This window comes from Odontesthes bonariensis, chromosome 16 (assembly GCF_027942865.1).
Source record: "Odontesthes bonariensis isolate fOdoBon6 chromosome 16, fOdoBon6.hap1, whole genome shotgun sequence".
NCBI classification, from domain to species: domain Eukaryota; kingdom Metazoa; phylum Chordata; class Actinopteri; order Atheriniformes; family Atherinopsidae; genus Odontesthes; species Odontesthes bonariensis.
In genome coordinates, this window is record NC_134521.1 from 24,535,944 (window position 1) to 24,607,249 (window position 71,306).

The 71,306-nt window shown below is 38.8% G+C and overlaps 5 protein-coding genes across 7 annotated transcripts in view; 1 reads left to right on the forward strand and 4 right to left on the reverse strand.

The window, feature by feature from the left end:
• Nucleotides 1–905: 905 nt before the first annotated feature.
• Nucleotides 906–17,730, reverse strand: slc22a4 (solute carrier family 22 member 4). The gene is made up of 10 exons (XM_075486764.1): nt 17,323–17,730; nt 10,248–10,351; nt 10,009–10,163; nt 9,684–9,855; nt 4,414–4,540; nt 4,096–4,196; nt 3,712–3,926; nt 1,794–1,976; nt 1,250–1,385; nt 906–978 (listed from the first exon to the last, which is right to left on the reverse strand). The coding sequence occupies exons 1-10, from the start codon at nt 17,728–17,730 to the stop codon at nt 906–908; spliced, it is 1,674 nt and encodes a 557-aa protein (XP_075342879.1).
• Nucleotides 17,731–18,938: 1,208 nt separating this feature from the next.
• On the reverse strand, nt 18,939–27,594 carry slc22a5 (solute carrier family 22 member 5). The gene is made up of 10 exons (XM_075487289.1): nt 26,683–27,594; nt 26,484–26,587; nt 25,989–26,143; nt 25,708–25,879; nt 25,480–25,606; nt 24,786–24,880; nt 24,408–24,622; nt 21,153–21,335; nt 20,844–20,979; nt 18,939–19,296 (listed from the first exon to the last, which is right to left on the reverse strand). Exons 1-10 carry the CDS (start codon nt 27,070–27,072, stop codon nt 19,194–19,196), a joined length of 1,680 nt encoding a protein of 559 aa, XP_075343404.1. The 5' UTR covers nt 27,073–27,594; the 3' UTR covers nt 18,939–19,193.
• A 9,366-nt stretch (nt 27,595–36,960) lies between these two features.
• Nucleotides 36,961–48,647, forward strand: LOC142401301 (organic cation/carnitine transporter 2-like). 2 transcript variants are annotated; one of them, XM_075486678.1, is made up of 10 exons: nt 36,961–37,461; nt 37,726–37,829; nt 39,464–39,618; nt 39,733–39,904; nt 42,387–42,513; nt 44,213–44,310; nt 44,936–45,150; nt 45,272–45,454; nt 45,918–46,053; nt 48,019–48,646. In XM_075486678.1, the coding sequence occupies exons 1-10, from the start codon at nt 37,030–37,032 to the stop codon at nt 48,113–48,115; spliced, it is 1,719 nt and encodes a 572-aa protein (XP_075342793.1). In that variant the 5' UTR covers nt 36,961–37,029; the 3' UTR covers nt 48,116–48,646. The 2 variants fall into 2 exon arrangements, with proteins under 2 accessions (XP_075342793.1, XP_075342794.1); XM_075486679.1 differs by lacking the exon at nt 37,726–37,829 and having other exon boundaries at nt 39,733–39,912; nt 48,019–48,647.
• Nucleotides 48,648–51,325: 2,678 nt separating this feature from the next.
• LOC142401362 (organic cation/carnitine transporter 2-like) lies at nt 51,326–59,609 on the reverse strand. Its single transcript, XM_075486765.1, has 10 exons — nt 59,403–59,609; nt 58,186–58,368; nt 54,191–54,294; nt 53,753–53,907; nt 53,443–53,614; nt 53,136–53,262; nt 52,834–52,928; nt 52,151–52,365; nt 51,598–51,780; nt 51,326–51,465 (listed from the first exon to the last, which is right to left on the reverse strand). Exons 1-10 carry the CDS (start codon nt 59,607–59,609, stop codon nt 51,326–51,328), a joined length of 1,581 nt encoding a protein of 526 aa, XP_075342880.1.
• A 1,588-nt stretch (nt 59,610–61,197) lies between these two features.
• LOC142401303 (organic cation/carnitine transporter 2-like) overlaps nt 61,198–71,306 on the reverse strand; it is a 12,660-nt gene continuing 2,551 nt past the window's right edge. The window contains exons 3-11 of one of the 2 annotated variants that reach the window (XM_075486680.1): nt 69,948–70,051; nt 69,109–69,263; nt 68,786–68,957; nt 68,511–68,637; nt 66,546–66,643; nt 64,137–64,351; nt 63,798–63,980; nt 63,473–63,608; nt 61,198–62,086 (exon numbers count right to left, since the gene is read on the reverse strand). In XM_075486680.1, the coding sequence (XP_075342795.1) occupies nt 62,017–62,086; nt 63,473–63,608; nt 63,798–63,980; nt 64,137–64,351; nt 66,546–66,643; nt 68,511–68,637; nt 68,786–68,957; nt 69,109–69,263; nt 69,948–70,051 (1,260 nt within the window). In that variant the 3' untranslated portion in view covers nt 61,198–62,016. The remainder of the gene's footprint in view (nt 62,087–63,472; nt 63,609–63,797; nt 63,981–64,136; nt 64,352–66,545; nt 66,644–68,510; nt 68,638–68,785; nt 68,958–69,108; nt 69,264–69,947; nt 70,052–71,306) is intronic. The other variant, XM_075486681.1, reaches the window with a different exon arrangement.

Sequence of the window (71,306 nt, forward strand, 5' to 3'; positions counted from 1 at the left end):
GACTGCAACTGGGACAGATGGAAATCAGGTGAGTGCAGAGCTGAGGACCAAACAGGCGGACTGAGTACGGAACAGAGTAAACTAGAAACTAAACTGAGACCAGGAAACAAGTACAAAACTGAAGCAAGACAAAACAGTACAGTACAGACAAAAGCCAGAATAACAACAAAGGCAAAGCGTAAGAGGGACAATAAACAAAAAGGCAAATGAAGAAAAGATTAATACAGAGAATAAATCTTAATACAAACTAATAAATCAAAATACCAAGAATACAAACAAGAAAACAGAATCAACAAAACACAGGAAAAAACAATTGAAGGAAAACAAATCCAGAGCCAGATGCTGCACTCCTTCTACACAACATAGATTAAACAACAGGTGCCCTCAACCAGATATTTCTTCAGCTTTGCTGCAACAAGGGCCGATAAAGAAGGTTACTCCTGCCATCCACCCTTACCTTTTACAGCAAATCTGAAGTTACAGTATTGTCTTCTGTAGTGCATTAAGGTGGACACAGAACTGAAAGGGTGGCCACATGGCTTTTTTTATATATCATTTGCATGTAGAGCCAATTAGCGTAAAGTAAATTTACATTTTGTACCAAACTTAGTATTTATATATATATATATGATCAACATGAGAATAAAAGATAAACCATTATTTATTTATTTATTATTTATTATAGTCTTTTTACACAACAGTTTTGCTCAAAACTGATTGACAACAAGTGTCACGACTTTAAAGATCACATGCCCAACTAAAATGGCCCGCATTTCAAAACACAGTACATTAAACAAAACCCTCCCTCCAAAAAAACAAACAAAAAAAAGCAGTTGCTGCTCTCTCATGAGTCTATCTCAGACAAAGCAAGAACAAAAGTATAGCAGATAGCAGTCGTAAAAAAACTACAACTTGGTTTCATTAGCTTGGGAAATGGCAACCTTTTCTCCAGTTTCAGCATTCTTTCCTCTTCTTCTCCTGTGTGAGCAAAAAAGAAGACATTCAACAACAGTGGAAAAGACTATCAGTTGCATGAAAGTAAGAAAACTAGCTTTCTTGTTAAAATGATAAAGCAACTAGTTAGGACAACTAACTATTTAATATCTAGCTTATGTTAAATGTAAATAAAACAGTTCACCAATAAATTCAGAAAATCAATGTAACTTGAGTCCAACAGCAGGTATTCTTTGTTAAAACAGCGTCTAAGGTAGAGGTGAGAAATAGATACTACAGTGCAGGTACCACTTACCTGTGAATTGTCTGAATTTCTGATAAGGACTCTGGTAAGGCTTTCCGATATGTTTCTGGCAGTATAAAACACAACACAGCTCCACAAAGGGCTAGAACGCCCATTACAATGTACGGGAGTGAACTGTAGTATTTTCCTGTCAGTAACATATAAAAACACGCAATAAGGGACGCAGAGAACAAGTAATACTAAGATTGTAATGTGCATTGCTGACGGCTGACAGCACTAAAACATATTTTGTTGTTAAATATCAAACAAGATATGTAAAAAAAAAAATAAAAATCGTCATTGTAAGTTAATTTGCAATTTATTTTACTGATAAATCATTTCGTCGATGACATTTAAAAACATCTGGAAGAAGTGTTTTTGTTTCAGTACTGGTAAAAAAAAAAAAGAAAATAGAAGTTTGTATTCATTTAAATTTATGCTTTATTGAGATTGAATTCATTTATGGTTTAGACATAATTCCTTCTACTACCCATGTCATTATAATTGCCATGGTATGGGCTCAAATTTCTCAAAATAGAAAAATTGATAGTCTTACCGAGATAAATGATAAAAGGAGAGATGATGGTGGCAATGCGTGCAGCCATGGAGCAACAGCCCATTGCTGTATTTCTGATAACAGTGGGGAAGAGCTCTGATGTGACGGAATAGACTATGCAGAATGCAGATGTTATTCCGAACTTGCCAAACATCTCAAGAAACACAGCAACACTCGGCAGACCTATGGAAAAAGATTTGCTGAACATTGCAACACTTGCTAAAAAACATGAAATGAAGGTTGGAGCTTTTTGTAGCTAATGCTGAGTGTGAAGAGGGATAAACCCTGAACAGTTCGACCATCCGTCATAGGGCTAGCAAAGACAGAAGTTCATATTCAAACATAGACTATTAGTAAAGGATGAGGGTAGAAACAAGATCTGCAAAGTGAGGGCAATTCTCAGTACCTCAAAGTGTAATACCACTGAGGGTTTTATGTGTAGCTTAAGCCAAACATCTGCCTCCAATAGCTTACCATTTAAAACAGTCTACTCTTCTCATGAAATGCTATACCCTTTTATTTTTCCATCTGTCATTATGAAGTGTTATATACAATTTGATATTAATTTATACACATATCTTAAAAGTGCCTATGAAAGGTAGCAGGGGCATAGGCTCGCCAGGTAGCTTTCAGTGACATTCATAAAGCTATTTTTTGTTTGTTTGTTTTTGTTAATACAATTACAATAAGAGTAACACTACAACTGCCACATACATCTTTGCATCTTGGGGGTTACAACCACTTCTTTTATCCGCTCTATGAACTCATTTAGAGTTCTTAAACAGTTTTTCATTTTGAACCAACATACTTGTCTTTTTTTTTTTAACACATTAGACACTTTTATAATGGAAATAATGTCAATTTAAAGACAATTAAAAGTTGTTGTAGTGAATTTATAAACTCCCTTGAGGTATTGGCACTGATGTGACACTTTTAGTTAAGAAACCCCATATGAACTGTTTCTATTTAGAATGGTTATAAGGCTATTTTGGATAATTCATTTGAAGCATTTGTTCATTTGGGTTTGCTTACTAAACTCCTTTGTTAGGTTAAGGAAAAAATCTCGGTTTGGGCAGCCTCAAATGGACCCCATGTGGACATTGGTGGATTATACCAATGACATTTTACAGCCACGAGATAGTAATGCATGGGAATGAGAAAATTAAGCTGTGGCGACACATAGGTGTGAAAAAATATAGAAAAAAATTATAAGCACCTAGGATATATAGATAGATAGATATCTTGAAACCAACAAGATATCATTGCATAAAATGTGTATATATATACATATACATATATACACACATACATTTTATGCCATGATATGTTGATTTATATATATATATAGATATATATAGATACACAACACGCAGGTACTACGCATAATTAATTACGATTAGTACTTACGGCATGTTTTTTCATGGTGTTAGAATGATTGCGTAAATGGTTAAGGAAGGTTTAGGTTGAATGTTGAATGTTGATGCATGAATTGATTCCATTATTGATTTTATTATGTAAAGCCCTTTGTACTATATAAATAAAGTTTGATTTGATTTATTATGCAATTTCTACCCATTACTAATCTATTAGTAACAATGCAATAAAATATTTTTTACAATATCACCAGATGGGCTTTTTCAGACCAATGTCGCCACCAGCACATTCTCACTCAACTCACCACAAACTGACATTTGGGCTGGAGGCCTCTGCATTCAAATTTGATACAGTGGGTACCCCTTTAGTTAGAATACACCCTTCGACAAAAAAAACCCACAAGAGGCCAACTTTTCCCTTCTCCAATGTGTTTTCATTCCATTTTTTTGGGTTCAAGTCTATAGAATTTTGCTAATCTATCACAACCCATCATTTGTCAAGTCTCAGTAATCCACAACCCTTTTTATGTAGATTTGAGCATTACCTATTGGAATGAGATGAACACAGAGGATCATCACACCTCCAACAATAAGAGTGGAAGACTGACAGAGGTGCCTGGAGCAATACTTGAGCAGCAACAAAGCAATTAAGTATGCTGGAACCTCTACCACAGCAGAGAAGAAGCAATTTAGGTAAGGGTCGCCGTGCAGGTTTGAAGTATTGAGGATTAAACCATAGTAACTAATGGTGATGATCATCCTGCCAAGATATTCAAAAAAAAAAACATGTTAGATTAGAAACTCACATTTCTACATACAGAAGGCAAACAGTTATGGGTACAACTGTAATCACCGTCTGTTATAAACAACACTTTCAGTTGGGCTGTTGAATTAAGGGTTAGGGACATGCTGGGCAATTGAAGACGTACCACAAACTTGCACACAGCAAAGTAATACATGCGATGTTGCAGCTTCTCAGGATGGCCATAATGCTAACTTTCTCATCCTTCATTGCCAAAGCATGTTCAATCTGTAGAAAACAAGAGGGAATTGTCACAGCAATTAAACTGAAAATGAAAATGTAAAGTCAACGAGATTTATGCAACTCAAAGTGATGAGCTGGATGTTTGTATTGTCTGTGGTATTGCCATATTTAGATGTAATGGGCTAGAACAGATCAACTCAGCGAAACCCTTCTGAAGCATGTGTATAGATTATGATGATCATGTGCTTGCTGATAAAGATACCTCAGCTTGCGTGAAAATAGCCTGTGGAGCCTCTACTTTATTGCTCTTTGCAGCTTCTCTTAGTATGGCCTCAGCCTCCTTTACTCTTCCTTTAGAAAGCATCCAGCGAGGGGACTCTGGGATGAACCTGGAAAGACAAACATCATCTAAAAATACACTCACAACATATAAATGCACCTGACAAGGAGTTTGAACACAACAGCAAATTATCTGAATGTACAAAACGTTTCTGGAAGTTTTCTCGACTGATGTTTGGAGATTGATGTTTAATTCTAGCCAGGGGTGGACAGTCTGATTCATCTTATCAAGAGATATACCTGATGAGAGGTGAAAGTGAACCCTTGTTAGTTGTGTATAAAAAAAAAGAATGATGAGATCAATCAGTTGGATACTCCTAACTCAAACCAAAACTTATCCATCCCAGTTTCTGATTCAGTCATGCATGAGCCTTTCTTAAGCCATTCGAACATGCAACATACACTGCCCGTCCGAAAAAAAAGTCCCATCTGGATTTAACTAAGGAAAATAGGTAAGACCATCCCATTGGATAATTAATGCATGGATGATTATGTTTCAGCTAGCAACAAGTCATTTAATCCTAACTGATGCAGTGAGTAGCAAGGTAGCATTTCTTAAACTGTTCTGTTTCAGAAGGGTCAAATTTTTGGCACGCATCAAGCAAAGAAAACATCTAAGGAGATTGCTAAAACTACTAAAAATGGGTTAAGGACTGTTCAACTCATTATTAAAAACTGGAAGGATAGTGGGGAACCATCATCTTTGAGGAAGAAAAGCAGTCGAAAAAAAATCTTGAATGATCATGATCGGCGTACCCTTAACATTTGGTGAAATCAAATCGTAAAAAACAACGGTAGAACTACAGGGGGACAAGCCTGTGGGGGCAATGCTATGATCTGGGGTTGCTGCAGTTGGTCAGGTCTAGGTTCAGTAACTTTATGTCCCCAAAGAATGAGGTCAGCTGACTACCTGAATATACTGAAAGACCAGGTTATTCCATCAGTGGATTTTTTCTTCCATATTCCAGGATTCATTCGGCTCAAATTGTGAAAGAGTGGTTCAGGGAGCATGAGACATCATTATCACACATGGATTGGCCACCACAGAGTCCAGACCTTAACACTCTGGCGGGATTTTTGACACCAAAAGACACTGTGGTCTGCAGCACTGGCGCTCCACAGGGGCCTGTGCTCTCACCAGTCCTGTTCACCCTGTACACATCAGACTTCTCCTACAATATAGAGTCATGCCACATCCAGAAGTTTTCTGATGACACTGCTATTGTGGGGTGTATCAGGGAGGGGCTGGAGGATGAGTACAGGAGCCTGGTGGATGACTTTGTGAAGTGGTGCAGACACAACCACCTCCAACTGAACACCACTAAAACCAAAGAGATGGTGGTGGATTTCAGGAGGTCCCAGCCTCCTCTGTCACCAGTCCTCATTGAGGGGGTCAGTGTGGAAGTGGTCAACACCTACAAATACTTAGGAGTCCACATCGACAACAAACTGGACTGGTCAACCAACACAGTCGCCATTTATAAGAAGGGTTAGAGCTGGCTCTACTTCCTGAGGAGACTGAGGTCCTTCAATGTCTGCAACATACTGCTGTGCATGTTCTACCGGTCTGTTGTTGCCAGTGTCCTCTTTTACGCTGTGGTGTGCTGGGGAGGCAGCATAAAGAAGAGGGATGCGGGGCGACTGGACAGGCTGGTGAGAAAGGCAGGAACTGTTACGGGCACTGAGCTGGACAGCCTCATCACAGTGGCGGAGAGGAGGACACTGAGCAGGCTGCTGACCATCCTGGACAATGTTCACCACCCACTGCACAGAACTTTGGACAGTCAGAGGAGTATTTTCAGTGACAGACTCCGGTCACTGGTATGGTCATCAGACAGGCTGAGGAAGTCCTTTGTCCCCTGGGCCATTCAGCTGTTCAACGCTACACGCAAGGAGAGGAGAAGCGAGATGGATTTCACTGTGTGAATCATTCAACACACCCTCCTCTACTTGCTATATTAGCCATTTGCACAGACTCTTTCCTCATGCACTCTCCCGTTTGCACTGCTCACACTTTATCACGCACACACTTTGTTTTTGCACTATCTGCACACTCATCACAAGCATCCCACTCCTCTTCTGGTACAGTTTTTGGTCATTCCTTGTTTTGTGTATGTGAACTGTGATCTGTGATGTTAGTATGCTGTGTTGTCTGTGGTTGTGTGTTGTGTTGCACTTGTGTTGTTTTTTGTATTCTGATTCGTAATCAGTGTATTCTGTATAAGCTACTGGATCCTTAAATTTCCCTCGGGATTAATAAAGTATCCATCTATCATCTATCTATCTATCTAAAAACTCATCTGTAACTCTGTGAGTTTTTGTCATTCAAACATATAAGTGACACCATTAAAAACCTTGAAACTTCTACGTTTCAAATATATATATATTAAAATAAATGATATAGCTGGCCCTTTTTAAAGAGAGTGAAAAGAAATCTTTGGATTTTCTGTACTCTCACTGCAGCAGCCTCCTAGGCCACACCTATCGCTATTCACATGTTAAGTACCAGGTGATTGAGTGGCTATTCACAGGTGAGAACACGCCCAATTCAGGCTGCGGCTACACGGAAACGTTTTTCACTGTAAACGATACTTTTTCTTATCGTTTCGCTGTCGCGGCCACACGGAGCCGGCGTTCCCACTACCCCAAAACGATAGTTTTTGAAAACGGGTTCCAGAGTGGGAAAGTTTGAAAACGGCCTCGTTTCGTTTCCATTGTTACAGCTAAAACGTTTTTGCGTCAGTCACACGTCGACGCTGTGAGCCAATTTAAACACTTCTCTATTGTCTCACAGCGTGGCGTGACACAGTGGCGTGTGTACTGCATCGTTTCATCGTTTTCGTCTGGACAGCAGCGCGTTTCCGTGTGGTCGCAAGAATTTTCGCACCCGTTTTCAAAAAAAACCTTGTTTCGTTTTCGTGTAGCCGTAGCCTCAGCCTGCATAAACAGACAATTATCACATGGAGAGTGACAGGGGGATGCGGGCAATCAGGGGTGTTACACACCCATCTAATTAGTATTCAACTAACAGAGACACTGCCTTGAGTTACAATTACTTTTTTACAGTTTGTGTGAAAACAACAAAACATTTCTGACTGCACTTTTTACTTTTATGCAGCCAACACTTTTGTTTACAAGGTTTTATATAGTTGTGTTTACCCTCAATTTAAATCAAACTTGTTTGTATTACATTCACTTCACTCTCATATTGTTTTTTGTTAGGCTTTTCCGAATACAACATATGTGTCACTTTTGCATAGATGTTTACAGTTAGTTGAAATACTTGAAAATGTCAAGGTGGTGACAACTGCCTCAAAGTCTCTGAAAAGGCCTTAGACCCCAGAGGGTTAACCCCATTGAGAATCTTTGGGATGTACTTGAAAATACTTGAAGTGTATATAACATCAATGGTTGAACAATGTGTTAAAGCAATAGCCTTCAATCATTCAGATGTTAGTCACTTTTCCATTGATGTTCCTTCATTCAGACATGGCTTTGAAAGTAAGAGAAAGAACAGTGAGTGTGTGAAATTTGATTTGTTTACCAGATGTAACACTAGTGTATAGCCTAAATATTGACATATTATTACTTTTAGCAAGCCAAGCGAGTATTGATTGCATAAAACAAAGCAAAAGTGAATGTTAAAACGTAAAAAAAATTGAATTTCTTTCACAAGCGTAAGCTTGTTGAATAGTAGGTGTTTTGTTCTTGAGGGTACTACAAAAACAACATGATAATTATCGACTCAAGTAATAAGGAATGTTAACCTAATCCAAGGTTTCCTTCAAAAGAGAAGCTGCACCATTGCCAAAACCTCTATAAGTCACTCCAGAGTCACAGTTTTCTGAAAACATCGTTTTGCCCGAAAAAAATACACCTTTACCTGACATCAACCCTTCATCATCAGTGTTTGTAGAAGCATTGACTTCTGTTTTTGCCCATTTGTTTTTCAAACAGTCATGTGTTCAACAGCTGCATATTTTGTGTTTTAAGGCATTTTACTGAGCGTTTTCTGTGCTGACTCTGAGGTATTCCTTAGTCAACCTGTATGTTTGCATTTTACAACCCTCCCATTTCATTTGTGCTTGCTCCAAATTTTAGACACAGCTGACTTGGAGCAACCAACATCTTTTCATTTGCATATTTAGACTTGATTCCAGGATTTTTCTCACTACTTGTTATGAAAAAAAAAGATAAATGATTTTATCATTTTTGAAGAAATATGTTTTATAGGAATGTTTAACAAAGTCAGACTCTTTTGCTATTTATTGAAAATTGTTTCGTGTAAAATCTATGTTTTGGTCATTTTTCACAATATAAAAAAGCTGAATGAATATCATCCAAGTGTGATGATTCAATAACAAAAAAACAAGTAACAAACAGTTAAAGTTGTTCTCTAAAGGCAGCGTTTGGCTTGTCTATTCGAGGCTATGGTAGAGACATAAAGGTGCAACTTCCTCTGTGGAAGCTAAGGTGCTGTTTACACATACCCGGGTATTTTGATAAACGAAGACCTTTCCCTTCGTTTGTGCCTTTCGTTTATACACAAACAGAGTTTTTTCCTACGAAAACTAGGCATAAAAAAAACTCCGGCAAAAGTGGAGATCTTTTAAAAACTCCGTTTGGCGTTTGTGTGTAAACTGGTTGAAAGAGACAAAAACGGAGTTTTGGGCAATATCCGCGGTAAAAGACCGACGTCCATTGTTTATCTGGCAAGCATGGAGGTACTAGCAGCATTTCTGTTTTTAAGAGCTATACTCGCTTGTGTGCTTTTGAAAATTAAAGTCATACAGTGTAGCTATTGACCAACAAAGCAACGCATTAGGGCTCGGAGGGCAGCAATTGCGGAGCTTCTTTTGGCAGACAGAGCCCGGCCATACCACCGCCAGCGACGGCGATTCTGGGTTGGACCCGAACGGACTGCGTATTTATGCTGATCAATGTAGACGTGTTTTTTTTTAAAAATGGGGCTGTGTACCTAGTTATTTTTGCAAACGAAGGTTAGAAAATGTGCGTTTATCAAAATACCCGGGTGTACATCTTACAGTACCAGTCAAAAGTCTGGACACAGCTACCCATTTAATTTGACTAAATAGAACACAAGCAAATACAGACAAAAACTCAACTGTTATAACAAAATTCCTTACCTATTGATTAATACAACATTAAGTTTCAACATATGAAAATCCTTACCACCACAAAGGGATGTAGATGAGTCCAGAGGCTGCCATTGAAATCATCAGCAGCCGCCATTCACGAAGGAAGTAGGCTGCTAGAGGCATTACCATGTACCCTACAGCTGAGCTCATGAAAACTCCCAGGGAGCAGAAGACCACTCGAGTTCTTGGGCTGAGAGTTTCTGATCCTGTAGAAGCCATATGTTAAAGATCGTTTGCATCATTGCATCAGATAGAAGAGAGGAGGATCATTCTGTCTGTGGACTGGAGATTCAATTTTCCAGCGGCCCTGATAATCATCAATGCATCATTTACTGTTAAAAAAAAACAAAAAAACATACCCAGCACAAATCCAATGGTATAGTTGGAGTACCCCCCTGCACCCACAACACAGAAAATTAAGCAGAAGAGCTCCCAATTTGGTGCGAAGATCTGTGCTGTAAGTGTCACAGTCTGAATAGCCATCATGACAAAGAGTACTGGCCTCCTCCCAAACCTGGGGGGGAAGTATTGCTTATTTTGAACAAGAAAAATTGGGTTATTTCCAAAACATCCAAAAAATATTATGTACAGTACTTGCCTGTCAGACATCTGGCCTGATATCATGGTTCCCAATAGCACGCCAACATAATGAATGGAGGTGGACAGCGGCACTTTGTATGCATCATCACATACTAAGTCCCACTGCAAAAACAACATAATTTATCAGTCATTGAGTCACATTTCTTTTTCAGTATGATCTAAGGGTAGGCAACAGCAATAGCCTGATTGATTGTGGTATTAGAGTAAGAGGAATGTACAAGGATATATATGTTATGTATAGATTGCAGACAGGAAACTACTGTACGTTCACAAAACAAGATGGAACGCATCTGCCAAAACAATATCGTGAGTTCAGGTGATTCAATCTAAATGGCAATTTTGTTTGTATATTTCAGGAATAAATGCTTCATGTGCTATAAAGACAACTTAGGAATGCAGGTTAATTAGGGATGGGAATCGAAAACCGGTTCTTGTTGAGAACCGGTTCCCTGTGTTTCAATTCCTTGGAATTGTTTGTCAACTGGGCAACTTGCGAAGTGAATATTTCACCAAAAGGAGGAAATACTACCAACACGCAATAACTATGAATGAATGATTAACATCGGTGAATCTGAACCCAGCAACGTTAGCAACGTTAGCATGTCCTCGGCTAACACTGCAGGTCACTAACTAACTAACAAACACTGCCTATCATGTTCGCCATTTGCCTCATTGTAAAACCTGCTGTTAGTAACGGTTAAGGTTAAATGAATGCCTTCTCAGGCATTACATTTAGATGAAATCATGAGAGACAGAGCCTGACTGGCTCAGAGCCAGAGGCTGGTGGTACTACCCCCAGTTCACCTCCAGCTTCTCCTTTCACCAGAGCAGGGAAGAGTTAAATTACCCAGGCCATGATAGACCAATGTGGACCTCACCGTTGTTGGGTTTGTAAGGTCATGACTCGTGTTACTTCTAAACTAAACAAAGTTAATGCTAATCGACCGATTTGTTATCCTTTTTCTCCAAATGAGAATCGATAAGGGAACCGATAAAGAACCGAATCGTTAAGCAGAATCGAAAATGGAATTGGAATCGTAAAAATCTTATCAATAATTTATTTTGTGAGGTCTGGAGCTTATTTTTAAGATATTTAGTAATGCCATTGTACCAGGAGCAACATGTATAATCATAATACGGCTGAATTATAGCACTTGCTAGGGTTAACAAAGCCTTCTGATCCAGATACTTGCAAATTCTGCCCAGGAAACGCACTCGTTGATTAACCTTAGTGATTACTTTCTGGGCTTGACCAGCATCAGACAACTGGCTGTCCAGTACACACCCAAGATAGCTGACAGACTCCTTGGAATTGAGTGCAATGTAACCAGCTAATATTTTAAAACCTTGGCTTTTGTTCAACTTCATTTTAGACCCAAACAAGATGGACTCGGTTTTTCCCAGATGAAGAGAAAGCCTATTAAATGATAACCACTTGCTGACATTAGAAAGCTCGATACTTAATGTTGATTCAACCATGTTTTTATCCTTGTGTGAAAACACAAGTGCAGAATCATCAGCAAATAAAAATAATTCACATGAACAGACTGATTTAAGATCATTAATATATAAAAGAAAAAGGAGAGGGCCCAAAACACTCCCCTGGGGGACCCCACACTGCACAGTTTGTGGCTGGGATAAAGTTCCCCCAACATCGACCACTTGTTCTCTATTCATCAGATATGACTCAAACCATTTTAGTGCTGTGTTGTTAAAACCTATAGCCCTCAGTTTTGTAAGAAGAATTCCATGGTCTACAGTATCAAACGCCTTTTGCAAGTCCAGCATAAACATGCCACAGAACTTGCCCTGGTCAACCTCCTTTCTAATATAATCAGTTAGATACAATAGACGTGTCGGTGGAGTGCGATTTACGAAATCCTGATTGGAGTTCGTATAGTAAGTTATGAGATAAGAGATATTTGTTTACCTGCTCAAAAACTAATCTCTCAATTAGCTTTGAAATTGTGCTCAGTATGGAGACTAGTCTATAGTTACCCTGATCTAATTTACTCCCCTTCTTGTAAAGTGGGATCACTTTTGCCAGCTTAAGATCTTTAGGGAAGTATCCCTTTTCAATAGATAAGTTTATGATGTGTGTAACACTTGGAGTGATGTTCTCCGCTAGCCTGGCTGACGCGTCCACAATCTCGATGAGATGGTGGTCTGGGAACTAGGTGTGCATTTTCTCGTATTTGAGGCGTGGTTTACGAATGCCTAGAGCCGTTTATTGGGCGCTACGAATGTCTATCAAATGACGTCAGGTTCTTCCCATGCTGCTTTGCCTGCGATTCATAGCCAATTGTATCACTTATACCAGATGACGACAGAAATTCGACGAGGAAGAAGAAAAAAATGGAAAATAAAAGTAAACTTGCGCTCTAAGCTACTTAAATTGACAACAAAGTAGGCCTATATGCTATATTCTACATGAATTTTTATGTTGTAGAGTTGTTAATTTATTTTAATAATGGAGAAATTGAGTAGCCTTGCTTTGTCTACAGTAGTAGATCAACCCTCATCTTACTTTGAAGCTCCCAGCTCCCAGAAGTGACGTCAACGAAGCTTTAGCAGCAGAAAAGCTATCAGGCTTGTGTTGATGATAATAATAAACTCCTGGACTATGTAAAAACTTCCAAATGCATCGTTTTGTGAGTACAGACCATATTTGTACAACTGTAGAAGTTTGGTGTCATGACATGTGATTTTAGTGTGGTAATTTTGGAGATACTGCCAGGGTCCATCAGCGCTTGTACTAAGCTATTCGGGATAACTCGTTAACTCAGCTGATGTTCAGCCAATATCGGAAAAACTTCGGGTGGGCTACTTGGCTGGATGTCACGGTTCAAATGACCCTAGGGTGAATCTACTCCGAAACACTTTCTAAGGCTGCATTGAACGGTAACGTTGTGTCCGCTGTCATGTTGGATTAACGCTCTACAAGCTTCGGTGTAGCGCATAGACGTCGTCGTCGTCGTCGTCTTGCTGCTGCTGCCCCCCCCCCCCCGTTCTGTGATTGGTTCCCAAACTCTGGCAAAAATAAGGGCGGTGGTTTCCAGGCTGACTTTGCAGTGAGAATGAAATCGAGCGCAAAGCAGCATGGGAATTCCCAGGCTAGTTCTCCGCAGCATCTTTCAAGAATCAAGATGAATGTTATCAAGACCTGTAGCTTTAGAGCCATCTAACTTTTGGAGTTTTAAGTTAAGTTAAGTGACTTTATTTATACCCGAAGGTAGATTTGGTCCTCCGCTTTTAACCCATCCAGGTTGGCCCTGTTGACACACACGCACAGGGTCACACACTCAGAGACAGATGCCAACCTGGAGCAGTGGGCAGCCATGAAGCGCCCGGGGAGCATGGGGGTACGGTGCCTTGCTCAAGGGCACCTCAGCCGTGACAAGGAGGTGGACTGACACCCCTCCAGTTATCAGTTCCACCAAGTGAGAGTGGGAATCAAACCGCCAACCTTCCGGTTATTGGACAACCGACTCTAACCACTGAGCCACAGCCGCCCCACATCTGCACATTTTATAAGTACATCTGCCTCTGATACCTTGTCTAAACTGAATGCATTTGGCAGAACCCCTTGCTGGGAATAGAAATCAAAAACGTTACTTTCTTCATATTGTTTAGACGTGACAGGAAGCTTTTCAACTAGCTTGCTAACAATTGTTGAAAAATATGTGTTAAAACTGTCTGCTACTTTATCCTTATCTGATATAATCATATTGCCAAGATCTAGACTAATATTGCATGTTTTGGTTTTCAGCCTCTTATTATATCCCAACTCTCTAATGACTGCCATAGCTTTTTAGGGTCGTGTTTATACTCTGTAATTTTCTCATTAAAATAGGTTCGTTTAGAACAATCCACTAGTCTATTCACTTCTTTTCTTTTCTTTCTTTTCTTTTCTTTTTTTCATTTCTCATTTTCTTATACTCTATCCAACTCTCATCATCCTTATTTTTCCTAAATTGATCATATAATCTCTTTCTGCTCCTTATGGCCTCCAGTATCCCATCATTTATCCATCGTTCCGTTCTCTGTTTCACTCTTACTTCTCTAAAAGTTGCGATCTTGTCTATGCATTGCAAAAATAATAATTAAAAAAAATGCCAAGCTTGATCAACATCATTACCACGTAGATCATTATCATCATTGATCAATATCAAATCGCCACCGTTCACCTGCCGTTTTGCGGTGGTCATGGACTTGGTGTTGCGTTTGATTGCATACCAGCCGGGGAAAAGGAAACAATCCAGAATGGTTTTCTTCCCGAATCCAAAGTGCTTGTTTACTTGCTAAATTGTCATACTGTGCACATTTATTTGGTATGCTCGTCGCCCAGTTTGTAGGCCTATCTAAAAACTCACTTAATAAATTACTTAAAAAAACATATGCCAGGAGAGTCACCAGACCGCCAAACTTGCCAGCCGCCATCTTGGAAAATAGCTCCGTTAATGCACAGTGAGTGTTTCATCTGTTCATCCTGACAATCAATGATTTATTATTTGCAATTGTTAGCTTTCTGCCATCATATCTGCCCAGCTCTGTGCAGATATACCATCTCTTGGTGAAGTTAATTCATAACAGTCATATAAGATGAGATAAAATAAGATAAATTAAGATAATCCTTTATTTGACGCACAATGGAGAGATTTAAAGCATTGCATTAACTCTCCAGTTGCCTCTGCTGAGCGAAGCTTTTCAAAACTGAAGCTCATCAATGGTGCAAGAACGCCTGAGTGGCCTGGCTATCGTAAGCATCAACTCAGAAGTGGCACAGCAGCTGTCATATGATGACCTCATTGATGACTTTCAGACTTTGCATCTAGAAAATGCAGACGTGTGCATCTGTAAAAGGCTTGTTCCATTGTTGAAAGAGACTGTTCATTTGATTTGTTCCTACTAAAAAAAGGTTGTAAACCTAAGTGGCATTAGATAGATTAAATATTTCTTTTGTATTTGAGGAGGGCCTCAAAATAAAATTCTGCTCAGGGCCCCAGTTTGGCCAGGGGAGGCCCACGAGTCATAAAGTCCTGAATCATGCAGAGCAGAGAGCTGGCGAGTTTTGTCGGGTATGGGAGGGGCTCTATGAGCTGGGAGGGAGAGAGAAAGCTGTGAGCTGGAGCAGAGCCGTTCAGGCACGGAGCCAATACAGCAAGTAGCTTTATACATTTACGCAATTGCAGTTAGAATAACAGTTGTGTGGAATGTCTCCTCTTTGCAGTTAGCTGGCAGTAGCAGTGGTGAGTCAGTGAACGACTTAATGGAGACAATGACTCGTAACTCCTGAGTCAGTCAAAAGAATCTCAAGTTTTGAACGATCGACTCATGAATCTACGGAGGGATTTATTTTTTTTGTATCAAAAGTATTGCGAGATCTCGCAAATTTTTTTTTCCCACGTTAGTGAACCAGAAGTTAAACAGACACAGCGATTTCAGATGTCTCTCACTTACGTCAAAGCCATGTCTACGTGCTAGAACGGATTTGATGTCTTTATATGTTAGCCCAATACTAAAATAGAAATCAATAAACTTCTCCCACGGATGATGGGTAGGCTCCTCCATCGCTGTGTCTGTTTTACTGCCGGTTCACTGACTTGGGAAAAAACTTTTGCGAGATCTCGCAAAAAAAAAAAAAAAAAATCCCTCCATGTCCCTTTAGGGGCTCCGTACATTTCGCACATTACTAAGAGAAAAGTCCTCTGAACAGCATGATTTACAGTTCCTGCAAAACTGTGGTCAAAGCAATCAACTAAACAAAAACAACTAGTCAGCACAGAATATTCTTTGTTTCTTTCAATAATTTACAAAATTCTAAATCAGCAGAAGAAAGGCCGTCTGACTTTTTCGGTTACATATTAATCATTGAGTAAAAAAAAAAAAAAAAAAGTTGGTTATCCACGAGCGCATAGGTTTGTAGCTACATCATGAGAGGTGGATGGCTTTGAGGAAAAAGGATGGGGCAGCTTAGGACTGCAATAATTCAAAAATAATAGAGCGCCGTAAAAAGCGCATGTTTGATACTGTAACAGACTGTTTTGTGTTTGTGTCAATAGGAGGTGTGTGTCCCTCCGGGTTCCTGTAGGGGGAGGTTATCGTGTTGAGGCAGGTGTCTCTCTCTCGGCGGAGAGGAATAAAGAGGAAGCAGCAGTTGGACTGACACGCTCTCTCGTCTCCTGTCCCGTTCTTTGTGTCTTATAATTACACATTACAGCGAACCCAGAACGCTCGGCTACAATACAAAGCACGTGAAGTCAGAGGTCTGATATTAGGCATAATGGGCTTTCGATAACAGTGAAGAAAAGTTGGAAGCAGGCACTGACAAAAACAGAGGGAAAGATAAGGGGACGGCTGCACCGTAGTGAGGAGCGGGAGATACACACACAGCTTTACAGAGTAAAAAGATTACATCGGTACATAAAGTATTGTCTGATTTCATAATAAATATCCTTATATTTATTTTATTATATTCTATTTGATTGTTTTTTCTTTAATTGTTTTCATATCTTTTACTGTATGCTGCTGCAACAAAACAATTTCCCAAATTGGGATGAATAAATCTATCTATCTATCTATCTATCTATCTATCTATCTATCTATCTATCTATCTATCTATCTATCTGTCTGTCTGTCTGTCTGTCTGTCTGTCTGTCTGTCTGTCTATCTATCTATCTATCTATCTATCTATCTATCTATCTATCTATCTATCTATCTATCAGTATGAAAAGTGAGCAAATGTTTAGCCTACACCGATTCAGTTCTGTTATAGTGGCACCAGATTCTGAAACCAGAAGTCTAATCATTTTCACAGAGGACTATTGAAACTATTATTTTCTCTCAATAATTAATTAAAAAAGCTAGTTTCCTCTTAGTTGAGGTTCAAGTACATCACCTTTACCCCGCCTCATCATACAAAAAAAAACAACAACCGTGACTTTAAAGTGACGTTGAATCAAATAACTTTCAATAATTCATCTCATAGAAAGTCAACAAACATACTTAAATGTTGCAAAATACAATTTTTGGGGGAAATTTAAAAAGAAAAAAATTAGTGACTTATTCCTTACCTCTGTAACAATAGTTGACTGGTAGATTTCTTTGCTGTATGTCCACCCATCCTGACACATCTCCAAAGGAATTTCACTCACATTCACATCCACATTTGGGATGAAATTATTTTGAGAATAATTCCTGACAGTCTCCAGGTGAAGTCTCCTGCACGAGCTGCGCCTTGTAGAACCATCAATTGTTTCCAGTGGGATTGTCACGTTTCTCCACACCTCATTGATGCTGTAGTTTTCAGGAATATAGCATTCGTGAGGTGGGGTATCACCCACAAATACTATATAGATGCCAGTAAATCCATTTGGAAGGATGCTGATTGCCAGTGCAAAAAAAACCCTTCGCTGAAAGGGTCCCCAAGATCCAAGGAAAGATGTGATGGAGTCATAGTCTCTGATCTTGATGCTGCCCATTACCTCACAAAAATTAAGATTGTTAAAAAATAAAAGCAGAAGTCTAGCCAGTGCTTTGTAAGTACTAATATAAACGAAAGAGCGTGCCCTCCTACTCTGTGATATGCCAAGAGGACAAGTGAAATGTAAACCTGAGCTCGCGTTTTAAATGCCTCACCTCGCTAAATGGGGGAGGTTACACAATTCTATACAACACAGTGAAACCTTTTGTAGCACTCTTTTATCTAGGCATAATTGAGCTGTTTTTTGATAAAGAAAACAACACAGTTTTAGACTTAGAAACACCCTAGTAATGAACAAGTGTTGAACATATGATAAAGACGTAACAGGTGAAGGAAGGATAAATCATTTAAGGAACTCTGAAAAAGATGGTAAATCATTTCCAAGAACAGATAAAACAGTAATGAACGCTGTATTTTTCAGGAACTCACGAGTCGTTTATTGCAGTTTCACAGTTTAGAGATAGAGATTAGAGTTCAAATGTGGCTGTTCATAAACTAATTCAGAGAACCAAAGTCCTGAGAGGCAGCAAACCAGGACTCATGATTTTGACAAGAACAAGAAGACAGCCTTGGAATAGAGCAGCAGACAGGCACCTGGACAGCATTTAACTATAATAACTGTTCACCATATGTGGTTTATTTAAAACATTGTCTAACTATTTCCCAGTGTAACACAGCTGTCTGTGTCTTATATTATTCATTGAATTGTGATAGTAATGACTTCTTAATTTGAACACGTTACTGGAATCTTATTTTCTATCACGATGAAGAATCGACATTACTCCCAAAAGTGTTAAGTTGTCCCTTTTTGTCATGGAGGAGACCCAGTAGTCTTCTAGTGACAATTAATACAGCATTATTCAGGTCTTTCAACCTGCAGGAATATCAATCCGCAATCCAGTGCTTGAATTCCAAACATAACTTTAAGATTTGGATTAACTTGTTTTCTCCCCCACTGGCTTATGTACATCATGTTGTACATGTCAACTAGTGAGACCTCCTGGTAGACAAAGTTTGTTACCTACTAACAAAGTTAGGCTACATATTTACACCTGTTTCCAGTCTTGATGCTAAACTAGGCTGACCAACAGTTTGTGTTAGCTGGGATTTATTAGAAAGTTAAATGACTGAAGCGGTCTCTTCACTGGGAACAACAACAATATATCTGATACTAAATATGAAAAAATAAGGAGGTTCTCTATTAAGAATGTTTTCATGTTTATTTTTTAATGACACATATTCGACAAAAATTTGTGACCCATCAGATAAAATGCATTTCAATCTCATACAAAATGTTTTATTGGATTTCTCCTGGTAACATTATAGACAATGTGTTGAATTAACAAACATCAACTGAGTAAAAATAACAAAAACAGTTCTGAGCAAAGCACTTCTGGATCCCGAATAATAATTTTTCACATTCATTTTCAGATCTTAGCAAAAGAAAGGGATCAAATACAACTATGTGAGAGTCTGCACTTCAGATTTTCCCTCATGTGAAATGGGTGTGTTGCGTGTTGCTCCATTCTGAAAATATTTCCTCTCTTTGGACCCACAACATAACCTGCAACAGAGAAAGTACTGTTAAAAAGGCCATATTAAAAGCACATTAAATACTGTAAATGGCAGATGACATTTATACCTTCTTTTTGACCGCTTTATTCTATCTTCATCGCTCACATGTTGTAATTATTTCTTAGTTTGAAGGTAACCAACATGAAATACTGTTCTTGATTTGTTCAGGAGAAAACAAATGCCAAGTTCCCACCTGATGACCCCAATGACATGTTGGTCAGCAGTGCTCACTGATCTATATAGGGATTCTAGGGAATTATTCACTGAGTCTGGTCCTTTTTTTTTTTCTCTGGCACAAGTTTCTTGTGTTTACCTTAAATCAGTGGTTCCCAAACTACGGCCCACAGGCCACATCCGGCCCACCTAAACAATTGGAGTGGCCCACTTAACAATCCCAAACAATCCCTCTAAACATGGCCCATTTTTTTAAATGGTATTTTCCTATTATAAAATATCCGCACTTGATTATTAAGGTTGGCATTCCAATTAAGATTTACCTTATTTACGAATTATTTACAGTTGTAGCTAATTTTGACTCCCCCCACACACACACACAATGATATATTCCAACTTGACTTTGCTTGTGATCAACGGTCAAGTGCTCGCGGGCGAGGCGAGCCAACGAAAGAAAAGCAGAAAACAAAATGTCGAAACGGAAAATAGATTCGGAGTGTAGAGTTTTTAAACAGCAGTGAACAAATTAATATTTTTTTGTCCAGTGCAAGGAAAAGGGTGTTTGCCTAATCTGCAAGGAGACAGTGGCGGTGTTTAAAGAATTCAACATTCGCCGGCACTATGAAAGTCGCCACAGAGGGCAGTATGCTAGCTTGCACGGTCAAGTGAGGAGAGACAAGGTGGCCAAGCTGCCCAGCAGAGTACAATGCTACGCGAAACACAGACAAACCTGTCATTCGTTCGGGCCAGCTTCACGGTAGCTAAACTGATTGCAAGCTATGGAAAGTCGTTCAGTGATGGGGAGTTCATTAAGAAGTGTTTGAATGCTGTCCGGACAAAAAAGATGCCCTGAACGCAGTTAGTCTGTCCGCATCTACAGTAACCAGGCGAATAGAAGAAATGGGACATGATGTACATATCCAGCTAAAAGAAAAAGCTAAAGATTTTGAGTGTTTTACATTGGCAATGGATGAGAGCAATGACATGCAGGACACAGCACAACTGCTGATTTTTATTCGGGGAGTTAATTCAAATTTTGTGTGTCCGAGGAGCTGGCAGCTCTACAAAGTCTCACGGATACTACGACAGGAGAGGATATTTTTTGTAAAGTACGCCAAACGATGGAAGAGTTGGGTTTAGACTGGTCTACGCTGGCTACGCATAAGATTGCTCGACTTAATGATTTAAGGCTTAAATCATTTAGTCGAGCAATCTTATGCGTAGACTTTAAATATATATATATTTCTTTCCCTGTACAGCACTTTGAAGGACATAACCCACTGCAATATTATAACCCCATCTGGCTAGTTTAGTGCGTTAGCCGCATACAGTCAAGTTTGAGTTTAAGGAAAATGCACATACCCTTGACATTCTTGCATCTGCTCCACTGTTTCTGGAAGATCTTTATTCAGTGTCTCTGGTAGGAAAACATTGACCACAGAGGAGGCGATTGTGAGACTTCCCATCAAAATATAAGGTAGAACCTTATTATATGTACCTGTGAATAACAAAGAAGCAAAAGTCTGTTTTAGTAAATGGCATGGTTTCCCTTCAGTACAGATGAGCTGAAATGACATACTGAGTTCTTCATATGTGCAGAGAATTTTGTTCTTTCATGACATTGCATTGAATATGCAGTATCTCTACAAGAAATACAGCACATTCAAGTACCTAAATAGATGACATAAGGAGCTGTGATACTGCCAATGCGAGCAGCAGAAGAGCACATTCCCATGCCAACATTCCTTAGTACAGTGGGGTAGATCTCAGCGGTGTAGATGTACACAGTGCTGAAGGCCATGGTGAAGCCGAACTTCCCAGTCATTTCCAGTGCCAGAGCAACATAATGAAGGCCTGAGGTGGAAAGACAGAGTAAACAGTTTTATATTTCATTTCTGTTCTTTTGACATGAGTAAACTGATGGAAACTTATATAAAAAAAAAAACTGACAAAAAAAAGAAAGAGTCAAAGCAAACAAAACTAATCCTTTTATCTGAGCCTAAAGACAGTGAAGTGTTTTCTGATCAACTTGATGACCCAGAAGACTTCAGAATGCACCCCAACCCACCACCATATCCAGATCCTCTCCCTCCAATGCCTACTTGACAGGCCACCTTCATGCTTACCTGCCTCTCCACCAATCAAGGTCCACATGATGAAGCACCCAGGCTTCTCGAAGAAATCAGATCAGCGACATAATCTTTTTCTCCAGGTGTTTAACCATTTTGGACCAAAGGAATGCAGTTAAAGACAGCATTCTTGAATAACTACAAACCAGAGATCAGTGGTTTAATAAAAAAGTTAAATAAAATAAAAAAAATCTGATGAGATGTTAAACAGCGAACTTGCATCAGATCAAACATTATGCAGTACATGCAGAGGAAATGTAGCAAGATAAACATCAGACGCTTGGTAAGAAATCAGGCTCATATGATGTGGAATTACAAAATGAAGACTGTGATTAGACACATTTGTGTTCTTCAGCTTCTGTCTTGTTTCTGAGGGGATCACTTTGGAAATTGTAGCCAGAGGGCTGGAGACTGATGCAAGGGTGAGGACTGTGGTTGTTACATCTGTGGGAAAAAACTTAGGACAAAATAGTTCTAACATCCTATGAACAACATATTGAAAATCAATAGAAGTGGAATAGCTTTCATAAATGTATTCTCTTAACATTCTTCTGAATTTTTCCCCTTGTTTTTTTGTTATTTTCAAAATAAACGGTGGATTAATGAGAACATGGCTTCACTTTTTAAATGTACCTTCTCATGTGAGCTGAAACTGCTATTTGGAGTCTGTCTGACCTTTATGTTAATTTAGATAGCATTAGTCGTACTCATAATATAAAATGGATTGCAGCTGTGCTGGGTACAGAATGCTCTCATAATTAGGGACATTCTGATGCTTTGTATATCATACACACAAGGATAAACATGGAATGTTTGCTTGCTTATGTATATTAGGTGTATGATCTAAGCATTCTTTGAAGCTTCTGCCATAGAACTGACTTTTGTGTTATTCTGTGCCATATAATGTAGAATAAAAAAACTTAACCAAAGAACTTCCTGGTTGATTTATTTCAATTAACTAACAAAAAGTCAGCAACGTTCTCATCTCGATTTAACTTATTATAATATGCCACTCAGTCTTTACATTAAAAACACTGACAGGTGAACTTTTTGCCTTGTTTCAATGCAATGTTCAAAAAGCCTAAATCTTTGACTCAACCTCCAAATTCTCTAGCTCTAAATCCACACAAGCATCCATGAGATAAAGTAGAGCAAAGCCATCCAGACCCACAAGAACCAAAAGCTCTACAGCCATCATGCCAGAATGCAACATCACAAATTTAGCATACCAAGATTCATGCCCAGGGTCAGCTACCTGTTTGGTTGGTCACTAGAACACTAAATTCTCAAACTTATGGCTGTTTTGACAGAGACAGAGTGGACAGAGGTACAAACACCTGTCACAACATCTCAGTATACCAGGTGCTACCTTTAATGTTATTTTAAAGGTTGGAGACACATGGCCTAAATCTAGGCCAATTGGTCTACGATTGTCGGTGATTAGTTGCTATGTGCAAATGCTTCAAAGATGTGATTTGTGAGGCTTGGAGACATCCTAGATTCCCACAAAATAATAACTGCTTGATATTTTTGAGAGGTTGATAAAAGGAAGAGATGTTCTGTGAGCCGCTAGCGGGGACCAATAGCTCATTACAGTGAGAAGGAACAGGAGAGGTAGAAGATTGGGAGAAGAATTCAACAAAGAAACATACAAAAAAAGGACTCAGGACAGGACTGTACAGGAAACTGTACAGAATTTGGTTGAACTTTAGCAAGAAAGCACATACCCCTTAGATATGTTCAGCATGCAATGTCATGTCAGATCTGAGTTAAAGAAGATGTGGAGAGAGTGGTCTTTTTTTGAGGGACTCCATAAAATACTTGTAAGTTGCCATTGTCTTGCCTGCAGCAGACAGCAGTCGAGAGCTCTTCACTTGGAGAATCAGAGGCATTCCTGGAAAATGACTAAACCTAAAAGCTACTCAGAATGGTTCTACCAGAAGGTAAAACAACTCAAACCAAAAATATATCATAGCGCTTCAAGCGATGGCTATATTGTAGTATATATTAGTATATATTTAAGTATCCGATGGAGAAATTAAAAAATCAATTTGATCTACCACAATTTAGCATCAGCTTGTTCTGCTATGAACTTTTTTTCTTATGTTTGAGCAGTTGTAGATTGCAAGAAGTTTCCTTTTCTGGTGGTCCCGTTCTGAGTAACTTTTAGCTCTAACTCGCCTGTTGGAAAACCATCTAATTCTCCAGAATGCACCGCTGCCTCCTACAACTAAAATACTGACTTCCCATAAGTCCTCTGAATAACCATATTTTAATGAAAAGATAAAAACGTAACTATATACACAGAATTGATTAAATGAGGAAAGTTTATCTCCAATCTAGAGATGAGAAAAAAGAAAATTATCATGTCTTTTCTGTATTTAACCAAATGAAATGTAATATATTTTAATTAATACATTGGTCTACTCAGAGAATGTGCTAGTAATATATTTACCATATTTCTGAAAATTTCTGATAATTTCACCTGACTTAGCTTGCTCGTCTGTAGAGCCATTATAGCTTCTAAGGTGTACTTATTTGAAACTGTTATTTCAGACACTCATGGCAAGCTATATATTGCCAATTTCAGAAAATACTGCATTTAAATACATGATCTTGAAGTATATAGCTATATTTCAATACTTCTATTCCACAGCATTTTAGAGTAAATGTTAAAAGACATATGACCAGGCCTAAAAATTATATGCATTCCTAAAGATTAAACCACACAGCAGCAGTAATAGGTTGTGAATGATATGTTGTGTATGCTGGTATGGAGCGATAAAAGAAGTCTCACTGTCAGGGATGAACTGGATGAGCAGCAGAACTCCCCCTCCGATGGTGAGGAATGTTGACAGCAGTGCTCTTCTTGGGCATTTCCTCAGTAGCAAAGTTGAAACAATGTATCCAGGAACTTCACTAAGAGCTGATAAAAAACAGTTCATGAAGGGGTTGCCACTCAGGTTTGAGGTGTTTAGGGACAAACCAAAATACCCAATGTTTATTGCCATCCTGGAAAGACAAAAACAACATCAGAATTAAAGGCATGTGCACTTTTTTTTTTATTACCAAATAAATGATGAAGGATGAATGTTTATATGATACATGGTGCTTCCTTTTTATGTGTGTTTAAAATTGTGATAGACAACAATTACTTTATGTCTACCACACTCACCACAAAAGGAGACACATCAGTGTGATGCATCTAATGTTCTTGGATTTCAGAATATCAAGCATGGTGTACTTCCTGCTTGGAGACCTTTCTTGTATCTAAAACCACAGTGAGAAAATGATGATCCAGTTTGCACACGTTCACACAGAATTTCTCAAATATATCATGATCTGTTTTGTTTATTGGGCAATTGATGAATACGTGAACAGATTTAGCAGATGGGATTATGTATGATTTTTTCTCCACAAATGATGGAATGATGCTCAATTCCAATTTGTAATTAAAGTTTTCAGCATCAAGAAAACATGCGGAGACACACCACCCAAGTTTCTGTCATCGGTTCTTAAAGGCGAATTAAGTAGCATTTCATTTTCTGTTTTATTGGAACTTTTTTGGTAATTCAAGGAGACAGGAGTACTTTTGAGTCAGCTTTGATTCAGTCTACTTATACACAGATTCATTGGGAGGATAAAACCCTCCAAGTGAGCCAGTAAAACAATTCCAAGAAGTCTCAGGAGTAACATTTTTATATTTGAATACTGGTTATAGAACACTCGTTATAATCAGTCACATTAAGAAATAACATTTGTGTTTCCAATTATGAGAAATCCTCAATGTCAAACTACAGGTTAAAATCAATTAGTTTTAGGTTCATACTTGCATAGAATGAATAACAGTGTTGATACAGAAGCCTCACCTCAGACTCTTTAAAGATTACAGGTGGTGCCTCAACTTTATTTTTCCTTGCAGCGTCTCTCACAATGACCTCAGCCTCTGCCACTCTGCCCTGAGTAATCAGCCATCGAGGAGATTCTGAGATGAACCTGCAACATCGAAGTTTTTGTTTGTTTTTAAACTGTGTATGACAATGGGAGCGTTACTTGAATATAAGCTGAAAAATCAGTAGATTTTAGAGGAAACATACCACCACAATGGGATGTACACCACAGAGGTTGCAGATAGAACAGCAAGCAGAGTCCTCCATTCTCTGATGCCATATGCAATCCATGGTAGTGTCATATAACCAATGCAATAAAACAGGAAGGCCCCGAGCGTTGTGAAGAGAACTCGCATGGTTTTACTCAACACTTCTGTACCTGTCCAACATAAAAGCATGGTGTTCAGTCATGGCCATGTGACCTAAAGCTATGAGTGAGCAAAGAGTAAAAGCCATACCTGTGTGTTGGAGTAATTTACAATGCTTACCTAGTACAAATGCTGAAATGTAGATGGATATCTGAGAAGCTCCAATAAAAAGGAACATGATACAGAACATCCGCCATGAATGAGAGAATGACTGAAGCAGGACTGACAGACACTGGGCCCCAAGAGACATGAAAATCACCTTCTTCCTCCCAAACCTGAAGTAAAAAGACAGTGTATTTAGAAAATAGAATGAAATACACATTTCTTGCATTGAGGAACAATGCTACAACAAGGAATTTTAATAACATGGCAGCTGGCCTGCATTCAAGAAAGAGCTTACTGAGGAGGACCATGCTGAAGAGAAAACAGCTCAGTCTAGATGTAACAAATCTGATTTTCCCTGACAAAACATGCATCTTCATCAACAGCAGATGGGGCTGTTGCCTTTGAAGGCAGCTAACCGAACACCAGTAACAGAATGACAGACCTGTGCTCTAAAGAGTGCTTTTCAGAGTAACTAAATTGATAACTGAAGTGATAATAAGGAGGAAATACCTGTCAGAAAGCTGTCCTGATATCAGGGACCCAAAAAGGTATCCCACAAAAAGAGTTGAGGATGCAAATGGAACTTTCCACTGGTTGTCACAAACAAGGTCCCACTGTGAGAGATACGAAAGATGGGATTTTTGAACAAAAAATAAAGGGGAAAAAGCAGCAGAGCTTTTAATGGACATAAATTAACTTCCATACAAACCTCAGTGACTATAGTGGATTGGTAGATCTCCTTGCTGTATGTCCATCCATCTAAACATCCCTCCTGCTGCAGACTGGTGAGATTAACATCCCCTCCAGGAATATATCCTTCTGCAGAAAGATTTCTAACCACATCCAGCCTATATCTGCTGCATTGGCTCTGAACCTCCTCACCATCCTCTATCGTGAAGGGGATGATGGCATTTCTCCACTCCTCTGTCAGATTGACATCTGGAATGAGACAGTGGTGTTTCGGAGCTGCTCCAGCAAAGATAATGTAAAGTCCATTGAATCCAGTAGACACAAAAACTGTATTAAGGAGGAAGAATGTGGTCCAGAAATAAGGACCTGTTTGTCCCAGAAATGCAGTGTCTTCATCATAGTCTCCCATTCTATGTAAAAATGCCCTCACTGGTCTTCAGAGTAAAGTTCCTCTTAAAGTCCTCAATGCAGTACTGAAGGTGTAGGGTTGAGCTCTCTTTGGGGTAGGATGAACAGATCCCTCGGTGGGACGGAGTCACATTTAAAGAATTTCCAATTCCAGTCCTCAGAGAGTATTAAACCCCCTTTAAAAAGAATAACTGAGAAACTCTAACAGTAAAGGCTTGTTTACGGACCCTCTCTTAAAAGCAGACAAAGGAGAAAATTTATCTAAGATTACAGAATGAAAGACCACTCACTCAGTGATTTGATTGAGTGGAACTAAAATAAACTAAGGTTTCAGAGAGGCCAGTCTACTGTACTGTTGGCACACAGCCCCCCTGCACTACTGTGGTATTTTCTCTAAACAGCATTCCACACTTTTAAATACTCCAAAGAAGCCCTCGTGCCTGTACTCTAAATGTTGCTAAGTAGTATTAAGACTCCTATTGGAGTATTTTTGGACACACTGTGGACACAGGCATGCCTTTATGGAAAGTTCAGCAGAAACTGTATCAACAGTGTATGTTTGTTTTTACTATCTTAAAGATAACACAACCAATCCATGTAAAACTACACTTGGGTTTAAAGTAGAAAGACTTTTAAAGTCTCTACATATTCTCTACTTGGTCATTGTGTGCACTGATGTTTGCATATATATTTCCTTAATTGACCCTAAAAATGTGATGTGTGCATGTTACACTCAGTGCTTACAGGTATTTCTGCTCAAACAGACTGATACTCTGGGCTGTGACGTAACAAACTGCCCCCTGTGCTGCAGCCACTGCAGCTGACTGCCTTTCATTGTAAACTTCAACTGAATACAGCTTCACTCTACATGTGTTGTGTTTGCAGGATTAAATAGTTTATAAAGAGTGTTGGCCTTGTTGGTGTAGCATACCTCCATACTACTGGGAGATTTAGTCAAACTCTATTTACTGCCTGAGCACAAAGCCATATAATATAGCAAAAAAGAAAGAAAAGAAAAAGATCTCACTATATTTATGAATGAGATGCACTCATATACCTTTCTTATGAAAAACTAGGTGCTTTTATCCTGATGGTTGTCTCTTGTTCGATATCTCTTGCCCAACTCTTTTTAATAGAGCAAGTTCACCCACAGTCTGCGGTATTGGTTCTATTATAAGAAAATGCTAATAATGTCAAATTTTAATTGCGTGGATAAAATAAATTTCTATTGGCTTTAAATGGCTTTTCAAGGTCTCGCCTTTTAGGGCATAAGGCTTCAAATACTTCCACAATTGTTCTGATTGCTGAGACCGTCCTACTTACCAAAACATGCCCATATGTTATCTGTTCATGCAGGCAACAGACCTACGATTGCGTTCAATGAATACACATGAATACACAGCCTCGAGTGGCTGTATGGAAGAACTGCATTAAAGTGCAAAAATGGAGTCTACAAAGGCAACATAAAAAATAAAAAAAAAATCATTTTTGTCATAACCATGATCATGGTTCTTTTAACCCTGACAATATTTTTCTGATTTCTAATTCTAACCAAGTGATGTTATTCCCTAAAGTCAACCAAAAAGAGACATTTTGTCATAAGGTGTTTTGTTTAAATGTGATCAAGGCAGCCACCAAAATGGTATCTTCGGGTCAATTGCATTGTAAATAGAATGTCTTTATTTTTGTTGCCTAAATCCAACTGGAATGGGACAAAAGTGGTTTAGTAAAGCAATGTTGTGTCACTGACTGAATGGAAAATAAAAACAAGCATTGGTGTCGATCTCATTTTACATGAAGGCAAATGGTTGAAAGCGCTCTGCACAAGTACCCCATCAAACTCCCCTGCTTCCTTTTTATGGGAACTTTGTGGTTTCTAAAATGAAAGACTTCTGCTTCGATGTGGAGATGCTTAGATAAGGTGTATAACCCTCCTGCCAGTTATTGGGGTCTACTTTAAATAATTGGTTGTATCTAAAGTAATGAACACTGACCTATGTGGCCATATCAATTGTAGATCTCAACTGACTGCTACATCAGTGGTGACTCACCTCACCTCTTAATGGGCTTAATCAGTTCATTCTAAAGACTAAAGACAATCGGGAACATTTCAACTGTACTATATAATCTAACAGGTTATTTGCATTATTACCATTTGTTAAGCTGTTATGTTTGGTCTTCTGAACAATGTTAATTGAGGACTTTGATATTTGACAGGATTAATCATTGTGTGAGGTATTTTATTCTCCAGAGGAAACTGATAAAGATTTCTTTAACAGATGCTTAACAGACTAATATAGGTCCTGTATCTGGATTTGGTGTTTTATAAGTGCATTTTCCGTAAATATATTTCTTTCTAGGTTATCATGAATGTGTGTCATTCCAAAATGTCCTAAATGTGGCATCGATGCAAATTTATGACATGAACATCTATACACACAGACACTGAATGACAGACTATCCCCTGACATTCTTTTTGCATGCACTGGAACATACACACATGTCACCCTTTTCTTATTAACAAGGATCAAACACATTAGATCAGACTTTATTCACATATAGTGAAGATTTAAATGGACTGCAGACATAAAATAATGGTTTAAATACTATTTGCCAGTTCGTAAAGTGGTTTTATTTTTATTAGTAATTGACATCACTGAAGTTGTGAAAAGCATCAGCATCTGCTGACCTGTTTTTCTTTGTAAATAGAAAAAGCATATAGCAGTCTGGTAAACATTAACGTGAGCTTTAATGCCAGATTTTTCTGGTCTGATACAGAGGATCATGGGGCACAGTCAGAGGCTTTAGTGACTGCAATTACATACACATGACATGAAAGCAGAGCACATAGATGCAATCAGCACATATATAAAGGGTGTCTGTTTTGGTCTGGGTTACTTTAGAGCATCTTTGATTCATTTGGCTTCTCTTGTAAATAAGATCATGGGTTATATATCAGTAAGTTTATCTTCTATTTCAGGTTCTGGATTAATTAGAAAAAATAAAGTAACACAAAATATGCACTTTAAACAGCTGTGGAACCAACTCAATCTGAGTCTGAAAATTTCAATTTTAGCTTATAAGACTTATATGACACAGCTTCATATTGTGAATTTTGTTTGGGCAGTCTGCTTATTGACATAAATATTGAGTTTTTTTTTGTTTTTTTTTAATGATTCTTTCTGTTTTGTAAGTCTCGCATGTTAGTTGAATCTACTGATAATTTACGAAGGTAAAACCTCCACAATTTTGTGAGACAATTTTACAAGTCAAGCAAAGATAATCACACAAATACTTTTTAAATGTCTTGTGGTTATTTAAAAGTTTTTATCTAGATATTTACATGTTGCTCTATCAAAAGGATACATGACAATATATTTTAGGGATTTTCTACAGAAGAACATTGGAAAGAAAAATCATCAAAGATTAACACACTTTCTCTCTCTTACACACACACACACATGCCCATATGTATGAAAGGTTAAATAAAACCGCTTGATGTTGTTAGGTGTTGCTTATCAAAGTTCCTCGAGTTTCTCGGTTTCTTGGCAGCTGATCAGAGTCAAGAAATAATCTGACACCAACAATAACCTTGATTCTTGTCTGTCTTTTTGTCTAAAGATTAAACCAGTTATTTACATTCATGTTATAAATTGTGGTTGGTGGGGATTTTATTACCGTGTTAAATTAGTTGGTCCACCCCACACACCACTATATCCACTCTTTGTTACAAGCTTATAAGGTGAGGGCTCCAGCTACAGTATATTTACTGATATCCTCCCTCTCATTTCATATCTGTCAGTGACACACCCTAGTCCATTTTCCAATCCCTATAAAGTTCTCATCATCATCACACAATCAGCTGTTATGAAATGTTCAAGATAAGGCCTCCACCCCGTAACTTGAGGCACTGGACAGGCTAAAATGTCTGCTTCTCTGAGGGGGAAGGCTTCAAGGAGGTGTAACCAAAAAATTGATTTGTAGTCTTACCATGGATTAATGATAATTAGTGCATGAGCCGGTACAATGATTCAAAGGCCCACCATACGTATTATATATTTATCGTTTCTGTTTCAAAGCAATGTGGTAAAACCTGGGTCTTTCTGGGTGTTTTTTGTCTTTTCAGGTGGGAGATAATTCTGTACGATGGAATAATCACCAGGATCAAGACCACGGAGGAATATTCTATCAAGTTACAGCCAATATTTATTTTCATTTTTGTAAATTTTAGATTTACAGTTCCTTTTAAAACTTAGAATTATGGTAAATGGAAATGCCAATCTAGCATTTTGCAAATGCGAACAGATACTGAATGTTCAACAAGCAGTTAGAAGTCATAATTTACTAATTGCTTACTTTACTAAGACTAATTTATATCTGATTTAAAAAAACTGTTCAAAGAATTTTAGAGAGATGCAGAAGTTTAAAAGCCACATGTTGTTTGATTGGGCAGAACCAGGCTCCAAAATAAAGAACTTGCATATAATATAACACATACACACACAACAAACAAAAATTAGGAACAATGGTATATGAATAAATAAACTTGGAGTGAGTGAACAAAGACAGACTACCTCATATTTCATTTGCAATTTCTGCTTCGCCCCTCTACAAGACTGATTAGGCTATTTCTAATTGTCTTTTCGCACCAAGACAAACCTGCAACACATATAGCATTGGTTTTATTTTGCATGAAATATGGTGTAGATACACTCTCTATGTTTGGGAATATTTGATACTTTTAACCATAATTTGATTGGGTATAAAAAGTGTGTAATCGATTTTTCCAGATCAGATTTACATTTAAAGAGGATACTTTAATTCACCATAATTAATCTTAATCTATAGACCCGTTTTACTACGGTGGCCGACACGTGCAAACGCGCTGCAAACGGCGAAACAAATCCAACAGTAAAACGCTGCAAGAGAAAAATGCGGCAATCACAAAAACGACCGGAGCACACGCGCTGCAAACCCCAAAACACATGCAAGAGAGAAACGCTGCAAACATCAAAACACATGCAAGAGAGAAACGCTGCAAACATCAAAACACATGCAAGAGAGAAACGCTGCAAACATCAAAACACATGCAAGAGAGAAATGCTGCAAACATCAAAACACATGCAAGAGAGAAACGCTGCAATCATCAAAACACATGCAAGAGAGAAATGTGCTGCAAACATCAAAACACATGCAAGAGAGAAACACTGCAAACATCAAAACACATGCAAGAGAGAAACGCTGCAAACATCAAAACACATGCAAGAGAGAAACGCTGCAAACATCAAAACACATGCAAGAGAGAAACGCTGCAAACATCAAAACACATGCAAGAGAGAAACGTGCTGCAAACATCAAAACACATGCAAGAGAGAAACGCTGCAAACATCAAAACACATGCAAGAGAGAAACGCTGCAAACATCAAAACATATGCAAGAGAGAAACGCTGCAAACATCAAAACACATGCAAGAGAGAAACGTGCTGAAAACATCAAAACACATGCAAGAGAGAAACACTGCAAACACCAAAACACATGCAAGAGAGAAACGTGCTGCAAACATCAAAACACATGCAAGAGAGAAACGCTGCAAACATCAAAACACATGCAAGAGAGAAACGCGCTGCAAACTTCAAAACACATGCAAGAGAGAAACACTGCAAACACCAAAACACATGCAAGAGAGAAACGCGCTGCAAACTTCAAAACACATGCAAGAGAGAAACGCTGCAAACATCAAAACACATGCAAGAGAGAAACGCGCTGCAAACTTCAAAACACATGCAAGAGAGAAACACTGCAAACATCAAAACACATGCAAGAGAGAAACGCGCTGCAAACTTCAAAACACATGCAAGAGAGAAACGCTGCAAACATCAAAACACATGCAAGAGAGAAACGTGCTGCAAACATCAAAACACATGCAAGAGAGAAACGCTGCAAACATCAAAACACATGCAAGAGAGAAACGCGCTGCAAACTTCAAAACACATGCAAGAGAGAAACGTGCTGCAAACTTCAAAACACATGCAAGAGAGAAACGCTGCAAACATCAAAACACATGCAAGAGAGAAACGCTGCAAACATCAAAACACATGCAAGAGAGAAACGCTGCAAACATCAAAACACATGCAAGAGAGAAACGCTGCAAACATCAAAACACATGCAAGAGAGAAACGTGCTGCAAACATCAAAACACATGCAAGAGAGAAACGCTGCAAACATCAAAACACATGCAAGAGAGAAACGCTGCAAACATCAAAACATATGCAAGAGAGAAACGCTGCAAACATCAAAACACATGCAAGAGAGAAACGTGCTGCAAACATCAAAACACATGCAAGAGAGAAACGCTGCAAACACCAAAACACATGCAAGAGAGAAACGTGCTGCAAACATCAAAACACATGCAAGAGAGAAACGCTGCAAACATCAAAACACATGCAAGAGAGAAACGCGCTGCAAACTTCAAAACACATGCAAGAGAGAAACACTGCAAACATCAAAACACATGCAAGAGAGAAACGTGCTGCAAACATCAAAACACATGCAAGAGAGAAACGCGCTGCAAACTTCAAAACACATGCAAGAGAGAAACGCTGCAAACATCAAAACACATGCAAGAGAGAAACGTGCTGCAAACATCAAAACACATGCAAGAGAGAAACGCTGCAAACATCAAAACACATGCAAGAGAGAAACGCGCTGCAAACTTCAAAACACATGCAAGAGAGAAACGTGCTGCAAACATCAAAACACATGCAAGAGAGAAACGCTGCAAACATCAAAACACATGCAAGAGAGAAACGCTGCAAACATCAAAACACATGCAAGAGAGAAACGTGCTGCAAACATCAAAACACATGCAAGAGAGAAACGCTGCAAACATCAAAACACATGCAAGAGAGAAACGCTGCAAACATCAAAACACATGCAAGAGAGAAACGCTGCAAACTTCAAAACACATGCAAGAGAGAAATGCTGCAAACTTCAAAACACAACGGAAGTTCACCAGGCCACTAGGGGGTCTCGACCTACCATATTAATGAAAGAGAAGAAAGTCAAAAGGTACGTTGTCATTTATGTCTTTTTTAAACACTTGGCCGTAATCTTTTACCTTATTATAGCGACATAACTCCGCTGCTCTTCTATATTAAAGTAAAATATTACGGCCAAGTGTTTAAAAAAGACACAAATGACAACGTACCTTTTGACTTTCTTCTCTTTCATTAATATGGTAGATCTCTCATAGTCAATCCCCTATCCCACAGGTTGAGACCGCCTAGTGGCCTGGCGAACTTCCGTTGTGTTTTGAAGTTTGCAGCGTTTCTCTCTTGCATGTGTTTTAAGTTTGCAGCGTTTCTCTCTTGCATGTGTTTTAAGTTTGCAGCGTTTCTCTCTTGCATGTGTTTTGAAGTTTGCAGCGTTCCTCTCTTGCATGTGTTTTGAAGTTTGCAGTACATTTTTCTCTTGCATGTGTTTTGGGGTTTGCAGCGCGTGTGCTCCGGTCGTTTTTGTGATTGCTGCATTTTTCTCTTGCAGCGTGTTGGATTTGTTTCGCCGTTTGGACGTGTCGGCCACCGTAGTTTCCTGATTAAAAGTAGTGACACACAATATGCAGACATCCCAAGTTCCAAAAAACTCATTTCAGGGAGATGCTTATCGCTTATCGAATATATTTACGCTTTATTTATTTTGTCTATTTATCAAGATATTAAATTGGGGATTTTTTAAAAGGCTTAGACAGGCTGGATATAGATAGTTAGATACTGTAGCTGGCTAGTTAGATATAGGCCTACACAATTTAGTAACTAAATGTGTATTGATACTTCAAATAAGTCTTTGATACGTTTTGCTTTATTTTATAACAGCATTTAACCTACAGAAATAAAATGCAGATGATGGGGCGTTCAGCCTACCTCCACATGTTTTTACAGTCATTAAGTCCGCCGTGGGCAATACTGAAGTCACTATTGCATACAGTGCACCTCGCTTGTCATCATTCTTCACCTTCTCTACACATGGGTATACTTTAGTATGTTCTGCTGTAAAATGAGTCTTATACCTTCGTTTTTTACTGGAGGATTCACCCTCTGCCATTTCGCAGGATGCACAGTTTTGAGTGGTAATTTAGGTGACTGTCAGAGAGTAAATCGAAGCCCTCCCACACTGAACCTTATTGGCTTATTTTGCTGACTAAACCAATCAGCGCGCCCAGCAGTCGCCTTGAACGCTCGTTGAAGCATCGCTTCTGACAGATACGCACAGGTCCCCCCCCCCCCCCCCCCGCCACACACACGCACACACACATGCACACCCCTCTCTCACGAGTTATTGTATTGCCTGCACGCTCTCACTCGCATTGAAAAAAAAAAAAAAAACACTCCCTCTAATAGTCTAAAATCCGGGATATTTTATCCGACTCGCGGGCATCCGTGATTAAAGTGATACTCCGGAGTAAATTCAACCTGGGGTCATTTGAACGGTGATATCCAGCCAAGTAGCCCACCCGCAGTTTTTTCGATCTTGGCTGAACATCAGCTGAGTTACTGAGTTATCCCGAATAGCTTCGTACAAGGGTTAATGGATCCAGGTCCGTATCTCCAAAATTACCACACTAAAATCACATGCCATGACACCAAACTTCTACAGTAGTACAAATATGGTCTGTACTCACAAAGCGATGCATTTGGAAGTTTGAAAATAGTCCAGGAGTTTATTATTATCAACACAAGCCTGATAGCTTCTCTGCAGCTAAAGCTGCGTCGACGTCACTTCAGAGAGCTGGGAGCTTCAAAGTAAGATGAGGGTTGATCTACTACTGTAGACAACAAAGCAAGGCTGCTCAATTTCTCCATTGATAAAATAATTTCACAACTCTACAACACAAAAATTCATAAAAAAACATGTAGAATATAGCATATACTTTGTTGTCTACAGTAGTAGATCAACCCTCATCTTACTTTGAAGCTCCCGGCGCCTTGGAGTGACGTCGACGTAGCTTTAGCTGCAGAGAAGCTATCAGGCTTGTGTTGATAATAATAAACTCCTGGACTATTTTCAAACTTCCAAATGCATCGCTTTGTGAGTACAGACCGTATTTGTACTACTGTAGAAGTTTGGTGTCATGGCATGTGATTTTAGTGTGGTAATTTTGGAGATACGGACCTGGATCCATTAACCCTTGTACGAAGCTATTCGGGATAACTCAGTAACTCAGCTGATGTTCAGCCAATATCGAAAAAACTGCGGGTGGGCTACTTGGCTGGATATCACCGTTCATATGACCCCAGGTTGAATTTACTCCGGAGTATCACTTTAACTATCAATATCAGGGAGACTCCCGGAACTTTCGGGAGACTTGGGATATGTTGAATCTGTTGAAACTTCGATTAACCACAGATATGTTGTGTCAGTGTTGAAATGTTATATGCTTCCTTTGATGTGCTCTCACAAGGATCAAATAACTCACTAACTTGCTGTCAAGGAAAGAGATAACGAGAAGATAGATAACCTTCAAAGAGAAGCTGGACCTGAGAAAAGTTCTGGGATCAGAGGTGAAATTTAGAATTAAAGGTGGGAGTTGTTTTATTCAAGGTCATTAAAAAAAACATTTTTTTCAATTTAACTAAATTCTCTTTGATGGAATATCAGTCATTTCTTCCACTGATATATAAACATAACTGTAAGATCACATCAACATATCATTCACACACGTTAACTCCATTTGTGAGTGTGTGTGAGCAGTTAATGATTTGAAGAGTGGCAGTTCTGGATTATGGTTTACTCGACATTACACTCACGGATAGAACCTTCGAAGACGAGGTTAATTCAGAAAACCACAGGCACAAAAAATATTACAGCGGGTGGTGGGAGGGATGGTGTTGTGGCTGAAACCAAGGCTTCAGAAATGCCCAATCTGAACTCATTCATTTGTGTTCCTTTACTCTTCTGAAACATGTGCGCAGAGCCTTCGGCCACCAACAAAATACCCGACTATGAGGCTGAAACCGCCTTCCTGGGAGAGTGGGGACGCTTCCAGCAGCGGGTTTTTTTCCTGCTCTGCCTGAGCGTAATCCCCAACGGTTTCAGCGGCCTATCCGTCGTGTTTCTCGCCGACACGCCGCCACACCGCTGCCTCGTACCAGCGCACCTCAACCTCACTGCAGCATGGAGGAACAGCAGCATCCCGCTGGAGAGGGACGAGAGCCGCGCCGGCGCCTTAATGCCCAGCAGGTGTTCCAGATTCAAGCTTGAAGAGGTAGTGAGCTTCTCGGAAAGAGGCTTGCTACCCGGCATTGAAGTTAATCTGTCTAATGTACCGAGAGAAGGCTGCCTAGACGGATGGGAGTACGACCAAAGCATCTACACATCTACCATCATTACTGAGGTGTGTATAGGGCTTTCCAAAAGGCAGCTGCCCTCAGCACAAACTTGGAAAACTGGGTGTAAACTAACTTTTCCAACAGTAATATAACAGTAATGCATATCTCTTTTCTCATAGGGTTCACTTTCAGATTTGTGTTTTACTTTTGGTACTCAATTGAGAAAAAAAAAGAAGAGAAAAACACAGCCTAGGATTTGAACATGTGTTTTGCACCTTACGCTTCCCAATGTAATCTGTACAGTTTATTTATGCCTGTGTGTTTTGCAGTGGGACTTGGTGTGTGGTGAAAGCTGGAAGAACCCACTGACTTCTTCTTGCTTTTTCTTTGGTGTTCTCACTGGCTCCTTCATTTCAGGACAGCTCTCTGACAGGTTATGGACAAAGACTAGTGGTTTAAGAAATAACAAAAAAACAGACATGATCATTGATGCACCTCCGGTGCAGATAGTACAGATCTATCAAAACAGAAGTCTTAGAGTAAGCCAATCATTCTTACTGCCCAAATTCAATGTACTATTGAACCCTCAGCCGAAAGTCTTTTGAGTTCATCTTGACATCGTTTATGCCACTGTTAATGAATCACTAAATCTTTCAGCTATTTAAACTTTGTAGTGCTAGACTTTTTGTTTCTTTCACTCTAGCTTACTGGCAGTTCTGTCTCCATTAGGTTTCTGTGGTTACCCATTTAAGACAGCTTACAAACAACATTGCTGCCAGTGGTGACGCAACTGTTTGAGTAGGACAGACTGAAAGGGACAAGACAAAAGACATAAAGTGATTTCACGGTTTTAAATCAAATTGCTGAGGGAAAATTATCAGCAATTAACAGTTGCAAGTTTCAAGAATTGTGCCCAATGTAATTGTAGTTCTCTGTTGTCAGGCAGCATATAAAGCTAACAGAATAATCAACAATTGATATTTTCTCGTACCTAGCTTGAAGTTATCCTTTGAAATTCTTAAGACAAAACTTGCTGCGCCGTGGCTCATTCCTAGTAAGGCTTTGGTGACAAAATCGTCACAGATAATAAATATAGATAAAAGGAGGTTTTTTTAGATCCTGATAAGCTTTAGATCAGTTTGCCTTATAGCCAGAAATAAATCTGTTCGGCACATTGGCTGACTACTGTTGTTCTACTGGTGATCACAGTAAATTACTGCAAAAAAAATATCAACAACCCCCCCACCACCACCACCAAAACACACACACACAGACACAAACAATAACTTTAAGAACCATATGATGTCATAAATCATAGTCACGATACAATGAATTTACAGCAACTAATTGTAAAGATAATTTATGCTTTAATCAGATATTTGTAGTATTTTACTATAAATTACAGTAAAGGCTAACTGGTTATATGTTAACAGTAAATGACCATAAACTTTTTAAAAAAACGACACTGGCTTATAAAAAATGATTGAGTGGTAAAGATGTTTTATGGTTTACTGAATAATATTTGGTATTCTACTGTGAAAATGTGTGTATCAGGAATCAGGGTGCCAAATCTTGCTGGTTGGTTATCTTTCAGAGAAATTAGGACCTGTTGAACAAAATAGCTCAAGTTTTCTCCTTAATTAGGAAACTTAAACCTTAATCTCTCCTTAAAGATGATGTACAGGACCCCTTAAATTGTGGTTTGGGTCATCTAATAAATGGAAAAAAACATCTGTTCATCCTACTTTGCCATTTGTCTGCATCTCAACAACCAACTCCTGAGAAAACAATCTTTGGGTCTGCAGCTGCTTTCTTCACAACCTAGTTTCCATTTACACAAGATAAAAGCAGATAGGAGGGGTGAGAAGCTAGTGTACAGTAAAAATGCTGTAAGACAAAAATAGTGGGAAAAAGATAAAGGCATAGTACAAGTTGAAGAATGTCAGTTTAAATTAAGTAATGTAAAAGCAGATATACTTTGAGACTTAAATTGTGTTATGAATTGTATTCCCCTATATGTGAAAAATGCTTACTTGGTCAATCTTTTGTGCTTTGTGTCCATTTCAGATTTGGGAGAAAAATAGTGATGTTTGTCACAATAGCTCTCCAGACAGTCGCCACATTTGTTCAAGTTTTCTCTCAGAGCTGGACAGCATTCTGTGCTGTGTTTTTTGTTATCGGGTTGGCTCACATTTCCAATTATGTGGCTGCATTTGTCTTAGGTACATTAGTTATTTTGTGTTCAGCTTATTCATCATGATATCCATGATACTATGTATTTGTAAAAAAAAACAAAAAACAAGTATAATTTAACATGTGTTTCAACATGTGTTAAGGCACCGAGATATTAGGCCCAAGGGTTCGGACAATTTTCTCCACTGCGGGAGTGTGTCTGTTCTTCGCTGTGGGCTACATGCTTCTGCCACTGCTTGCTTTCCTCATCAGAGACTGGAGGATGCTTCTTCTCAGCCTCACGCTGCCAGGCTGCCTCTGTTTGCCTCTCTGGTGGTAGGTGGGTGTGTGTGTCTGTTTGATTTCTGAGGTTATGTAATGGGCTTTTCATGCTTTATGTTTTGGCAGCTTTAACAAAAGACAAATCAATTAATCGAGTTTTGGGATTGACATATGAATAATTGCAAGATTTCTTAATATGTTTTTTTTTTACATTTTAGGGTTCCTGATTGTTGGTTAAAGAGACGAGAAATTTCAAGATGTACATTTGAAAATTCTGATAAACATGTCATACTTTAACATTCACGTTTTTTGAAAGGTTGAGAGACTTTGTGAAATGTACATATGAAGACATGGTGCGATGAGTTGCAAACTATTCAAATCCTATGTTTAATTGAAAGTGGTGCAGAATGTTTATCAGATTCACTTGCATTGGTGCTAGTGAATTTTTCTTTTGAATGAGAGGGAGAGCAGAAGACTAGAAAAGTTGTGGAATGGTTCAATAAAAAACTAGGGTTACATCTCATTTATTAATTAAATTGAATGACAAGAAGTCAAGGTCTCAAAAGAACATCCCTGAGAAGCTGAGTCTTTTAGTTGCAAAGAAAAACCCCTCTGTTAAAAACTGACCGAAACACTGGTCATGAACTTTGGGCTCTCACATCCAGAAACTCTACTTCCTTTTCTGCAGACTCAGTGGTCATTATGTGCTATTCAGTTGTCAGACCTGGGAATTTAGCTGATCTAGCCAGTAGCACGTGCTTGTCTCCCAGATGAAGCCAAGCATGTATAAATGCATACGACTGGAACAGTGAGGCTGTGAATGGCTAATTAGATGTGGCGATGTTGGAAAATGTGCTGGGATTTGATTGGAGAGGGGCCATTCAGCTTGTTAACAGCGCGCACTTCAAAAGCCACCATATGTTATGGCAGTGCGGTAGAATAACCCATAGGGTATGGATAACTCAAACATCTTTGAGTGCACCATTGATGCTGAATGATATACACAGGTTTTGAAGCAAGTTTTGCTGCTATCAGCATGATGTCTTCATTGGGAGAGGCTTTGTTTATTTCAGCAAGACAATTCCAAACCACATCAGTCACATTTTACACTGTGTCAGCTCTTTTGAAAACAGGGTTGTCTCAACATTATGTTGTAGACAAAAAATTGGAATTATCTAAAAGTAATCAGGGCTGCACGGTGGTGTGGTGGTTAGCACCGTCGGGTTCCAGGTTTAACTCCCAGCTGGGCCCTTTCTGTGTGGGGTTTGCATGTACTCCCTGTGTATGTGTGGGTTCTCTCTGGGTACTCTGGCTTCCTCCCACTATACAATAACATGCATGTTAGGTTAATTGTTGTCTCTAAAATTTGTCCTTAGGAGTGAGTTTGAGCGTGTGTGGTTGTTTGTCTCGTTTGTCTCTGTGTGGCCCTGTGATGGACTGGCGGCCTGTCCAGGGTGTACCCCGCCTCTTGCCCGATGACCGGTGGGATAGGCTTCAACCCCCCCGCGACCCGACCGAGGGATTAAGCGGGTATAGAAAATGGATGGATGGATGGATAGAAGCAATCAACTATTAGTAAAGTTCCTACAAAGATAGCCGCCTCACAGGTAGAAGGATCCTGGTTCAAATCCCAGCTGGCACCTTTCTTTTTTGGAGTTTGCATATTCTCCATGTGGGTCCTCTCTGGGTACCCCAGTTTACTTTCATTATCCACCAAACATGCATGTTTGGTCGATTTGGGGATTTTAAATCGACCTCATTTGTCTCTAGTTAGGCCCTGCGAAGGACTGGCGATTTCTCCAGGGTGTACCCTACCTTTTGCCTGTTGGTAGCTGGGATAGGCTCCAGCAACCCTAACGCCACAACCTTGAATTGAATTAAGAGGGTATAGAAGATGGATGGATGGATCCAGAATTATAGACTTATCCAGGCAAATAACCACAAAAACTTCACCTAGATGTTTAAAGGTGGGGTATGAGATCTTGGAAAAACGGTTCCTGCAAGCTATATTTTTGAAAATACACAACCTTGTCCTTGCCTCTCCCTTCAGCCCACCCCTCGAAACCACGCCTTCAAAACACATGAACGAGTCACGAGTCTGTGAACGCGCAGGGGGGAGGGGTGAGGGGGGCTGACGGTTGATGGGCATGTCAGAATCCAATAGAAGTAACTCTCATCAGTACTTCTATTGGTCAGACATTTCCTCTTGCTACACCCTCTACAATGGACTAAAATATTATTTTTTTTCCAAACATTCTATTTTAGTGGGTGCAATGTGGTCGTGAGGAGGTTTTCAGACAATATGATAAAAAATGCTCCAGAAAACATCTCATACCCCATCTTTAAGCTGGGTTTATGTAGATTTTACTTTTATGGAAACACTCCGATTTTATTGTTGGAAAAAACAAAACAAAACAACAACAACAACCCCCCCCCCCCCCCCCAAAAAAAAAAAAAAAAAAACTGAGCTGTAAACTGTGTTTTTTAAGTTCCTTTGGATTGGACTTCTTTGTCTTTCTGTTGTGTAATGAGGCAGGTTCATCCCAGAGTCTCCTCGGTGGCTGCTTTCTCAGGGAAGAGTGAAAGAAGCTGAGGCCATATTCAGAAATGCTGCTAAGCTGAATAAGATCGAGCCTCCACCGGTCATCTTTAGTTCTTTGCAGGTGAGAGCGTAATTGTATTGCTGTAGTAAACAGATTCAAACTTACTTTGTCATGAGAATGTAACTTTTGCATCTGCATACTCTTAACAAAATTATTAACAAAGTTAGTCTTTGGAAAGGTAAATCCGACTCAGTTTTCTTTTGCTCTTAAGTGACTTTCCATTCTTTTAACTGCTACAAACCTTTTGTCAAACCAAATTATTATTGGTTTACTGACAACGCTTAAAATACATATATCAGTCAAAGGCTGAGAATCAGGGGAACAGAACCATCTAATCTGCAACTGAAACATGAAGTGTGCAGAAATAAAATAGTTAGCACTTCAGTCTTTTACATGTCTCCTAATTGAAAATGTGATGTTTGAATTAAATCAAAGATACTGAGAAAAATTGCCTTCTCATTTAGAGACAATGACAGTGGCTGAGGGACATGCAAACAGACAAAAGATAAGCAAACTAGGGAAACACTATCATCAATTGATGTTCTATTATTTTTGTGATGCCGCTACATATAAAAGTTAAGTTATGGGATATTTTTCTTGATTCAGTGTTGCACTTTGTGAACTGCCCTCGCAGGTCTCTCATCTAGCTGCACAATCAGACCAGGTTATTTGTCCAACTTGGAAGAAGGCTTGTTTTGAGAAAAGTTAAAGTTGTAGAGTATGTTCTGCTGTACTACAGTTACAAAAAGATTTCTTGTTGAAGAGAGGTGTTTGTTTCTTTTAAGAATGATTGAATTCAACCTAAGTCAAAAAAAGAAGAAAAAAAAGAAATCACTTGAAAACTAGGGTGGAAACAAATCAGTTATCATGTGTGAAGATTCGAAGTGCAATGAGCTTCCTGAGCCACCACAGAAAGCACTTGACTGTTCTGCAACCCTTTAAGCCATAAACCATTGGTAATTGTTTCACTGCTCACACTGGGTTTGAGCAGGGAAAGTTTGAAAAGCCAGTGGTACAGGGAGCATTTCATTTGCTTGTAGAAAAAACAATTAAATGAATCACTTTAAAATCTGGAAGAAAGCTGATTATTTTTATTTTGATTGGCTGTAAATGCCCTTTTCTATACCCCTGCTGCTCCTATAGACAGCTGGTTTCAGTGTCATGTACCCAAACCTGTGGACTTGATTCTAAGAAACCGAGCTGCCACAAATCATGACCTTTACTCTGTGCAGACACATGCTGTTCTCTAGTTATCTTTGTTACGAGCAAACGATCCTTAGCAGGTGTCAGAAAGTGGTGCTTACAACCAATATAATTGGTATGTAATTCAATGATAATACACAGGCACTGAACAATTGAGTTCTAATGCACCAACACGTGAGTCCTGGGTACTTCTAATCTGTTATGTGGGAGCACTTTCTACATACATTTATAGGTATAAGAACATTTTAATTTGTCCCAGTAACCTTTCTTGTACCCCTTAGACTTGTTGTAATTTGTGTGGAACTGCTCAGTTCTGTTTTTTTGGCAGCAACCCAGGCTAAATTCTTGGTTGCTTTGTAAAGAACAAGTGGGACATGGTAACATGATAAATGACAATCTGTTACAGCACTGAGAAACAGATTTGTTTGCACATTGCATGTGTGAACGTGTGTGCTCAATTTGCAAGTGGTCAAGCATCCCTCTCATTACATTATTTCAAGACTGACGGCTTTTCTCGTTAAACGGTTGTTGTTCCTCACGCTCTGCTGCCCCACAGAAAGACACTAAGTCTGAGAAGAGGAGGCCCTACAACATCTGTGACCTGCTTCGTTCTCGAAACATCCGCTGGATTTCCATCACGCTGTGGCTGGTCTGGTGAGTCCTTGCTGTCCCAGCTGGCCTCCACATTCCTCACAGTGACCATGAGTACACATGAGACCCAGCACTAACAAAAAGGCACACTACAGAGCACACAGTTGCACATATAGTGTACATGCACAGTTTTTGCCTGTTCATGCGTCATCTCAGCCACATGTCAGCCTGTTTTACTAACAACAAATAATGACCCGTCAGGGGCTGTGAAGCCTGCAGCTAAGATCAAACTCAGATTTTATGTAACTGCACAGTATGTCTTTGGTGGTCTTATGCATGCTGAGTCTGAAAACAAGCTCAAAATGACATTCTTTCTTTCATTTTTAATTATCTTTTAAACAGGACTTACAAACTATTAACTCTCAGATCTGATGGATGGTTGTTAAGAAACAGTTTGCTCATAAGAACAAGAAAGTACAGAAAAATTCAATTCAAGGCACAAAACAAGTACTAACTGGCTGTTAGCCTCAGCTTAAAAAAAACCCATGACATTAAAAAACATGTACAAATAAGATAAGATAAGATATTTTTCCAACAGAGCAATCACTTATTTGATCCCCCTACACATGTTCCTTATGTGTGTTATAAACCATAGTTTGTTTTTTTGCGTCAAATTTTTCCTCAACAGGAACACCCTTACCATCGCCTACTTTGCTCTTTCGTTGAACACGGCAAATCTCCATGGGAATCCGTTCTTCAACTGTTTCCTGTCAGCTCTGGTGGAGTTCCCAGCCTACACTTTGTCTTGGGTCATGTTCCGCTGGTGTTCCAGACGGCTGAGTCTCTCCTCAACTCTCTTCACTGGAGGGTTGTTTCTACTCATCGTACAGCTCATACCAGCACGTATGACACCACAGCTGGCAACAGTTTAATACAGACTATGTTTCTGCCATTTAATCATTCTTTCAGTTAACTGAGCCAATGACTCACAGACTTGAACAGTTTAATATCTAATTCCCTGCAGACTTGGTCTATGTAGCTATAACACTGGAGATGATGGGGAAGTTTGCAGTGACGACAGCGTTTGCGGTTGTGTACGCCTACTCAGCAGAAATCTACCCCACTGTCCTGAGGAATACAGCTGTTGGCACTTGTTCCATGGCTTCAAGAATTGGCAGCATCATTGCTCCCTTCTTCATTTACTTAAGTAAGAATGCTGTTTCTCTTCCCTGAAGTACACCAAGGTCATGGCACTCCACTTACATTTATGGCTCAGTAATATTAGAATTCATGTACTGTCATTCCATTAAGCTACAGCACTTGTATCAAACATCCCACCCCGATATGGGAATATTATGGCCTCTTGAAATACAAAGTGAAAGGACCACCCGCTCAGTTCCGACATTCACAATCACACTTTTAGTCAACTTCAACTTGATCTAACCTGCCTGTTTTTGTACTCTTGGAGGAAACCACACATAAAAACATAGAAACATCCCAGCCAGAAATATTGGCAAGACCAACTACTTGCTCAAAAACAAAAAGGCAGGCTTGATTAGAAATCAGAATGAACACAACAGTTCTCTGTAATGTCCTAAACTGCTCTATAGTACCATTATAAACTAAGCTGTTTCTCACTGTCTGCCTCCCCTTTTATTGTTTTGCCACAGGAAGCTATTCCATTTCACTGCCTTACATCCTAATGGGAACCCTCACAACTCTGGCGGGGTTGCTGAGTCTCCTGCTGCCTGAGAGCTTTGGAATGCCTCTGCCTGACACCATCACTCACATGCAACACTTCCCGGGGTAAATCTGCACTTGCATTTGAGAGACCAGTATTATCACATTTTAGGATTGCTCATTCCTTTAGAATTTTGTTTACAGCGTTTTGGAATTTTCAAACAGGATCAAGAATAATAATTTCTTTTCATGATATAGAAACATAAACATAAAACATTTCTCTATTAGGATAGAGAAAAGGGCTTTTTTTTGCAAATGACTAAATTACTCTTACGTTTACATTAGTCCATAGAGCAAGACATTGCAGTCTCATAAAAAGTGCTTTAAATGGAGAACAGATTACCTGATGAAGTGTACATTTATTGTGTCCCCATGTTCTTGCTACATGATGACGTTCAACTGCCACATATAGCTGCATGACGATATTATTCACTTGTAACGTCTTGACACTGCACACATGTTACACATTATTAATTCTGTCACTTCTATGGAGGAGGAAGGCTGGTAGATGACGTTACTTGGCTGATCGTTGAGCACCTTTCAAGTCTATTCACTCTTCTACTCCCCCTCTCTCTCAAAATCGCACTTTTCAACTTCTATGCCTGCAAATAGGTTAGAGTTATGAATTGAAAGTACACAGTTAGGCTTAGATTTTAAAGACAGAGGTTTAGAGTTATAAAAGTATACAACGATACAGGTTACATATTATAATACTTATGGGTTGTGGTCATGTGACCGTACGCAAATAAACCCACTGATACGTGGACATCTCAAATTTTTACCCATGGATCGTGACACTATTACATTTTGGTCACGTGGAAATCCCTTCTGTATTTCACGTTTTCTGGTAAGACCAGACTGGTACGTGCGGCAGATTTTCAATTGTTAACCTGGTGTGTTTATACACAATCCCAGACACATTTTGCCCTTTGACTGTTTTACAGTATTGTCTAACTGACAGCATAAAGATGAAATATTCCTCACATATACAATAAGTAACTAATTCTTTCTCAAGATCCAAGTTCAAACAAACTGTTCTCTGCTATGTACAATCAACTGCTCTGACATGTTTTCATATTCAGTCAACCAACCAGGCTGTTTGTGTCTCCTACCGCTGTAAGACCATTTTGCACATACCATGCCACCATTAGACATTTTTAGAAAAACACACTCTTGCAAGCTTAGCTATGCATGAAAGATTAGTTTGATAATAACTTGTGGCTTGATGATGATATATGTTATTTATCGATATGAAAGAAAGTACGGTAAGGAAGATATGATTAGTGCATACTAGAGATAGATTGTGTTGCTTTCCTCTTGAGTCAGGCTTGCTTTTCCCCCTGTTTGAAGTGTGTGTTAAGCTTAGCCAACTTACAGCTGGTTATTGAAAAAACAAGAGTGGTGTCGAGCACCTCTAGTAAAAGAGATTTTCCCAAAATGATAATCTCTTCCTTTGATACCGTGGTTCCTACCGTAGAATATAACTCCTTCAGTGAGTTTCCTTCCGTGTCATGAACAAGAAGAAATACTTGGAAGAGTAAAGGTGAGGCATTCAACCCCAAGACAGCCATACCAGCTGTTCACTATGATGGAGGTAGCATCACACTCTAAATTTAATCATCACCAGAAAATCAGCAAATTTGACTAAAATGCTAAGTCATTTATCCAAACAGAAATCCACCAGATGTTTGTTGATGTCTGACAAAAGTGTCTTGTCAAAGAACAACTTTTTAAGAGACGTTCAGCCACACATTGGACACGCTGCGCATAGACAGCATTTCTGACCAGATATTGCTTTCAGGAAACCCAAAATAAACCAATATGTGCATACAAAATACTTTTTGTTCCTTATAAATTATTCTGAACAATCATTCTGGTCTAGATGAACACTGAAAGTAAATATTTGGGATGACATGCACGTAAATTTCCAACCTGATGTACATTGTTAAAAAATACTTTTCCTTACCTTTTTATCCAAGCTAGTTTCAACGATCACTGTGTATTATTATCATTATTATTTTGTATTTCCAGATGCTGTCGGAAGACACCTTATACACTAACGCACACTGTAGAAGAGGAAAACACCACTGAAGGAAAACCTCAGCACTCAAATCTGACCTGTAAATGACTGTCAGAACAGTTTTTTCATATAAATCTTGCAAAGAGATTGTTATGTTATCATGTATGTGTAGTGTATGATGCAACCATGCGTGTAAACAGGATTGTGTGTGTGGCTGTTAAAATGCAATATTTCCACTAAGGAATAATGTTTTCTTTCTACATACTCAAAATAGTGAAAGGGAGAAACTACCTCTCCCTGTGCTTTACACATGCTCACCTTCAATGCAACTGTTAGCGTACTTATGTAGTATTGTTCACATCATACAGTTAAAAATTGAGAATACTGTGCTTTGTGTAAACACAGTACACAAAGAGTCTACTCCATGTACTGAATGGAATACATCTGTATGTAGAATAAAGTTTTTATTAACCTAATAAAGGTTACATCTAAACCTCCAGTTTTTTCTCATTTTACACATAACACAACAGTTTAGTTTCTAGTTAATATGTTGTGTATATATTTGTGAAAATAACATGTAGAGTGCAGCAGAAAATCCTGTACGCTTCATCAGTTCTTTAATAAATTTTATTTGTAAAACTTGATAAGAAAATTGAACTCAAATTACAAAATGATTGCAACAGTGTTTTTTCTTAAGTCTTCCTTTAATGCACGGTGTTAGAATTGAGCTTTTGTTTTAATTGAAAAAGCGATCATAAACAAACAAACAACCAAAAAACACAACTTGATATAAGTACTCAACCTTTTCCTCAGAGAATAAATAGAACACTAACATTACAATTGTATAAAAAAAATGTCCACACTGTACATGCAGTCCCAGTGAAAAGGGTGGACACATACCCATTCATTTAAAGCAAGGTTCAACACTTTTGGCTGGTGCTGTAGTAGCTTCTGCTTTGTATTTTCTAATGAACTGTACCTCAAAAAAGATTCAATGCATCCTCCAAACATGGGAAGTAAAATAGATTTACTCTTATGTTATATCAGGCCTTAATCTGCTGATTAAAAACTTCACTTGGAAAAATGAATAAGGCTTAACAGCAGCTGCTGCACATTAAGAATATTAATCACTGACTCAGTCATTTAAATGCTCTCACAATACAATCAGAGCTGACTTCCAGAAAGTGTCACAGGTTTTGAATGTTCTTTTCTTGTGATGAATGGGCACTTCATTCTGTTGGGAGCAGAAAGGGACACTCTTAAAAGCTGCAGTGGAGATATTTTTTCCACTTCAGAAACCATTTTCAGCATCATGGTGTTTTCAGTGTAATAACAGCATCAGGATTATCGCATCATCTCTATCATAATGGGCAGGGTTACGTGACTGATGGTTACAGAAAGGAAGAACTGTAATATTACTTTTTTTTAATGTTAAAACCCAGTAGGTGAACACAGCTCTGACATAAAACTAAATTGGCGCGTTACACGTGTAGTTCAGCACATGTTAAGTGGGACAGTTTTTTAAACTATGGTGTAATGACTCATTAAAGGTGGGGTATGAGATGTTTTCTGGAGCATTTTTTATCATATTGTCTGAAAACCTCCTCACGACCCCATTGCACCCACTAAAATAGAATGTTTGGAAAAAAAAATTAATATTTTAGTCCATTGTAGAGGGTGTAGCAAGAGGAAATGTCTGACCAATAGAAGTAATGATGAGAGTTACTTCTATTGGATTCTGACATGCCAATCAACTGTCAGCCCCCCTCACCCCTCCCCCCTGCGCGTTCACAGACTCGTGACTCGTTCATGCGTTTTGAAGGCGTGGTTTCGAGGGGTGGGCTGAAGGGAGAGGCAAGGTTGTGTATTTTCAAAAATATAGCTTGCAGGAACCGTTTTTCCAAGATCTCATACCCCACCTTTAAGAGATGGCATGAACTGGAAAGGAAATACTCAGGACTGGACACAAGCCCACACAAAGAGAATAGTATATAGTAATGATTATAAGACAACAGCCAATTTATCTTAGAACAACAAAAACAACATTAATTATAACTAGAAAAATCAGTGAGGGATCATGTAACTACACTGGCTGCATGAGATACACCTCTTGTTTTTAAATCTGTTCATAATTTTCAATAACTCTAAACGCAGTAGCTTCCCAGATAGCAGTGGACTCCGGGGCGGATCCGCCCTCAAGCCGGGCAGGTCCGCCGTCCTGATCAATCGCTCGCCCCGCCTCCCCACAGGGTTATAGGACGCGTTGCGGACTCTTGGCGGATCCGCACATTGTACGTGCTCCCCAGATAGCAGTGGACTCCGGGACGGATCCGCCGTCCTGATCAACCGCTCACCCCGCCTCCACACAGTGTTCAGCGGTCTTTTGCAGCTTCACAATAAATCATTTTCCGGTGTATGAGGCTAAACTGGTGGGATTTTTATGGAGTCATTTCTAGTTGGTAAGCAAGTTTTTATCTGTATCTACTTTTATTAATAATTCATAATAAATAAAGGTTCTGGACCAAATGAGTCCACCTCCGTTATAAGTATCATAAACGGATCCGAAACGGATCCGGGCCAGATGATGTGATCTATGAACGGATCCGGGCCGGATATAGCACTTAATGTGTGGATCCGGATAGGGTCCGGGGCGGATCTGGGCCGGATGTAGCACTAAATGTGTGGATCCGGATAGGGTCCAGGGCGGATCCGACCCGGATCCGTGATCTGGATCTGTTCCGGATCCGTTCCGGTGTGCAAGTGGACTCCGATCCGGATCCGTTTTGCGGATCCGTTCCTGAGTCTATCCTAAATCCGGAACGGATCCGTTCCGGAGTCCGTTTGCTATCTGGGTTATCTCTGCTTTAAATATCCCATATATTATTTTAAAAACAGGAAGTTGGAACACGCTGCAGCCGTCCTCTCTGTAAAGTCTGTTGGAGTGTTGTCTGTCGAATATCCAACTGAAAACTAACCTAACTGAAGTGGTCGGACCAATGGTGCCACAATATGTCTGACACAATATGTGTGCCCTCCCTTTGGCATTGGTACCCATAAAATAATAAGCGTCCAACACAATAGTAATATGTATGTCCTGCCTCTGGCATTGGCACCCATACTGATTATGCACAATAGTAATATGTGTGTCTAATTCCTTCAGCATTGGCACCCATAATAATCCCACACAATAGTAATATGTGTGCCCTGCCGTCGGCATTGGCACCCAAAATAATAATGTTTTAAAAAGTTTAAAATTCCAAAATTATTTTTATTTATTTGCATATTTCCTGACAGAGAACAAGCATGATATATAGCCTCTTACTTATCCCGCTTATGCATCTGATGAATAGTTTGAGGCAGAGGTCGTCCAAAACTCTCCGGTAGGAAGAAAGTGGCAAAAGCAGACAGAACTGCCAGAGTCCCCAGAATGACATAGGGTAGGTTCTTAAAGTAAACATCTGTACCAGTAAAAGGACAAACTGAGTCAGTATGTGGTATGTGTATGCACAACATTGACTGTGTGCCGTGTTAAATTTAATTCACATTTGAATAAAGAAAGTGATTATTTTCTCCAATAGCACTTTACTTACTCAGCTGTAACAGAAAAGGTGCAATACAGCTTCCCACTCTGGACACACAAGCACACACCCCTGCTGCGGTGTTCCTCAGCATAGTTGGGTACAGCTCGGCTGTGTATGCAAACATCAGGGATGTACCTGCGGTTATACCAAATTTGCCCAGCATCTCCAGAGCGATAGACAGATTTGACAAACCTGAAGGAGAAGATATAATTTGGCAAATAATCTAAAAGTGCAGAGTCACAAAGTCTGTTTCTGTAGGACTCTGTATTAGACTAAATGGATGAAATCATAGGTTTGGAGTTTTTTTTTTAGATTTGCTCTTAGTTAATGCACTCATTCCCTCATCTGTTTAAGAAAAGCTTCCAACCTCATTCATGATTTGTCAGTCTTAGAGCTGTCTTGCTGACTATTTCTGCTGAAAATTCACACATAGAAATGCTACAGTAATATTTGTGGTAGTTCAGTCTAACATCTGAGGTATATACTAATTGAATATACTGATTATGTCGTTTCATAAGCTCTTGTTTGACAAACTACTACTGCCGTTATTTTTTCTGCTTACCTTGAGGCACCACTTGTATGATGTACAATGACACTCCACCGAGGAGCAAGATACAGACGACAGACGGTCTTCGTGGAAGGTTGCGCAGAGCCAGCCAGGTGGAAATGTATGCAGGCACCTCTACAGCTGCTGAGATGAAACAGCTGACATAGGGATCAGAATGAAGACTGGATGTGTTGAGGGACAGGCCATAGTAGCCAGCACTCAGACTGAACCTGGAACACCAAGTAAAACAAGTGATGGAGGGAAAGTTGATAAGACACCAGCTTGTCAGTGCTCTGTATAGAAGACTTATTCTACTGTACATTTACAGGTTCATAGGATCCGATTGGTTGCACTTGGGAGTATATTGAAAAGCATTTGAGTCCCTCACTGGCTTCTCGTTCATAAACTCTTACCATTCTCCTCATTGAATGCGCAGTCAGCTGTTAAACTTAAAGCAGTGTCAGGGAATTCTGGACCTGCACTCTCTGATTTTGAGGTTGTATTGTAAGGTTGTGTATTGAATTGAATTTTATTGTGCTGTTTATAATAAACACAGCAATAAAAAGTATAAAAATATAATGTGGAGCAATTAGTCTTTACTTTGATGGGAATTTACAGCCTTCACTGGTGTGAAAATAATGTTTTAATGAGCTGCTGCTAATAATGCTCAAAATCTGGCTGATTGTTCTTCGACTCACCACACCAGACACAGAGTGGCAGTTGTGCTTCCAATGTTTGTGGTCCTCAGTAGGTTAAAGAGATCATAATTCTTCTGAGCTTCTCTCTCATCAGCCTGAAAGATACAAAACCTCAGTGTTAGCAGCTGTATTGTTTTCGCTGTATTGTACTGGGCTCCTGTGTTAACAGTTGCTCTACACAGAAGAGAAGAAATTTTGGTGTAACAAATTGTGACGGTGGGATTCTTATCGAATCGTTTTTTTTAACAAAAACACGTTTCTCTGTTTCTGCGTGATTAAACTCAAAGCCAACATACATGCACAGTGGTATCACCAAAGATGACTTGTGGAGCCTCAATGTTGTTCTTCTTAGCAGCACTTCTAACTATGTCCTCTGCCTCTTTCACTCTTCCCTGAGAGAGCAGCCACCGAGGAGACTCTGGGATAAACCTGCCACAGTATTCAACACAAAGACAGAAAGGCTCAGTCTAGATCAAAGTGGTGTAAAACACAAAAGGGTGAGCAGAAGTTTCAACATTTCTTTTTCAATTTCCCCCATTTAAAAAAGGTTGGCAGGAGCTTACAATGCCAAGTAAAGATACTCTTTTTCTCAAAATAAGTCAAATGTACCACCAGAGGATCAGGGAGAGTAGGCCAGGCACAGACAAACCCAACAAGAGAGATTTCCAGTCCCTTAAAAAGTAAGCAAAGAGAGGCAGCATCATGTAGCCAAAGGAAAAGCTCAAACATATGCCTAGAGATGAAAACAGGACTCGCACATTGCCAGTAAAGATTTCAGTGCCTGCATAAAAAGAAGGAAAATACAGAGAGAAGTATGGAGTCAATAATGAGAATAAACAATGTTTTCTCTGTATTTCTGTTATTATTTAAAATCACTGACTACTTTGCAGTAACTAAAGTATGATGTATTCATATTTACCTAGCACAAATGCTGATATATAGTTGGAGATATATCCCAAACCGCTCATGAAGAGCAGGATGGAGAACACTGTCCAAGAAGGTGAGAAGATTCCAGCAAAAGTGAAAACTGTTTGGACTGCAATGGTTGCAAAGAGAACAGGCTTTCTTCCAAATCTGCAGTGAAAAAAGAGCAGATAAACAGTGAGAAAAAAGAAAGCGTATTGGGATTATTCTTCAATGTTTTTCAGCCACTGTATCTTTTGTCTTGGGTTCGGAATTCATAATACTGTATGCAATGCAGCAACATGTAAAACTAGAACATAATGAAAGACCACCAATGCATAAAATAATGAATGGCAGCTTTCAGATGGAAAGAAACTACTGTACAGGTATTATGCAGCAAAATTAAATAAAATTAAAGCAATAATAAAAAAGGAAACAAATTTTTCAACTTTACTTGTCTGAGAGCAGTCCTGAAAAGAAAGATCCAACTAAAACTCCCAGGAAGTAAATTGTGGCTGTAAATGGCTGCTTCCACTGCTCATTGCACACCAGGTCAAACTGGAATACGTTCATTTAAGAACAATTAGACAGTGAAACAGATTATATGATGTCAACAAACCATTTAACACTTTATAATGCTTTAACTGAATCATTCAAAAGTGAAATAATGATTTTTTTTGGCAAACATTGGTAATGCTTCAAATTTAAGGCAGACCCTGTCATGTCTTGTTGAGATGAACATGTGTAAAGATGAGAAGAATCTCTCAGAGATTCTGGGGTGGGGCTGTCATTGGGTGTGAGGTGAGGTACACCCTTGACAGGTTGCCAGTCCATCACAGGGCCACACAGAGACAAACAACCATACACGCTCACTCACTATAGGGCCGATTTACAGAAACAAATTAATCTGACATGCATGTTTTTGGACGGTGGGAGGAAGCCGGAGTACCCGGAGAGAACCCATACATACACGGGGAGAACATGTAAACTCTTTTAAGATATATCTTTGAATATTTTATATATTAGAGTCCTCGCTCAGAAGTTGTTCTTATGTCCACAGTTCCTCCACGTTGGATGAGAAATTTTTTACTACACTTTGTGTAGAACAGTGTTACTTTTTACTTCATTAGTTTATATATTAAGAATACAGCTGACAAAATTCAATCAATGGCTCATCTGATTCTTGCAGATTTTCAGTTTTGTGAATTGTACATTAAAGCAAGATCTGGCTTATGTTTATTTGCTGTTAATCTCTAATATAACAGGAGAGATTTCTCCTCTCTACCAGTGTGCACCTTTGTTTACCGATGATGAGAGCAGCCTTCAAGTTTGAAAGAGAGTAAGTTATATTAAATTGTGAATTTTTTTCTTTTGGTCCCTCCTTTTCACATACATTCTGTGCAACCTCAAAATCATATTAGCTTTATTTTACTATAAAGAGCTTTCATGTTAGGCTGTCAGTGGGCTTTTGGTTGTTAGTACAAAGCTTAGCTAGTGTATTTATGCTGATTACATGTGCAATGATTGAATTTAAATTGTGTTGCAAATGAATATTTACCTCACTAAGGATTTTGCTGAGGTTATGGGGACGTTTTTGTACCAGGCTGATGCAAGTTTATGAATTTCTTTCACAAATTTCATGAGTTCCTGAGGACAGGGGCGTCATAGTGGGGTGAAAAGTGGGACTGAGTTACCTGGGCCCTAAGTGGCGGGGGCCCTTGAGGAGTCTGGAACTTTTTTCCCCTTTAAATATTAATATGATTTAAAGATCACGGTAAATGTTGCTAACTAATGTAAATTTAACGTTTTGGGTAAATAAATCAGTTGATTGATAGATTGAATTTTGTGTCCTAAGCCCCTTTCACACTGCCGAATAACCCGCGTTTAATTCGCGAATTTAGCGTGTCCGGTGTTGCGTTCACACTGCCGACCCGGGCTGCCGCGTCAACTCGACTCGCCTTTCGACCCGCGTCGGACCCTAGTCTTTTTGCCGAGCCGAGTTTGATGTGAACGCAATCGACGCGGGTCGGACGTGGGCGTGATGTGAGGAGTTTAAAATACAGAATGGACAGCTGATTCAGAACAACAGCGACAGGTGAGGACAAGTTTTACTCTGTTTTAGCCTACATCAAGTTGGAGACATTTTTTAATATGGCCAACTGGGGAGACAAGGAGGTCCGTGAGCTCCTCAGCCCCCGAACAGAGGACGTTATTTTCCGCCACATTTTGGGGACGGTGAAAGATGGACCTCTGCTGGAAGGGCTGGCGAGAAAGATGGGAGAGCGCGGTTTCCCACGCACCATAAAGTAACATCTCCATGAACTGCATATACAATTGCATAAACGATATCTCAAGGTGTCCCGCCATCGTTTGTTTGAAAAATTTGATGCAGACAGGTGTATTTAACCCTACCTCCGACGCATGGCTTGTGCCTACGTCATTGTACACGCCCAGCATTTTATGTGTTTCGTGTGACGCTCTGCCACTAGGCAACGCCCCCAGAACTCGGCTTCAGGCGACAATGGTCACCCTGACACACAAGCGTTCACATTGCTCGACGCGGGTCGAAGGTGCAATTTGGACCCGCTAAGGTAGCGGGTCGCAGTGTGAAAGGGGCTCTAGACTACATATAGTGTCTGAGTATGATACATATAGTGTCTCACCCCTTGCACAAATGGTTTAGTCGGCTTTCACCGGGTTTTTTAGGCGCGAGCATTTCACTTAGCGTTCATTCTGCTGAAACAGCAGTGCGCAACACGTTGAAGATGATGCCCAAGAAAGCAAAATCAGGTTTTCAAAAAGGAAATAGAGGAAAGAAACTGCTAAAACGTTTCAAAACCACCGCGATTGTCAGTGCTAAATACTGCAGAACACAAAATTAGAAATAACGTGATGCCTCATCTGTAATCCTACGGAAGCGTATTGCATTCACTTTTTCTGTTTTTCTGTCTAATTTATTTTTTGGTTTGTTTTTCAGGGTAATTTTTTCTGTTTTCCTGTCTAAGTTATTTTTTGGTTGGTTTTTCTGGGTAATTCTTTTTCTGTTTTTCTGGCAATTTTTTTTTCTGTTTTTCGTGGTAATTTTTTCTTCCTCTGTTTTTCGGGGTAATTTTTTTCGGATATATCGAGATACTTTGAAATCCCGCGAGATTATCCAGCCTGCAAGCGACTCCGGTGGATCCAATATTTTCAGCAGACTCCTGATCGTCTCTTGAATCACCACATAGCCAGCCTGAATGCATTTCAGATGCACCATATATCCATGGAGCATGCCATAATGTCCAGCTGATCCTGGAGAAACATTGCTATGCCTAGGAGATCTGAATGGGCTTTCCTTCTGAAGTCTTCAGGTGTCTGCGTAAAGTCGACAAACTAATAGACAGGACTATCTCCCAGTGTCTTAAACCCAGGTCAAAGTAAAACTTGATTAAACTAAACAAACCAGTCATGTTTGCTTCCATTAAATCGAGCCCTCATAAAGGAATGAATGCGTTGATTGTTGCTTTCTAAACTAAAAAAAAAATTACCCCGAAAAACAGAAAAAAATTACCCCGAAAAACAAACCAAAAAACAAATTAGACAGAAAAACCGGAGTTTTTTTTTTTTTCTTAAGTGAATGCAATACGCTTCCGTAGTAATCTGAGGTAAAGTCTAAATATTTTTTTTTGCATAGCCTATCACACCATTGCTATAGTATACTAATTCAAAAATAGAATTGATATTTATTATTGGGCCATAACATAATCAGGCTGATAGACTAACTTAGTAGACTCAGTGTCATAGGTTCATAAGGATAGGCTGTCAAACGAGGAGCAAAGCTAACTTGTGTCACAAAGGATGATGCAGCAACACACCCCTCATCCTCTGATACTGTGGACTTGAGACAAGGTGAGTTTAAAATGAAAGCACATAATTTTAGCTATTTATACTGTAATGTGTTTTGCAACACCAAAGTCATGCTCTGTGTTTTACTGTAGCCTAATTAGAATAAGAGACTAAAGGCAATTCTATCCAAAGTTGAGTTGAATTTTTTGCCACAGGTCAGAAATGTGTGTGTGTCACATTTGGTACTTACTGGGGTATACATTTCTGTGTTTAGCACTTTCTTTTTGCCCTTTTTTTTGGTAGTTTTTAGGCTACCTTTGGTGGCATTTACTGTTATAGCTTTAAATCATTCTGTAAATAAAACAGAAATTCTTGTGTGATTAGGCTATTTTTGTTGTACACTTAAGCAGGGCGGAGGACTGCTGAATGGCAACGTGCAACGCTTTCATCCACAGCATCTAACATTAAATCCCCTTAAAGCGCTTTTATTAACACTCACATATGCTCATACACAGTCTGTAAGGGTGTGTGAGCATCAAAGATATTGGAAATGAAACATTACCAATGTGATCAGCTCTAGACTATAGCTTAGATCAGCAAACGCATATGCATGCACAGGGTTACCTCAGTTACAATGGTAGAGTGGTAGATGTTCATGCTGTAGCTCCAGCCGTCCATGCAGCGCTCCTGCTCCAGTTCAGTGACGTTGATGTCCCTGCCAGGAATAAATCCCCAGGCAGAGAGATTTCTGACTACATCCAGTTTGTATCTGCTGCATCGGCTCAGCTCTTGTTTCTCATTCACCACCTCACAGTCACATAACAAACTTAGCATTATTGGTAACCACATGTCTTCAGTTAACTTATGGCTGTTATAGATATAGTAGATATGACTATGGTAGAAAAATTGTAATACAATATCTGACAATACCTCTGCAGTGGTCTACAATATTTATGATAAGAAATGTAGAGTCCCCTTTTTAAGGGTTTAAACGCAGTGACAAATTAGCACAGCCGTAATAAAAATATCAATGTTTCATACTTTGTTGAGCATGCTTTGCAGGCAATGACTGCCTTAAGTGTGGAAGCACACATATATATGAACAGCTGCCTCCCTGCTGATTTTCAGCATAAATAATTTCAGGGACTCACCAAATGCTTCAGTTTCAATTCTATGAAGTAAATAATGGTTGACTGTAAGGTCTAACTTGTATCATTATCTTGTCAAATTGGTTTGATCTCTGGTCTATCTTTGACACTCAAATGAATAAATTTGACATTGGCTTGTAGGTGATGATTTGTTAACTTTAGATTTAGCCGATTAGGTTTCCTTCTGATAACTCCTCCATGGAGATCCTGTCTACTTGCCAATGCTGCAGAAAGGAACTATCATTCCTGTGTCAGCTGAACCCTTCTTCTCATTTTTTGCAGTTTCCAGTTTCATCCTAAAGTTTTCTTAAGGTTCTCTAACTTTTGTTTAAAAGTAAAAAAATTTTAACGTTCGCACTTGTCACACTAAAAATCCCAGAATACCTATGGGTGAAGTAGTACAGTTGTAAAGATTATAATTTTTTTTTTTTAAAGCTGTGTGTTTGTTTTAAAGAGTAACAATCAAACACAGAAAAAAAACAAGTGCCGTTGCTGCACGCTCCACCAAGGCCAATACACTATATTTCAGTATTATAAAATATGTTGATACATGAAAAATAATTTCAGAACTTTTCTAACTGTGGTCCACTTCTCCCCCGAGTTTCATGATATTTTGCAGACAGACAGCAACAATCTCATGAGAAATGGGATAAATCTGCAATGCTATCCTTATGAAGTCATAAACGGATTTACCTTGATAGGGATGATAGCTTCGCGCCAATCTTGGGTCAAGTTAACCTCTGGAATCAGACAATGGTGACTGGGACTATCAGTCAGAAAGATAAGGGAAAAGGCACCAAATCCATTTGGCAAAATGCTGGCACAGAGCAGGAAAAAGACACTCTTTTGGAAATGTCCCCACGATCCTAGAAATGCTGTGCATTCATCATAATCCTGCATTGTCGCAGACACCAAACTGTGCAAACCTGTCTATTCTGTATATCACAAGGTTTACGGTGTTAAAATCGTCGATTCCCTGAGGGCCACTCCACAGACACAAAGTGCAAGTCGCAAAGCTAAATAATTAATTTTTTTTATTGTTAAAGGGTTATACATTACAAGGATAACAAAAAAGTTCAAGATGCTACCCTTTGACCAGTCAGTGTGTTAGGCATGCAACAAACACAGAAACCTTGTAACTGATTATAGAAACATAAACAGTCATCTAGAAGTTTTATTTGTGATCTTAAATGACAAAGAACATTTCTATTACTCATAATTTATGAATGTATATACACTATAATGCCAAAAGTATTTGCGCAACTGCCTTTACACACATATGAAGTAACATCCCATTCTTAATCCTGAGGGTTTACTATGACGTCGGCCCACCCTTAGCAGCTATAACAGCTTCAACTCTTCTGGGCAAGCTTTCCACAAGGTTTAGGAGCGTGTTTATGGGAATTTTTGATCATTCTTCCAGAAGCGCATTTGTAAGGTCAGACACTGATGTTGGACAGAAGGCCTGGCTCGCGGTCTCCGCTCTAATTCATCCCAAAGTTGTTCTATGGGGTTGAGGTCAGGACTCTGTGCAGGCCAGTCAAGTTCTTCCCCACCAAACTCTATCATCCATGTCTTTATGGACCTTGCTTTGTGCACAGGTGTGCAGTCATGTTGGAATAAGAAGTCCCCAAACTGTTTCCACAACGTTGGGAGCATGAAATTGTCCAAAATCTCTTGGTATGCTGAAGCATTCAGAGTTCCTTTCACTGGAACTAAGGGGCCAAGCCCAGCTCCTGTAAAATAACCCCACACCATCATCCTCCCTCCACCAAACTTTACACGTGGCACAATGCAGTCAGACAAGTACTGTTCCCCTTGCAACCACTGCTCTAGAGTCCAGTGGTGGTGTGCTTTACATCACTGCATCCAATGCTTTGCATTGCACTTGGTGATGTTTGGCTTGGATGCAGCTGCTCGGCCATGGAAACCCATTCCATGAAGCTCTCTACACACTGTACTTGAGCTAATCTGAAGGCCACCAGAGGTTTGGAGGTCTGTAGCGATTGACTCTGCAGAAAGTTGGCCTCTATGCACTATGAGCTTCAGCATCCTACCATTTTGTGGCTGAGTTGCTGTCATTCCCAATCGCCTACACTTTGTTATAATACCACTGACAGCTGACTGTGGAATATTTATATTTAGTAGCGAGGGAATTTCCCGACTGGACTTGTTGCACAGGTGGCATCCTATCATGGTACCCGATGGAATTCACTGAGCTCGACTGAGAGCGACCCAACCTTTCACAAATGTTTGAAGAAGTAGTCTGCATGCGTAGGTGCTTGAATGTATACACCTGTGGCCATGGAAGTGAATAGAACAGCTGAATTTAATTATTTGGATGGGTGAGTGAATACTTTTGTCAATATAGTGTATATGAACTCTCAGAGTTCTTTGGAATTTTACATCAAATACATATACATTATATAAAAAAGTTGTTAATCAAATTAATTTTGTTCATTAAGTAAAGATACTCGAGATTCTGATGTTAATTAAACCATTTATTTTGATGTACTGAACATTTATACCCATTTAGAACCCACTTAAAGGGGAAGCCCCCCATACACCCGTATACACACACACATGCACGCCCTTCCATCTTTTTTCTTGTTTAACAGACATACAAAACGGCATCAATTTTACTTAGCTTTAGTAATCCCCTGTGAGAAAAGTTGTTAGAATAATATAAACATTAAGCACACAACATTGAATAAAATGTAATTTGAAGACAACTTTACCAGATACCATGGACCATTATCTGGCACCACAATCAAAGTCATTGGAAAATTTGATTGCACTGGACAAAGGACCTCCTGAGTCTTTGACTAGAACAAAGAGCATCAAAGCTGCTCACTAAAACAGATTCTAGGGCCACTGAAAATAATATTGTTATAATAATATTGATCTCATGTTAGGTTTAACTCTAGACCTGAGCTAGCTACACAGAAGTTAAACTTAATTCTAAACACATCTGGGCTCGCTGCTCTGTTGTCAGTTGCAGAGAGCAGCTCAAATCATTACATGAACAAGAAAGATTTGCCTTTATATCTTTGCAACCTGGTGAAAGAAATAAATGCTTGTGCCTAAATAATACAATAACAGATTTCAAATGTAAGAAAAAGATAACACTACATAGTCATTTTTAATGAATAACTATATCAACTGACATCCTACATATATATATAGAAAAAAACAAAAAATTATCACCTAAATTTGAAGAGCTAAAAACAGTAATAACGGCACTCAATGGCAATACCAACATTTCAAGTATGCCCATAAAAAAAGTTTTAAAAAAAAGAGCAGGTGATCATACAGGACCGTCCAGCAGTTCTACAGGTGCTGAGGTTCCATCTCTTGTTATGCAGGGACACTTTATTCTGTTATGAGGAGAAAAACACAAACAACAAACTGGTTGTGGTGTTGTGCTCATGAAATGGAACAAGTAAGAAAAATACTATAAATACTGGTTTTACTTTTACATGTTTTGGTGACACTATTACAAAAGAAAGGACAATGGGTATGTTCACACGCTCACAAATATTCTGATACAACTCTGATAAACACTGAATATGCCACTGTCAGAATAACCAGCATAATGTAAACACATTTGCTCCTTTAACGCACTATTGCTAGCATAAATATTTGTATTTTCAAACAACTTGATGACATACAAAGTATTATGTGTGCATCACACATTAATCTGACTATGTTCTATAATATGTAAACCAGAATATGGATGGTATATCCTACATGCTACTCATGTAAACACTATAATTCAGAAAATAATATCAACATATTTTTCTGATTTTACATCTAAGCTGTTAGGCTGGTTAAGATTTAAAGAAACTCTGTTTGTCTGGTTGGTGCAGGCTGACATTATGTGAAAATCATTTAATTTTGTTATTTAAATTTTACACCTGTCTAACTGTTTTGGACCTGCAGATGTATGTTGTCACTGTATTTTAACAAAAAAAATGTTTTTAGGTGTTAAAAACAAATGCTGAAATATCGGTGTTCCAGCCCAGTGGAGAACAGTGCTCCAGAATCTCATCGGATCATTTATTTTGTGTGATGTCATTTCTCTAAATAAGAAGAAGAAAAAGTGGTCCTTTTACAGGAATTCATAATTAGTTTAATGTGTCCTGGAAAACTATTTAAAAATGCTGATAACGCAGCCTACACTTGGTGGCATAAAACAGCTTTGTACCCAATGAAAGACTTTCTTGAATTTAGGCAGATCTCATGTGAAATGGTGGGAGGTACCTGATCAAACTACCGGAGCAGACCAATCAGAGCAGATTAGAAATTGGTAGCAGTTTCAAGAGAAATTTAAAATGACGTTTAGAGTTTTTTTAATCTCTTTTTACTTATTCCATTTATTATTTTGTCTGTTTACTATATTCCATCCTTTAATTCAAATATATAAAATGAGTGGGACACACTCTGTACTATATGAATATATAATCGCAAAAGTAACTTTTATACTAAGCTCTGTATTTTTACTCTGAATATTAGACTTAAACAGGACACAGATAAGAACACAAGGTGTGTAAAATCTTGAAAAAGCTTAGCAATAATACAGATTATATGGTAGTACACAAGCTAATTGTAAAACTTAAGTGAGGATACCACATTTAAATATCAAAAAGAGAGCAAAATAACAATATCTTAAAGTACAAAATGTATTGTATAACTTCAAACATGTAAAAATCTTGTAAAAATCAGCCGAAGCTTAATAAAAAGCATATTCTTCAATTGCCTACCTTTTTCTTTCATGCATTTGTTGAATAGTTTCAGGTAATGGTCGTTTGAAACTCTCTGGAAGGAAAAGAGCAGCGAAGGCTGACACAACACCCAGAGTTCCCAATGTAATATAAGGCAGGTACTTGAAATATGCACCTAAAAGTAAGAGATGAGTCAGAAAAGAGAGAACAGTACCTCATGATTGTGCAGTCACAGTAAATATGAATTCAGGTATGCGCAAGGCTTTCACATGAGCTTGAAATCAGGTTCAGTCTAAGCATTTACATGCAGCTGATTAACCATCAAAAGTAAATGATATTGATCATTTAAACGTGATTTACTCACTCAGACTTAATAAAAAAGGGCTGATGCAGCTTCCCATCCTGGAGACAGTGGTAGTCATCCCTGTTGCTGTGTTCCTGATCACTGTTGGGTAAAGCTCTGTAGTGTAGGCGAACATCAGGGAGAAACCAGTGGTAATGCTATATTTACTCAGCATCTCCAGTACAAGAGACAGACTGGATAGATCTAAAGGGTAAATAATTGATAATTACCTTTTTCAACTGATCACAATTGAAGACAAATTAAAGATATTCCAATCAAGTGTTTACTCATCATACTCTTAATTTGCTGTGAGTAAATGAGAGCAGAGGTACAGATATGAACAATATTTTTTCTGCTTACATTCTGGCAGCAATTGAATCAAAAATAGCGGTACTGCTCCAAGGATCAGGGCAGCAATGACTGACAGCCTTCGTGGAAGGTAGCGTAGTGCTATCCAGCTAGAAAAGTATGCTGGGACCTCTACAACTGCTGAGATGAAACAGCTGATGTAAGGGTCGGCATGGAGTTGGGACGTATTGTAGGACAAGCTATAGTAGCCAGCAGTCAAAGTGAAACTGAAAAAATGGAGGACATGAATAACAAAGATGTTGGGGTTCAATTTTGAAAAGAAATCTGCATGAAAATAGAATATAATGATACACATTTACCTCCTTACCGCCTTTCCTCCTGTGATGGCCACACCTGCAGCCACACAGCGAGGTTGGCAACCTCATGCACCAACACTTTTACAGGAGTTTTTTTTATAGGTTTTGCCACATTTTTCTTTACATATATATTTTTCAAATGCATACGTTTTATTTGCATGTTCAATTTTGTTCTGTTTCTGGAGCAACAGTGTGGCATACATGCAGCGCTGATGGGCCATGAACTGCTGCATAATGGGGGTGGGGTTAATGCATTTATTTCGCAAATATTTTGTATTTTCTTTCATTTCTGAAGTATTTACTTAATATTGTTTGATTAGAATTAGCTTAACAGTTACTTTCAACCGGTTTTGGGTTTTTTGTTTGATTATTTGTTAGTATTTGTTTCCCCTTGTGTGTCAGACTGGTCTGATCAGCCGGTGTTTAAATCCCCTGTGTTTGTTGTATGTCAGGTCATTTTCATTTTCATTTTGTACAAAAGTTAGTTGGGAGTTATTTTGCTGGTTAAGTTGTTGTAATGATTTAAGTTCAGTTTTGCTTTTAAAAAGGGTCCTATGTAGTTAGTTTATTTGGTGTTTTTTTTGCATTTTTTGGGCAAATGAAACCCATTTTTCTGGAACCTTACTGTGTCCTCATGTTTGACCGGCTCGGTCGCTCTGTTATGTCTCGTCAAATTTGTTAATCATGTTTATGTTATGTCATGTCTTGTTTAGTTTCATGTGTGGGTCCTGTATGTTTTACTTTCAGATCCTGACTTCCTCCCTTTGTGTGCTTTCCTTCATTGTGATTGTCAACCCCGCCTCTGATTGGTTCCACCTGTGTCCCCCTACCTCATGTTCAAATAGTCTGTCTCCCTTGTCTTGTTGTCAGTTTGTCTTGTCCAGTCAGTCACAGAATAGATTTTAAAAGCCTGCTGATGGTTTACAAATCCCAGAACGGTTTAGGCCCAAAATACACCTGTGATATGTTCAGAGAATATAAACCCAGCAGAGCTCTTAGATCCAAGGACAGGTCAGCTGGTCCAGTCCAGAGTCCAGACTAAACATGGAGAAGCAGCATTTAGCTGTTATGCTGCAAACAAGTGGAACAAACTGCCAGTGGAGACTAAACTTTCACCAAATATAGACATTTTTTAAATCCAGGTTAAAAACACTTTATTTCTCATGTGTCTATGCATGAAATCTGCACGCTATCTTTGAACTTATCTTGACTGTTGCTTGTTTTTAAATGCATTTAAATAATTTTATTTGTTTCTCTTTATATTCTTTTATGAATTTTAATGCTTCTTCCACTCCCTGCTGCAATGCTTTTATTTTATGTAAAGCACTTTAAATTGTTTGTACATGAAATGTGCTATATAAATAAATTTGATTTGATTCAGTCCAAGTTAAGTGTATGTCAAGCGTGAGTGACCTTCCAGTCTTCTGGAATTATCGTGTTTTAAGTCTAGTTTGAATTATTATTATCGTCATCCTCTTTGAGAGCGTCTTTTGTTTTTGGAAAATAAATACTTTTGTTGGATTACCTCGTCTTCTGAGTCGTGCAATTGGGTCCATCTGGACTGTGTCTCGTGTCGTGACACGCTCACATCTCCCACCAAAAAAGAACTGTAACTTTCAACTGTAACTTTGTCATATTTGTTGAACTGTCACTGTGCTCAGACAGTAATGAATCAGACAAACAATTTCTGGAGGAAAAAGGTTTTCCAAATGCATTTTTTAAGAATCAACCATGCCTGAAAGCAGCCAGTAAAAGCAATGCAGTCTGTCAATGTAGTTGTCATAATCAATGTGTTTATGGCAGCCTACTCTGCAGGGAGGGGCTATAGAGGCAGAACTAAAGCACAGCAGAGACGGAGGGGAAAGGCTGTAAGTTGCATTTGTTTTCCCATGTTCTTACAATGTTATAAAATTCTGCTTTGAAGAGGTAAAACTGAGCTATTTGAGTAGTGAATGCTGTATACAATAAGTTCTGGCAGCATACATATTTTTCAATTTTAGATGTGCAATTTAGGTCATTCAAGAAAACACATTTGCATGTGCTTCCTTTTTGTTGAGCTGATAAGTTTCAATGGAAGTTTGTAGTGATTTAAGACTTTACTCACAACACCAAGCAAAGGAGGAGTGTTGTGCTTCTAATGCTGCTGTGCCTAAAGAGGTCCAACACAGTGTAATGTTTCTTCTGAGACTTTGTCTTCTTAATCTGCAGGATACACAATTGATTAATGAGCCACCTAAGCCTGAGCTGAGTCTTAAAACATTCTTCAAACTTTCACCTGAAAAACATCCTAAAATTCAGTTATTAACAGCGCCACAACTGAAGGTTTTCACTCATACAGGGCAAAGTGTTTCAACAATTGTTTTGTTGGATGATGACTTTTATATTTATCAGTGACAAAAATTGAACCAACAAATCTGGAGGTAGACTGTAAAAACCACTTGACTTTGGGGACACATCTTTCATTTGTGCATTCAAACCAAGTGCCAAGTATCAATAATTCTAAAGATAACAGTTTAAAGACAGTTTGCAGACAAATAATTGAAGAGTAGCTAACTACTGTCAAGTTTATGTCCGTAGTCTACAATCAGATGTAGTTGGGCTTTCCAGTCTCAGCAAGTCAGATGACTTTCCAGTCATTAGTACATATCATTTCTGTGTATTCTTCAAAAATCTATTAAAAGTGACTTAATTTCTTTAAAAGTAATGGATGGTGTTGAAAAGTGAAGTTGGTTGTCACGTCAGAATTCTGTGTAAGCTTGTGCAGTCACATTGTATGTAGCTATTCATTTAGTCCTCTATGTGTTTCCTAAAGGTCAAACCTTTGGCTCTTCGAATAAGAAACGCACAGGAGCATTCTGAACTAACACCAACAATTATGGAATCTTAACACATGGAGGATGTGCATTCAGACACAAAATAATTTCATTTAAAAGCTGAATATTCTAGTTTTGTAAACAACAATATTGTCTCTTTTTTTCAGATAAAGTAGAGGAAAAAATAATGGACTCACCCTGTAATTTGCCAGAATTTGCTCAGTAAGTCACCTTATCCTTTTCACGAGACAAGGGTGAAATTTGAAAAACTGTAACAAAAATTCTGGTTTCTACCCCCATCTAATCAAAATTGTAAATTATAGACTCAATAACAGTCTTCTAACCATGAGTTGGTCACACAAATGTTACTCAGTTGGTTCTTAAATGCCATATCTTATATATTTATCTAGTACATTCCCGATCCAAACTAAAATGTATTGAATTTTTCCTTTACCCATCCACTGACTCACAGCCAGTTAAAACATTTGCCTGTGTAGCGTTAGTGAAATCTTGCTAACAGACCAACAACAACAAGTACAAATATCTACTTCAGCTTCCACCTAAGCGGTCAAATAAACTTGTTCACTAATTTTAGTAGTTGTGATACAAAACTGGTGGGCTTCTTCAGTGAGTTTGCCATGTTTGGGGACTTTTTAAAAAAAGTGTTTTTAATAATAATAATAATAACAATAAGAAGAATAAGAAGAATCAAACTTATATAGCGCTTTTTTGAAAACTCAAAGAGGCTTAACACGTGTGTGACAAAAAAAAAAAAAAAAAGAAGCCAGTTTCTACATGTGGGTTATGAGGAATTTGAAATTCTGTAATGTTTTTGTAACAAATACAAAAAGAGTCAGGGTTCTAGAGAACAAAAGGTTAATTTGCCCCTAAATATAAGCTATTTCTATAAAATTTCATGTATTTTGATGCAATATAAGATACATATTATTTCCATACAGCACTTATTTTGTTATTTTTGCACTACTAATTTTATTCTCATTTTCTGAAATTAACAAAAAGAATATAACTTATTTAGAAAACTTTAGATTAACTTGGCCTAGACATACCTTGCAGTGAGAAATACCGCAGGCCAATAATAAACACCTGCTTTAGAGGAATTTGCATAGAGATCTCTCTTGAAATGTTCATTTGTGTAAATTCTTATGACACATTTGTTATTGTGTTTTTTTTATTTTTTTTATTTTACCACTAACTTGAACCGTAAAGAGGGAGTTTAAATATGAATGTCAACATACACTACAGTCTTCAAAGATGACCCTTGGTGCTTGAACTTTGTTCCACTCTGCAGCCTTTCTCACAATGGCGTCAGCTTCCTCAACTCTGCCTTGAGAAAGCAACCAACGAGGAGACTCTGGTAGGACCCTGGCTCATTATTGAACACAGAGACAAAGAGGTTCAGGCAAGGTCAGATGGACCTAAATAACAAGCCATCAATGACAGCAAACAAGAACAGTTCTCTTAGGAAATAGTTTGATTATGAATACAACAAAGTACTATTACTGCAACCTACCACCAGAGGGGGATGTAGGTCAAACAAGGGACAGATAGAGCCAAGAGGAGCGATTTCCAGTCCCTTAAAAAGTAAGCAAAGAGAGGCAGTATCATATAGCCTATGGCAAAGCCTAAATTTGTGCCCAAGGATGAGTAAAGGACCCGCATGTTGCCGGTCAAGACCTCAGCACCTGTTAATGAGAAGAAACAAATACACAGAATGGGACATGGGGTGAGTCAGTATATATGTAGAGTCTTTATGACAAACTTACTGTAGTTATGTGTACTGCATATAGTTATTCTAATAGGGTGATATGCATAGGATGAAATACTCATATGTACCCAATACTAAAGCGGCCACATAGTTGGATATCTGGCCCAAACCATTGATGAAGAGGAGGATGACAAACACGATCCATGACGTGGAGAAGACCTGAGCAAATGTAAAAATGGTCTGTGTTGCCATGGTTGCAAATAGAACAGGTTTCCTCCCATATCTACAGAAAGAGCATAAATGATCAAATTAAGCAAGTAAAAATGGCCAAGAAAATCACAAAAGACCCCTATTTTCAAAATTTCACACAGGCTAAAGTATTATGAGCAAAAACAGCACTATATACAGTGGCCTGCAAGAGTATTTCATGTTTTGTTACCTCACAACCTGGAATTAGAATGGAGACTTTGCATAATTTCATTTACAGAACATACCTAGAACTTTGAAGACATCTTGCCCATTCTTCAAGACAAAACTGTTCCAGCTCCTTCAAGTTGGAGGGTTTTTGCTTGTGAACAGCAATCTTCAAGTCTAACAATGGATTTTAAATTGGAATTGAGGTCTGGACTTTGACTAGGCCTTTCCAACACATTTAAATGTTTCCTGTTAAACAGTGTTGCTTTAGCAGTATGACTATTATAAGCATATTTAAATGTAATGTTATTTTTCAAATGAATGAAATAACAAAAAGAAAAGCTTGGCCTTTTTTGCCTTATGTGTGAATTGTGGTAGACACCTAGATCTGGGTAACATGGGGCTATCATCAGAGGCCACGTTAAAGTTCCTGTGTTTGCAACTCACAGGCTTAGAATATAACTTTAACCGTTTAACAACATTTTGGAAAAGATCTTTGAATTTCCTTGAATCTACCTTAAAGTGAATATTATGACTTGGAGATGGTTCTCACCTGTCCGACAGAAATCCTGAGAAGAAAGATCCAAAAAGTACCCCCACAAAGAAGACTGTGGAGGTGAATGGCTGTTTCCATTGCTCACTGCACACCAAGTCAAACTGTAAAGTTCATACATTTAAGTCTTCATATGTATACTGGTTAAAGATCATAAAGCTAATCTCTTGTCAATAAAGCTACATCTTTAAAACGAAAAATAATCTATTTATACCTTGAAATCACCTAAATATGTGTGTTTAAATACATTGTCTCCTTTAGTATTCGGGCTTGCTTAGAGCTGCCCTCCGTACTTTCTGTCTTGATCCATAGTGATTCACTCAATATGGAAAATTAAGCAGTATCCTGGCTTAATTTGTCAGAAAATCATGAGATATACCAAGGTATCAGTCTTGGCAAACTGACAGCTGTTGAATGACTTTCTTGCAACAGCAAAGTAACCAGTTATAATGTACCGGATTAAAAATGTTTCCCATCCTGTCCATAATTCTATCCTGTAATTGTTGTGTAATCTGTATGCAGTCGTTTAATTTCAGCTCAGCGAAAGTGTGGTTTTATTTTGCTGCTTTCATATTTCCTCTGTGATTTACGTGTGTGTTTTTGTGTGTATGTGTGTCTCTCAGCCATAACTGTGCAGCTCAACTCTACGCTTTATGATCACTTTATCACTGGGTGACACAAATATGTTCCTGTTATCAGAGATGACATTTGTTGTGATCTGGCGCTATAGAAATAAAATTGAAGTGAACATAGAAACCCTTTAAAGGGAGAAACAGTGAGGAAAAGGAGAGCAGCACAACAACAGCAGACATTCAGCCTGTGTGAAATGTGAAAACACATTCCATATAATAACCAAAACCTACAAGGTCGCAAGTCTTCGCAACGGTTTTTCAAACCTTGTATTTTTATTTATTTAACTTTTTTATAACAGGCACCTCTGGAGGAAAGGGCTAAATGTTTCATCAGTGCTAAAGGAGGTTTAAAAATTGGCTAAAAGCAACATTACACAGAAATGTGAGATTGTTCATTTCATTTGGACAAGAGTTTAACCCTTCTACAGTATTTCCAGGATTAAAAGTATTATTCCAACCTTGTATTATATCAACCTTGTCTGAACAGTGTTATGTTAGCATCATATTACAACTGTGGGACTACACATTTAAATTTTAAAACTTAATTTTCATTTTCTTATATGTGTTACATGGTGCTAACAGTTACACTATCACATCGGTGAATGACACAAGCAAACGAAAAACCCTTGTGTCTCTGTGTGAACCCAGCCAAAGATTGGGCAATGGTGAAATTACATTTGTAATTACAGAATCACATTATGCAAAGAAAAAAGCTCGAGTTCCAAAA

Excerpts from the sequence above, each read along its gene's own strand:
- slc22a5 (XM_075487289.1), bottom strand. The coding sequence starts at position 27,072 with ATGGGAGACTATGATGAAGACACTGCATTTCTGGGACAAACAGGTCCT. Across the intron at positions 25,880-25,988 it reads CATTTCAGCATTTGTACTAG|GTACAGAAGTGTTGAGTAAA; the intron begins GTAAGCATTGTA and ends TATGTTGGACAG. Across the intron at positions 21,336-24,407 it reads CATCCAGTTCATCCCTGACA|GCCTTCATTATGTTGCTCTG; the intron begins GTGAGACTTCTT and ends TTTCCACCTCAG.
- LOC142401362 (XM_075486765.1), bottom strand. The coding sequence starts at position 59,609 with ATGCAGGATTATGATGAATGCACAGCATTTCTAGGATCGTGGGGACAT. Across the intron at positions 54,295-58,185 it reads ACTCTACCATTGTAACTGAG|TTTGACCTGGTGTGCAATGA; the intron begins GTAACCCTGTGC and ends AACGTATTCCAG. Across the intron at positions 53,263-53,442 it reads CTCTCCCTGATCCTCTGGTG|GTTTATCCCAGAGTCTCCTC; the intron begins GTACATTTGACT and ends ATACTGTGGCAG.
- LOC142401301 (XM_075486678.1), top strand. The coding sequence starts at position 37,030 with ATGTGCGCAGAGCCTTCGGCCACCAACAAAATACCCGACTATGAGGCT. Across the intron at positions 37,462-37,725 it reads CATCTACCATCATTACTGAG|TGGGACTTGGTGTGTGGTGA; the intron begins GTGTGTATAGGG and ends TGTGTTTTGCAG. Across the intron at positions 45,455-45,917 it reads TCCCTTCTTCATTTACTTAA|GAAGCTATTCCATTTCACTG; the intron begins GTAAGAATGCTG and ends GTTTTGCCACAG.
- slc22a4 (XM_075486764.1), bottom strand. The coding sequence starts at position 17,730 with ATGGGCAGCATCAAGATCAGAGACTATGACTCCATCACATCTTTCCTT. Across the intron at positions 9,856-10,008 it reads TACCATTGGATTTGTGCTGG|GATCAGAAACTCTCAGCCCA; the intron begins GTATGTTTTTTT and ends TGGCTTCTACAG. Across the intron at positions 1,386-1,793 it reads TCCTTTTATCATTTATCTCG|GAAAATACTACAGTTCACTC; the intron begins GTAAGACTATCA and ends TGTTACTGACAG.